Raw genomic sequence first — 57,115 nt, 5'->3', positions numbered from 1 at the left:
TATTGCCCAGATTGGGAAGCATAGGTTGTTCTAAACGATTATTCTTGTGCTTCCATTGACTTGGAACTGGAAAGAGATGCGATCAGATCTGCCCACATCCAGGAGCAGGGGAGATGCCTGTTTCAACAGGATTGCCTACCAGCTTCATCTAGATGTGAGATTATGGGTCGAGGACCCTATTGTGGTAAAGGCAAGCCGCTGGTATTTTGAGATGCCATTTGGTTTTCTCTCCAAATATTCCCAGGGGTGTTCCCTCCACCGTCCACAATTTGCAGGTTCTTGCAGAAGAGCCTTGGATGATGGCAACCTTGGGGCCACACAGGAAGTTCTCAACACCGGCAATCACGCTCCTGTGGACTGGATTTTCAACTCTGATGGCAGAGGCTCTTCTTATATCAGCCCTGGGGAGGCAAATGGAGGAAATCCTGAATAAAATCTAGACACAAAATCTATGGACAAATGGCTGAAATAAGTAAGCTATTTAATTAAGACTTTATAGTTTTTCCCACGAAAACCCAGGCTTGTTTTTTTTTTTTTTCGTTCCTGAGGCCTGCTGTACTAGCTTTGCTGACATTATCAGATGTTAAATCACACGGACTGAATAAAATGGGAAAAATCAGATCATGACAAACCAGCTTGGCTTTATTTCTAATTTCTATCATTATTTCCTCTTTGACCCATGCATACATAATGTATCAAAAGAACCATTTTTAGTTTCCAAATATACAAGAGTATTTTTGGCTTTTTTTTGGGGTGGGTGGAATTGAGTTCTCACTTTATTGTATTGTGGCAGAGAATATAGTACATATGTTTTACTGATTCTTTGTTTTTTTTTAACATCTTTATTGGAGTATAATTGCTTTACAATGGTGTGTTAGTTTCTGCTGTATAACAAAGTGAATCAGCTATATGTATACATATATCCCCATATCCCCTCCTTCTCCCTCCCACCCTCCCTATCCCGCCCCTCTAGGTGGTCACAAAGCACCGAGCTGATCTCCCTGTGCTATGCAGCTGCTTCCCACTAGCTATTTATTTTACATTTGGTAGTGTATATATGTCAACGCCACTCTCTCACTTCTTTGATATTTATTGAAATGTCCTTTATGGTCTAGTGTGTGCTCAATTTTTAGAAATATTCCTTGAAGACTTGAAAAGAATGCAGATTATCTAAGAGCTGAGATAAAGTCCTAAATATGTGAATTTTATACAGTGTCTTAATCATGCTGTTCAGCATCATTATTAATTTTTTGATCACTTAGTAACAGACGAATGTTAAAATCATAATTTAAGAAATTCAGTATTTCACAATTCTATTGACTTTTACTCTCTATGAAATTACCGCTTTTGTGGGTCAGTCGAATATTGAAAATTTTATATGGTTCAACGTAATATTTTGAGGCTATCTTGCTGATGCTGGTTGTCTCTGGAATCAGAATCAGAAATCACGAGAGAGGGAAGAAAACGTCCCATCAAGAACCCAAATATTGGGACTTCCCTGGTGGCGCAGTGGTTAAGAATCCGCCTGCCAATGCAGGGGACACAGGTTCGAGCCCTGGTCCAGGAAGATCCCACGTGCCACAGAACAACTAAGCCCGTGCACCACAACTACTGAGCCCGCGAGCCACAACTACTGAAGCCCGTGCACCTAGAGCCCCTGCTCCGCAACAAGAGAAGCCACCGCAATGAGAAGCCTGCGCATCGCAACGAAGAGTAGCCCCCGCTCGCCGCAACTAGAGAAAGCCCACGCGCAGCAATGAAGACCCAACGCAGCCAAAAATAAAAAAATAAAAAATAAAAAAAAGAACCCAAATATTTCAAAGAGAAGCTAAGTCAGGATGTGTCCGTGTGATGCAGGGCATTGAGGCTCCAAGCAGTGGAGCAATTCTTTTATGGAGTAAGTATCTACTGAGAACCAGGAACTGTGCAAAGCACTGAGATACTTAGAAAGATAAGTAAGACAGCTCCTGCCTTCAGGGAACTTAGAGGAGGGAGAGAACACGATGTAAACAAGTACAACTCTCCACATACAGGGCGTGGGAGAGGCGGAAATGAGAGAGTAGTCAGAGCCGTCAATTCTGGGGTGCAAGATCTGAAAAGGATTCCGAAAGCGTGTATTCACGAGCCAGACGCCGGAACACTGAGAGGCTAGCAGGAGATTTCGAGAAACCTAAGCCTATTGCGCTAAGAAGTGGTGATTCCCTTTGGGTCAGACTGGACGATATTTGAGGTCATTAAAACTGTGAGGTTTGAAGAATTTTTTTTTTTTTTTTTAAATACAGAAGAGGAAGATTTCAGTGAATGATGTAAATGGACCTAGAATTCTGGTTTCTGGATTCCAAATTCACCATTCCAGCTACAGAGGCCACCCTGGTAGTCACCCTAAGCTGTGCACGCTGGTGCCTTGCGGCGATGGTGTCTCCTTTGTCTCCCGAAGATACGCCATCATTGGAGAGATATGGAATCGGAGCTTAGTTAAACTGCAGCCTTCCTTCAGGAGGAGTGGGTAGAAGGGTGCTGGGAAGATGGAGAAATGACCGCTTTTCCACGGGACACTGTCAGCTAAAAGAGACTAAAAGAGGCCCCCCGAGAAGAGGGTTAAGGAACAGTAATTACTCCCCTAGAGAAGCAGCTGAGAGCTGGATCTATACGGGTTCAGGTATTTGTTCTGCATCCTGCCCAGGGGTTGGTCCTACATGGTGAAGCTGGTGATCATTTTGTTCTTTACGCCTCAGTATGAAAATGGATTCCAATTTAAATGTAAAGTATTAAGATTAGACTCAATACAACTTTATTAAATTCATCAGCTCAGAAGCTATAATGATGTAGATGGAGAAAAGCTGATGCTTACCATCACTGTTTTTCAAAAGAGAGAGAAAAGAGAGAGAGAATGAAAGAGACAAACTACAATAGCAAATCTTTTCTTCTACTGAAAAAAATATCTATTTGTATAAGATGATCAATCTGTTCATTCAATGTTATTATTCTTTATTCATTAAAACATGTTTCCAAGGTATTACTACTTGAAAAACCTGTTAGCTCTAATTGAAATTATTTCACATATGTATGGAAAAGAGTCATAAAAAATATCTTGAAAATGTAATAATTCATACACTTCACCAGATGCTTAGATGATCTCATTCATTCATTGATTATTCAACAAAAATATATCCCATGCAAACCCTGCCCTGGGCATTGTGCCACCCAGCCCAAAGTCGGGGCATTTCATTATGTAGTGGGACACGTGAAAAGAACCACTTTTCTTGAATTTCTTCTTTAGAAGTCACTTTATGGTTTCTGCTGAAACCGTAGATGAGTTTAAATGCAGACACATGAGGACAGAAATGTGGTTTAGATGACGTTACCAGTCACAAAAGACAAACTTTCCTTCCCTGTTGAAGTCTAATAGATTGGAACTAAAAATGAATTATCTATGATGCTCTTAATAAACTCTATTGGTAAACAAGGAATGTGTTTATTTTACTGAGAACAGGCTCTGTGGGGGGCCATTTTTGTGGCACATTGTTTTTTTTTAGTGATCATACCCAAATGGTTCTTTTTATAAAAGCGTATCATAAAATCTCCAGCACAGCCCTCAAAAGGAAACAGGGTTCACATAAAATGACGGAGGTTTTGCTTGGATCTTCCAAAGAGGTGAAGTATGTCATTGATAAAACCGGAACGACCTCAGTGTGATGGGGCAGCTGAGAACCAGAGAAGTCAACAATTTTGGGGCAAAATAGAAGCATCCAGGGCCTTTGGTGAATATCTTAATGCTGAAAAGGTTTGGGGAGATTTGGAAGTATTGCAGGCAACCACTGGGTAATCGGGGGGCTTCTTCTTCTGAATGATCCTATCTAGAAGGGGAAAAGGGAAATTATGTTCAGTGGGATAGTCATGGCATTGGATCACACACACACAAACATGCGTATATGTGGACTACATGCATATACATTTGATCACACGCATTATCTACATATATTTATAGTACAATTTTTACATCATATATTGTACTAATTGAATGCTGCTGAATTCCAGAGCCCACTATTTTTTCCACTCTATATTGGTGTCCAGAGAACAAATCATTGAAAACTTTAAAAATCAAATTGTGTGAACCTGGGCAAATTTTTTAAGTTCTTTGGGATTCATTTGACCATTTTTAAAAGGGGAATCACAGAAATCTCACCGCCTGTCTTCAAAGGTTGCTGGAAAATTCAATGAAATAATCAAGTAAAAGTGCTCAGTAAGCTATACAAAGTTATGTACAAAAATAGTATTGTAAATGTACTTTATAAACATAGGGACCAGATGTCTTAATTTTACAATTGTGCAAGGAAACCAAAGGAAATTACCGAACTGTAACCATTGATTTAGGCAAAATCAAACAGAATGACAAACATATTTATTATTGCAACTTAAGGAAAATAAAATTAACAACGTCTTTGTTTAGAACAGTGGACTGTTGATGATTGTTTAGGCTGAGTGCTGAGTGCAAGGGATCCTCATTGCCTTTGTGTGTTTGAAAATTTTCATCTGAACAAAAATATGAAAAACAGTTGTTTGACTGTTAACATTAGGTAGGATGTTGCTTAAGAACAAGGATTCAGTAGCTAGAAGGCCAGGGTTCGAATCTTGCTTCTGTTTGTGCTGTCACACTAGCTGTGTGACTTTCAGCAAGTTATTTGTGCCTTAATAGCCTTACTTATAAGATGAGGATAATCGTAGCACCTACATTGTAGGCTTGTTCAGAGAACTAAATAAGTTCATATTTGATAAGCACTTAGTAAATTATGTGTAAGTGTTTTGGTAAAATAAAAATCTTTCGGATTCTGAATAGGTACTATTATTTACAAGAAACATGAGGCTCAAAAAAGTCAAACAACTTACTCAAGGTCACAGAGTTAGTAAGTGGCTTTGCCTGGGTTTGATTCTGGGTCAGGCTGACTCAAAAAGCTTGGCTCTAAGCGCCAGTGCTGCTTCCCGTGGGAGAGCTTCTATAATTCAGCCAAGTCGTAATTTGGCAAATGATACCATATTCACCATCGTGTTTAAGGGCACTTTGGAGGTCTGGAGGGTTGCTGGGTGGGTCTGTTTGCAGGAGGCCCGAGGAGCAAGTACTAAGTAGGGGTGCAATGGGAGAGCCTCTCTTGTGACCCCAGACCTTTCTGGAAGGGCTTTGAAGCCCAGAATTCCCTGGGGGCAGAGGTGGGGCCTGAGAAATACTTTGCGGACTGTTATTGGGTCTCTTACTCCACAGAGATGGTGTAAAAGCTGCTACGGATGTGACGTTCCAGTAACTGTTCTAAGAGCTTTACACATATGAGCGCATTCGGAGCATAGGTACTAAACCGGATTCTCTTAGACCACCCACCCAAACTCTGGAAGCTTGAATCCTCCTGCAGATTTACTGCCATTATTTTGCACGTTGGTCCCATTTGACCTCTTCCACAATTCTGTGTGGGAAACTATAGTTATAATCTCCTTTCTAGAATTGGGAGAAACTGGAGTCTGGGGAGAGTCTGAGACTTTTGGACCACTGACCAAAAAGTAGTGAACCTCTGGTGGGAAAGACTGATTACCCTGGTCCATTTGGGTTGCTGTAACAGAATACCATAAATGGGTTTCTCACAGTTCTGGAGGCTGGAGGTCCAAAGTCAAGGCACCGGCAGATTTAGTGCCTGGTGAAGGTCTGTCTCCTGGTTCGTAGACTGCTGTCTTTTTGCCGTGTCCTCACATGTTGGAAGGAGCAGGAAAGTTCTCTGGGGTCTCTGTTATAAGGGCACTAATCCCATTCATGGCGGCTCCACCCTCATGACCTAATCGCCTCCCAAAGGCCCCACCTCTGAAAACGGTCACACTGGGCGTTAGGATATAAAATGTGAATTTGGGGTGGGGGTATGCAAAGTCTATAGCACTGATGTTCATAAAAAAGATGTAGCACGATACTGAAAATACGAACTTCCAAATAAATGCCAAAAAAAAAAAAATTTAGCTCACGAAATTATTTGTAAAACAGCAATCCTAGATCCTTAAGGAATAATATACATGCTAGATTTTTCTACTAGCTTGTTAATTGCATTTTTTCCAGGCAGATAGATAGGCAACTCTTTGCAAAGCTGCTCCATGGAATGATTTCATTCTTTAAGGATGGATTTTCAAGGTTTTGGGGCCTCACTGAAACATGGCCAAGTTGTGTCGTCTGAGAATTCTTGGGATTGTCAAATATAGGAGGAGAAGCTCACTGATTTACCCAGTCCATTCAGATGACACTGCAGGGAAAATTTAATCAGAATATGTTTCATATAAAATGACATTTCCGGAGATTTATGTAAAAACAGTGAATATAAAGGATTATGATGAAGACAGCCTATTTGCAGAAAGTTTCCTTTTTCACCTAATCACCAGCTAATGTAACTTGGAGGGAAGCCAGCGTGGCATCCCTAACCTTCTTTGGTCATTTAGTGTCTCTGAGAGGGACATACACGGACTTTCTAAGTGGCAACAGGCCAGCTGGGTCTCCGCTGTCCACACCGTGACTTCACCACCAAAACTGGGGGCAGCAAGGAGATCAAGAGGAGGGTCATCCACAATGAAGACGTATTTTGTGTGGCGCCTTCCCCCTTTCCCAGAATAGTCAGCAACCCCGCGAATGTTCTGGAAAGAACCACAGAGGAAGACACTAATCTGAGTGCCCAGAGGCGGTAGGTTACCCTTGCAGAGTGGACGGGGGGATTCTGACAGCCCCACCCTCCAAAATGAGCTCTGGGAAGCCTGGAGCAGGATTCTAGGATCCCAGCCACGGCTCCCCCAATCCCCCCACCCCACCCTGTGGAGAACGTGCCCTGGGACGCCCGATCCAGACTGCTTTCTGGGGCTTTCCTCTCCAGGCGCTAATGACTGGTTGAGTCAGACACACAACAGCCAGTGTCTGCTCTCACCAGCGACCTTGCGGTTCATTCCTCCCACCTTACCCATTCATTCTCCCCCGTCAGCATACGCTTGGGATTACTGTATTTTTCTCTTCGTGTTTATGCTGATTACATATTTGTTGGTCTAGCCTCCAGTACGCCCTCTTTGAAGGCTGGGGATGGGTCTCTTCTCTAGCATCTGTTATCCTGAGTGTCTCGTGCCCCAAGTGGGTGTGGGAAATGCTTCTTTACCCACTATCCAGTTTCTCTGTATGTCCTGCCTTTTGCTCTGGGAGCTGGCCTGACCAAACCTTTGATCACGTCCGGTCAAGGCAGTCCAGGTCAGTGCCATTCACGGATAATAAGTTCCTCCTATGCTCGGAACACAGAGCTAGGCTCTTGAAGTGACTGAGCTGCAGCCCGGGTCTTCCAGAGCCTTTCAAGTCAGAGGAGGCATGAGAGGAGCATTTCCAACCTTGCTGTTAACACTCTCTGGTGGGTACCATTAGCCGTGAAATGTGTCATCAGTAATTTGTTACTACTAATAAAATACTGAGTGAGGATGACTTATTTTATAAAAATAAGTTTGGGACTACCCTGCTGGCGCAGTGGTTAAGAATCCACCTGCCAGTGCAGGGGACATGGGTTCGAGCCCTGGTCTGGGAAGATCCCACATGCTGCAGAGCAACTAAGCCCGTGCACCACAACTACTGAGCCTGCGCTCTACAGCCCGTGAGCCACAACTACTGAGCCCGCGAGCCACAACTACTGAAGCCCACGCGCCTCGAGCCCGTGCTCCGCAACAACAGAAGCCCCCGCAAGGAGAAGACTGAGCACTGCAACAAAGAGTAGCCCGTGCTCGCCACAACTAGAGAAAGCCCGCATGCAGCAACGAAGACCCAACACAGCCAAACACAAATAAATAAATAAATAAAGTGAAGCGCTGAAGACTTAAAAATAAATAAAAATAAGTTTGAGTGGATTCAGAGTTATTTTTATAATAACCCCTCATCATGTTTTTAACATTATTTATGTGTGAAACTTTGTAGTTTTCAACTTTTTTTCCCCTTCTGATGCACATGCCTCACACACCCCCGGGGGCCCGTACAAGAAAGGTTGCTTCATTTCAGCTGAAACGTAAGGAAGCTGGGTGGCGGTGTATGTGTGTCAACCAGCTTACCGGCTCCGACCCCATGCCTTTCTCGCCAATGCAAGGAAGCTTCTCTGAATGCACGTCATTCATGGTGACATAATCACAGATACCATCTTTTATGAGGAGAGGGAAATGCATTCTGATGAGGAAAGAAAGAATGGGTAAAGTTGTTGGCTAGGACAGATCTAAGCTGGGTCTTGAAAGGTAGGCACAACTTGGACAGAGAACTGTGGGGTGCATGGGTCACCCAGCAGTGAAAAGATCTGGGCAAAGTTGCAAAAGGAGGAAAGCGTTGAAAGTGTACGGGGTCCTATGAGTTGTCCAGTGTGGGAAGAAAGATGCTGGGAAGGCTCCACACTAAGTTGGGAAAAATGCTGACAGCTCTGGATGGAAGATGGAGGTGTTCAGACCTCATTCTGTATATAGTGCAGAACCCAGTTACCCAAATACGCACATTGACTTGTATATTTCTATGTGCCAGGTGCATAGAATAGTTCTGGAAGAGTTCCTGAAGACATTATTTCTAAATATAACATAGCAGTTAAGGGTCCTGACTCTGGAGCTGATTAATCTGGATTCAAAAACTAGCTCTGTCGCTTATTGGCTACAGACCTGGGTTCACTGTGCCTCGGTTTCTCCACCTGCAAAATGGGGATAATAAAAGTGCTTATGTCATGGAGTTGTTTCTAAACATTAAATGCATTAAGTGCTAAGTATGAAATGGGTTAAAATATAACCTTGCACAGAATAAGCACTCAGTCGCTGCCAGCTGCTAATGTGATGATTTTTATTATGATCTTGGCTGAGTGACGAAGTGGGTGGTCTGTGGTTGTCTGCTGATGATGTGGGTGAAATATGACACATCTTAACGAATCAACTCGTATTAGTGGAGTGATTTCAGTCGCTGTGTTGTGTTCTCTGAGCAGTAAGTCGTGTACACAACCCTCAAGGGTGTTGCATCCAATGATAAACACAGACATACAAGTGTGGAAGAGTGAATCCACAGCAAAGCAAAGTTGTACCGATTCACTGGCTCGCACAACCCAGGGCCAGACGAAGGTTATGACAACACGTTTCTCTAAGAGTTTGGAGAAGGAAGTGATGACGTGCAGATTGGAGACCTCTGGGAAATCTTTAAGAGCTGAGGAGGAATTTGACCTGGCAATTTCAGTTTGGGTAGGAATTAGGTATCTGGAGAAGAGGGGAGGTCCTTCTGTCCTCTTTCAGGGTGTCGACCCAATCTGGTCGTGCTTCTCACTCTGCATTCTTTCATTTATGCATCGTTTGGTATTTTAAGGTGTTTTCTAAATGTTCTCAAGCTCCATTGTGTGTGTCTATGCTTCTCAGGCCTTCATTATCTTTAGGACCTTCCCAATGTAGGTCTCTGTATAATCGTGCATTCAAGAAGGGATGCTTCTTCAGTTCTATAAATTATAAATAAGGCCATTATAATTATCTCTTAGAGATCTATTAATCTGCACATACAAATCTTTGCACGTTTTCTAGTTTTGAGAAACATTTTTTCCTTTGACCAAATCTTTTTTTTTTTTTTTTGTTAATTGGTCAGTGGGCCACTTATGGCATAGAGCAAATCTCCATTCACTCCACAGCTGTTTTTAAAAAATGCCTGAAGAGCTTTGCAAAAGAAGCTCCACTGACTTGGCCAAAAGAGGGGGGAGGAGCAGGGGAAAAGAGACCAGGAGGGAGGGTTGTTTGTTCAGTTTTCTCAGTAGTAAGGACCAGGAAGCCAAATAGAAGAGAAATGGAACTCAGAGATATTTGAAAAGGGGGGCTGTCAAGAAGATGTTAAATTCAGTCTTTGCTGTTTCTTGCTCATGATTATTCTTTCTTGCATTCACCCTAATTTCCTTTAAAGGAGATAAACGCCATGGAGGGAGGGGCTGCGGGTGATGTGAGATGGGTGGCCTGAAGTGTGAGTCAATATTTGCTGGGTGCCTAGGCTGGCGGTGAAGGACAGAGGATTATCTGGAGAGTGGCAGATGGTAACGGGAAACACACGCAGAAGATTCCATGACAAGCATTCTGGGAGAGGATCTTCACTCAGCAGTGACCAAAGGGCCCAGGGCAGAGAAAAAGGATAAGAGAGGCGGGAGAAACAGGAGTTAGTGGCTCAGGAATCAGGGAAACGAGGGGGAGGGAACTGTGTTTATTGGACCTCTAGTGTGTGATGGTTAATTTTATGTATCAACTTGGCTGGGCTATGGTGCCAAGATATTCCATCAAACCTTATTCTGGATGTTCCTGCGAGGATGTTTTGGGGGTGAGATTTGCATTTAAACTGGTGGACTTTGAATACAGCAGATTGCTCTGCATGGCGTGGGTGGGCCTCATCTAATCAGTTGAAGACCTTATAAGAACAAAAGGCTGACATCCCTGGAGAAGAGGGATTTCTGCCAGCAGACTGCCTTTGGACTTGAACTGCAACTCTTTCCTGAGTCTCTAGCCTGCTGCCCTCCCCCATCAGATTTTGGACTTGCCAAGCCTCCATAAGTGCATCCAATTGCTTTAAATAAATCAGTCTCTCTCTCTCTCTCTCTCTCTGGAGAACACTGACTAATACAGTGGTGTAATAGGTATTCTGTGCATATCTCATTTCGTTCTTAGGAGCACAATTCCAGGTCTCATAGATGCTCAGTGGCACAGACAGTATTCAAATCTAAGTCTGACTTCCAATCTCCTACTCTGCTCATCATTCGCTTCTTAGGGTCCAGGGAAGGGCTTTTGAAAAACTGAAACTGGAATCCCTGGCTTCCTGTCTGTGAAGAGTCTAATAGGGGACCTACTGGAGACCCAAGTAACTGGGCTGGCTGCCTCACTGTGTGGTGCTGTCTGAGAACAGCTGGCCTTCAAGGCTGAGAAATCACAGCCCTGGGTCCTTCCCTCTGAGCCCTTCCATTTCAGTGGAAGGGAAGGTGCCGTTTCCATCCCACGTGCCTGGAAGTGCAGCTGAGGAGTCCATTATCCCATCAACAGCCTGCCAAAGAGGTGCTCCGCTGTTCTGTTCCTTCTCAACATTTCCTGGCAGCTGCCGCCCCCTTTATTCCTGCCTCTCTCAGTCTAAACGTGGGGTTTGCAAAGCACAGGGAGGAAGGATGTGAATTCAGGGTTCAAGGTATAGGGGAGGAACTCGGACCCAGGTATGACCCACGTCTCCCATATTCATCTTCCCTGTTTAGAACCGAGAAGCAGAAGGCCTGTGATAAGGAGGGAATTTTCTCATGCTTCCTTTCTGATCTTTGGCAGCTCCAGTTGAAGGATTGCAAAACCAGAGCAGGTTTTTCCATTTGCTTTGGACAGCAGACTGAGTCCTCAGTGTCGCAGGCCTGAGCTCTCCACTTCTTATATATATATATATATTTTTTTTAATTTTTATTTATTTTTTACATTTATTTTTGGCTGTGTTGGGTCTTGTTGCTGCACACGGGCTTTCTCTAGTTGCGGCGAGGGGGGACTACTCTTCACTGTGGTGTGCGGGCTTCTCACCGCGGTGGCTTCTCTGCACGGGCTCTAGGCAGGCGGGCTTCAGTAGTTGTGGCGTGCGGGCTTCAGTAGTTGTGGCACGCCGGCTCAGTAGTTGTGGCTCGCGGGCTCTAGAGCGCAGGCTCAGTAGTTGTGGCGCACGGGCTTTGTTGCTCCGTGGCAGGTGGGATCTTCCCAGACCGGGGCTCGAACCCGTGTCCCCTGCATTGGCAGGCAGATTCTCAACCCCTGCGCCACCAGGGAAGCCCCTCCACTTCTTGAAGTTAAGGCCAGCTGTTGGACAGCTGGCAGCTGTGGAAGGAGTGGGTGCCAGCTGGTGTCTGGGAAGTGTAAAACTCCACCAGCCTAACTGGCTTTATGCTGCTTTGAACACTGCAAAGAGAAGGCAGAAAGGGAAGCATACGTTTCTTTTTTTCTTCAAAGGTTTTCTCTCAAGGAAATCTTTGTAACTGGAAATAAAGTGAGGATGATCTTTTAAGTAGTGAGTATATCAAAAGTTACACATCCCAAGGAGGATTAAACATATGAAACGCTATCGGTGTAGTCATCTTGACCACATGCTTTCCTAAGTCTTTGCTGGAGTGTCTCTTCTGTAGTTGCATCTCTGCCCTCAGAAGGCATGTGTAAAAGCCCAGACATTCATCACAGAGGAAGCAAATTAAGATTAGTATGTCAGTAACTGTAAGTGGGTTAAGTATCATCATTTCCAAAATATGATGGGATTACAAAGCAAAGCCCAACTACAAGCTGAGAAAAGAGACACACTTAAAACAAAGTGATGCACAGAGGTTGAACTTAAAGAATGGGAAAAGGCATGGCAGGCAAATATAAGTTAAAACAAAGTATGACTCTTCATCTTGGTGTCAAAGTTAAAGTCATGGCGAAGAGCATTAAATGAAACAAAGAAGGTGCTTTACTATTTTAAAGAGAACCACATTTAAAATAATAAATATGTCCCGAGGTCCATGGGGCTGGGAAGATTGTTTCTCTTTTTGTTTTCTTTCCTTATCCAGCATTGTGGTGAAAACAAATTGGAATTTATTGAGAGACTTGAAAAACCAGGTGATTTCAAATTTAAAAACACTCCATATTTCTAGTTTTTCTTGTAAAACCAGAAAATCTGGCAATACTGGGCCTGAATTTTCATGTAGTATCAATCATCTAGGTGGGAATTGCCAAGCTATGTCCTGTGGCCAAATCCAGCTCACCAACCAAAGAAATCCACACCAAAGAAATCTATGCCAAGACCCATAACAACCGAACTCCAGAAAACTAAGACAAGGAAAAAAAATCTTGAAAACAGCAAGAAAGCTTTAACACCTTAACTATAATTTCTTATTGGAAACCCTGGAAGGAAGCCAGAAGGAAATGGCATAATAGTTTTCATGTGCTGAAAGAAAAGAGCTGTAAACTCACTCCTCTGCATCAAGGGAAAATATCCTTCAGGAAGGAAAGAAAAAGCAAGACATTTTCAGATGAAGGAAAATTCAGAGAATTTGTCACCAGCAGACCTTCCATAAAGAGATCGGCAGAGTGGTTGAAAAAAACATGATCCAAAAATAGGTAAAAATAAATGAAACAAAAATATGATTCTTTGGAAAAATCAATATAATTGACAAATCTCTATCAAGATTTTCAGAGAAAAAAAGAGAGAGAATTAAAAACCACCAATTACCAACACCAGAAATTAAACAGGAGATATCGATACAGACTCTGAAGACATCAAAAAAAAAAAAAAGTAAGAGAATACTATAAACAACTCTACACACATAAATTCAACAACTTAGGTGAAATGGACCAATTCCTCAAAAGGCACCAAGTATCACAAAATATTAAATAGTTTGAATAGCTCTATACCTCTTAAGTAAATTAAATTTGTAATTTAAAAAGTCCATAAAAAGAGGTCTTCAATTAGATGATCTTGCTGGAGATTAGTACCGAAGTTCTAAAGAAGAAATAACACCCATTCGACTTAACCTCTTCCAGAAAAATATCAGAGGAAACACGTTAGATTTAAAAAAGAAACTGAGATGACTCATCAGCTTTCATTTTATGAAACCATGATACTCAAAGTTGACTAAGACAACACAAGAAAGAAAAATTATAGGCCATTTTTTTGCAAATACGTGTAAACAGTTTAAACAAAATAGTAGCAAATCAAATCCAGGGATGCTGAAGGATAACTTATCATGCACATTTACATCCAGGAATACAAATATGTTTTAACATTTGGTCATCAAATAATATAATTCACCATGTTAACAGAATAAAGAATGAAAAACATAGAGTCGTATGAATTGATGCAGAATAAACATTTGATAAAATTCAATACCTAATTCGTGATGAGAACTCTTTACAACCTAGGAAGCAAAGAAACTTCTTTAATCTAATAAAGGTTATCTACAAAGAATTTATAGCAAGCATCGTACTTAATGGTAAATTACTGAAAGTTTTCCCCTGAGATTAGGAATGAACCAAGGATGCTTCTTATTACTGCTTCTATTCCATACTCTGTTGGAAGTCAGTGCAATAAAACAATGAAAAAAACCCATGAAAATTGGCAAAAAATGAATAAAACCATCATTATTTTTAGAAGATATATATACATATACACACAAACACACAATTTACAGGTATGTAGAAAATTCAAAAGAATCTGCCAGTAAACAGTTCTAATTAATAAGTAAATTTAGCAGCGTTGTTGGATACATAGTTTGTAAAATCAACTGTATTTCCACCTAGTGTCAACAGACAAAAAGAAAATAAAATCTAAAAAATGATATCTTTTTGCACCCAAAACAGAAAAAAATAATCTAGGGCTAGATCTAACCAAGATTTTAATAGCTTTACATAGAAAATGACAAAACCGCAATTGTGTTAGTTTTCTGGGTCTGCCATGGCAAATTTCCAAAATGTGGGTTGCTTAAAACAAGCTTTGTTGTTGTTTTTTTTTATAGATCTTTATTGGAGTATAATTGCTTCACAATACTGTGTTAGTTTCTGTTGCACAACAAAGTGAATCAGCCATATGCATACACATGTCCCCATATCCCCTCCCTCTTGCGTCTCCCTCCCACCCTCCCTATCCCACCCCTCTAGGTGGTCACAAAGCACCGAGCTGATCTCCCTGTGTTACGCGGCTGCTTCCCACTAGCTATCCATTTTACATTTGGTAGTGTATATATGTCCATGCCACTCTCTCACTTCGTCCCAGCTTACCCTTCCCCCTCCCCATGTCCTCAAGTCCATTCTCTACGTCTGTGTCTTTATTCCTGTCCTGCCCCTAGGATCTTCAGAACCATTTTCTTTCTTTTTTTTTTTTTAGAATCCATATATATGTGTTAGCATACGGTATTTGTTTTTCTCTTTCTGACTTACTTCACTCTGTAGGACAGACTCTAGGTCCATCCACCTCACTACAAATAACTCAATTTCGTTTCTTTTTATGGCTGAGTAATATTCCATTGCCACATCTTCTTTATCCATTCATCTGTTGATGGACACTTAGATTGCTTCCATGTCCTGGCTACTGTTAATAGTGCTGCAATGAACATTGGGGTGCATGTGTCTCTTTGAATTATGGTTTTCTCAGGGTATATGCCCAGTAGTGAGATTGCTGGGTCATATGGTAATTCTATTTTTAGTTTTTTAAGGAACCTCCATACTGTCCTCCATAGTGGCTGTATCAATTTACATTCCCACCAACAGTGCAGGAGGGTTCCCTTTTCTCCACACCCTCTCCAGCATTTATTGTTTCTAGATTTTTTGATAATGGCCATTCTGACTGGTGTGAGGTGGTCAAAACTACCTTATCATAGTTTTGATTTGCATTTCTCTAATAATTAGTGATGTTGAGCATCTTTTCATGAGCCTCTTGGCCATATGTATGTCTTCTTTGGTGAAATGTCTATTTAGGTCTTCCCCCCATCTTTTTTTTTTTTTTTTTTTTTTATTTTTCAAACATCTTTATTGAAGTATAATTGCCTTACAATAGTGTGTTAGCCTCTGCTTTATAACAAAGTGAATCTGTTATACATATACAATATGTTCCCATTTCTCTTCCCTCTTGCATCTCCCTCCCTCCCACCCTCCCCATCCCACCCCTCTAGGTGGTCACAAAGCACCGAGCTGATCTCCCTGTGCTATGCGGCTGCTTCCCACTAGCTATCTATTTTACATTTGGTAGTGTATATATGTCCATGACACTCTCTTACCCTGTCACATCTCACCCCACCCCCTCCCCATATCCTCAAGTCCATTCTCTAGTAGGTCTGTGTCTTTATTCCCGTCTTGCCACTAGGTTCTTCATGGCCTTTTTTTTTTTTTTTTTTTTTCCCTTAGATTCCATATATATGTGTTAGCATACTGTATTTGTTTTTCTCTTTCTGACTTACTTCACTCTGTATGACAGACTCTAACTCCATCCACCTCATTACAAATACCTCCATTTCATTTCTTTTTATGGCTGAGTAATATTCCATTGTATATATGTGCCACATCTTCTTTATCCATTCATCTGTCGATGGACATTTAGGTTGCTTCCATGTCCTGGCTATTGTAAATAGAGCTGCAATGAACATTTTGGTACATGACTCTTTTTGACCTATGGTTTTCTCAGGGTATATGCCCAGTAGTGGGATTGCTGGGTCGTATGGTAGTTCTATTTGTAGTTTTTTAAGGAACCTCCATACTGTTCTCCATAGTGGCTGTATCAATTTACATTCCCACCAACAGTGCAAGAGTGTTCCCTTTCCTCCACACCCTCTCCAGCATTTATTGTTTCTAGATTTTTTGATGATGGCCATTCTGACCGGTGTGAGATGATATCTCATTGTAGTTTTGATTTGCATTTCTCTAATGATTAATGATGTTGAGCATTCTTTCATGTGTCTGTAGGCCATCTGTATATCTTCTTTGGAGAAATGTCTATTTAGATCTTCTGCCCATTTTTGGATTGGGTTGTTCGTTTTTTTGTTATTGAGCTGCATGAGCTGCTTGTAAATCTTGGAGATTAATCCTTTGTCAGTTGCTTCATTTGCAAATATTTTCTCCCATTCTGAGGGTTGTCTTTTGGTCTTGTTTATGGTTTCCTTTGCTGTGCAAAAGCTTTTCAGTTTCATTAGGTCCCATTTGTTTATTTGTGTACTTATTTCCATTTCTCTGGGAGCTGGGTCAAAAAGAATCTTGCTGTGATGTATGTCATAGAGTGTTCTGCCTATGTTTTCCTCTAAGAGTTTGATAGTGTCTGCCCTTACACTTAGGTCTTTAATCCATTTTGAGTTTATTTTTGTGCATGGTGTCAGGGAGTGTTCTAATTTCATACTTTTACATGTTCCTGTCCAATTTTCCCAGCACCACTTATTGAAGAGGCTGTCTTTTCTCCACTGTATATGCTTGCCTCCTTTATCAAAGATAAGTTGACCATATGTGTGTGGGTTTATCTCTGGGCTTTCTATCCTGTTCCATTGATCTATATTTCTGTTTTTGTGCCAATACCAAACTGTCTTGATTACTGAAGCTTTGTAATATAGTCTGAAGTCAGGGAGCCTGATTCCCCCAGCTCCATTTTTCGTTCTCAAGATTGCTTTGGCTATTCGGGGTCTTTTGTGTTTCCATACAAATTGTGAAATTTTTTGTTCTAGTTCTGTGAAAAATGCCAGTGGTAGTTTGATAGGGATTGCATTGAATCTGTAGATTGCTTTGGGTAGTAGAGACATTTTCACAATGTTGATTCTTCCAATCCAGGAACATGGTATATCTCTCCATCTATTTGTATCATCTTTAATTTCTTTCATCAGTGTCTTATAATTTTCTGCATACAGGTCTTTTGTCTCCTTAGGTAGGTTTATTCCCCCCCATCTTTTAATTGAATTGTTTGTTTTTTCTATATTGAGCTCCATGAGCTGTTTGTATATTTTGGAGATTAATCGTATGTCTGTTGTTTCATTTGCAAATATTTTCTCCTATTATGACAGTTGTCTTTTCGTCCTGTTTATGGTTTCCTTTGCTGTGCAAAAGCTTTAAAGTTTAATTAGGTCCCATTTGTTTATTTTCGTTTTCATTTCCATTACTCTAGGAGGTGGTCAGAAAGGATCTTGCTGTGGTTTATGTCAAAGGGTGTTTTTCTTATGTTTTCCTCTAAATGTTTTAAAGTGTCTGGCCTTACATTTAGGTCTCTAATCCATTTGGAGTTTATTTTTGTGTATGGTGTTAGGTAGTGTTCTAATTTCATTCTTTTACATGTAGCTGTCCAGTTCTCCCAGCACCACTTATTGAAGAGGCTGTCTTTTCTCCGTTGTATGTTCTTGCCTCCTTTGTCATAAATCAGGTGACCATATGTGTGTGGGTTTATCTCTGGGCTTTCTATCCTGTACCACTGACCTCACACTACTATACACTACTATATGTAAACTAGATAATTAATAAGGACCTGCTGTATAGCACAGGGAACGCTACTCAATACTCAATATATGGGAAAAGAATCTAAAAAAGAGTGGATATATGTATATGTATATGTATAACTGACTTACTGTGCTGTACGGTAGAATCTAACACAACGTTGTAAATCAACTATATGCCAATAAAAATTAATTTAAAAAAAAAGTAGCCACCCAAACAGAGATTTGGGAAAAGAGCAAGCATGTATGGCTGGTAAGCTGGTATGTCCAAGGAATAGCCAAAGGTCAGCAGAATTGGAACATGGTGAACAAGAGAGAGACAGCTGGAGAAGAAGGGGTCAGAGCTGGGGGAGATCCCGGGGACCCTTGTAGGTCAAGAGAAGGAGCCTGGCTTTTACACTAAGAGTGAAGGGGGTCCTCTGTTGGATTCAAGCGGGAGAGAATGTGATCTGACTTAGGACTTGGAAGACCCATTCTAGTTATTGATCGGAGAATGGGCCTGAGGTGACAAGGATAGTGTTAGGGGGACCTGGTGGGGGACAACTGGAAAGGTGAACTAATGCTAGTTTGCGTGTTTCTATTTAGAGAAATACAAAGTGAGACCATCAGTTGAGAGAGAGCGATGTGTACACCTGATAACAAGGGAAGTCATGACAGTTCAAACCAATAATTACAACAATGAAAGCGAAATGCCACATTCACCCAACATGTTCCACGGGACTTTATTCTTCTCTACAGCCCTGCGATATAAAAGGTTAGGATTGCTGAGTAACTTCTAATGATACCCTCTCAGTGGGTGACACATCTGGAACTAGAACCCAGGCCTCTTTGCTCTCAAAGCTGAGCCCCTACAGGCTGCATCTCACTAGTCAGTGAGTTTAAAGGCTGCATTTCTAAGTAGCCTCTAGGATTTTTTTTTCTTAATTGCCAATTTCATTAACTGAGCAATCTCTTTCAACAGTGTGTTTCTATTTTCTGAGGGAGGACACGGCAGATTCTTTCCCGTGACGCTAGTATGTTCTCCATCATCATTTTCGTTTGCCCACGCAGTACGTAACCTCGGGGATACTTACCTCTTAAGCCCAGTAAGTGATCTTCAGCAGAGGAATGCAAGTGTAGAGGGTTTAGCTTGAGGAGAAGCCTATGTGAATGTAACCTGTGATGATAGCATGACTCTATTTTGGAATCAGCAAGACTTTGAGGGCTCTGGTTGCCGGGAAGGAACTGTGTCTACACCTCAAATAAGAAAACAAGGTCACGTCGTGAGGATGGCTTAAGTCCATTTAGGAGGAAGGGAAGGTGGCTGAGTTTTTCTGTTCTGTGGCTGTTCAGACCCCCTGTTCCTCCTCTGTTCTGGCAGAAGATTGTACCAGCCTGGGAGGTGGGAAGAAGAACCACTGTAAAACCATGTAGACGATGTGTTGACTTTCAGAATTGGTTGATGACATCAATCCAGGCTTCAGAAATAGTTGGTTGCAAAGGAAAATGGTTCCGCCTGAAACACCTAAAGGCTTTGAGATCATACTCTTTCAACCAGCCCGTAACACCCTTCTACTGCAAAGGCAATCCAAGAAATGTAGAGATTATGGGTTTTTTTTTTTCTTCTCTTCAAGGTTGCTAAAACTTGACTTTACCCAGATATAGTTTTTTTTGTTTTGTGTGTGTGTGTGTGTGTGTTTTAAGAAATGAAAAGAGTCCAAAAACTTACTATATGCCCTTGTGTAAGCTGCTAAACCCCACTAAAGCCTTGGCATTGTCATAGTTTTAATTGGGGATGATCATTGCACGCTCTCAAAGAGTTTTTGAGAGGACGTGATGAGAAAATCCATGTAAGGTGCTTAGCAGAGTGCCTAGAACACAGCAAAAACCTGATCAATGATAAACGATCATGGAGGTTTCTTTAAAAAAAATCTTTATCAGTTAGTTGTGATTCTTTGATCCTGTACCCTTCGCTGTCTTCAAAACGTCCTATTGGCTTGATTTCATTTTCAGACCTTTTTACTTCTCTTTAAGGGCATTTGGGTATAGAACACGGTTAAGAAATGGAACCGGGATCTCTTCTGCCCTGGAGCCAAGTTCCAATCAACTGTCCGACTGTACTGGTGTTAGGAGGGTGAATCAGGATGATGAGCAATGAGCCTGGGAATCCTGGCACGAGCTCTGTCCAGGGTTTGCTGCTGTTTGTATAAATAGCTATGTGTCTCCAGGTGATGCGCTAAAGGCACCACACCCTAAAAGAGGGAGTTGCAGGGTTTTCTCTGTTAAGGGAAAACAGCCAAAAGAAAACATCTTACTCTCTCTTCACTGCGGGAAGAACACCAGGCATATTCCATGGACAGCCAGAGCCGGTGAAAGCAAAGCCCTCTCACTGCATCCCTGGAATAGCTGAAAATCTGCCCTTGAATTTCATAGATGGTGATTTCCAGAATGTCTGTGCAATGTCCTTGGAGAAGGGCTGCTGGGTGACTGACCAAGCTGTCCAGGGCCATCTGTCCCTCCCACAGAAGCTCAGCTCTCCCCTTGGAGAGTAAAGCACAGTAGCACAAGGATATGTGGATGGACAACTGGCCTTTTAAAGGTATCTGGGATGGATCAGACCTTGATCTTACCCTTCCAATAGTCCTTTTGTAGTTTTTGTCTTTTGGTCAATGTCATGTTTACCATGGAGGCTGGCAGAGAATTAAGGGATCTAGTTCTCTTGCATGTTCTGGATGGGGAAGGGGCTTCACAGGAAGAGACTGGAGATGTAGTAGACAAAGCTCAGAAAGCAGCTGTGCTTTTTCATGTCCTGGGGTGGGAGGAGGAGGAGATGAGAATAGTTGCTACTTTCTATTGAGAGCTTACTCTCTGTTAGGTATTGCACAGAGTATTTTGGGTGCATTGTCTCATTTAATCCTGCGACAAGTTAGAGACAGGGGCTAAGATCACTTCCATTTTGTGGGTCAGGAAACCAAAACCGAAAGAGGTTAAATAATTTGCTCGTGTTTACACAGCTAGTAGAACTGGGTCTTTTTTTCTCTAATACATCTTTATTGGAGTATAATTGCTTCACAATGTTGTGTAGGTTTCTGCTGTACAACAAAGTGAATCAGCTATATGCATACACATGTACCCATATCCCCTCCCTCTTGCGTCTCCCTCCCACCCTCCCTATCCCACCCCTCTAGGTGGTCACAAAGCACCGAGCTGATCTCCCTGTGCTGTGCAGCTGCTTCCCACTAACTATCTATTTTACATTTGGTAGTGTATGTATGTCCATGCCACTCTCTCACTTCGTCCCAGCTTACCCTTCCCCCTCCCCGTGTCCTCAAGTCCGTTCTCTACGTCTCCCTCATTATTCCTGCCCTGCCACGAGGTTCATCAGCACCATTTTTTTTACATTCCATATGTAGGCGTTAGCATACAGTATTTTTCTTTTTCTGACTTACTTCACTTTGTATGACAGACTCTAGGTCCATCCACCTCACTACAAATAACTCAATTTCGTTTCTTTTTATGGCTGAGTAATATTCCATTGTATATATGTGCCACATCTCCTTTATCCATTCATCTGTCGATGGACACTTAGGTTGCTTCCATGTCCTGGCTGTTGTAAATAGAGCTGCAATGAACATTGTGGTACATGACTCTTTCTGAATTATGGTTTTCTCTGGATATATGCCCAGGAGTGGGAATGCTGGGTCATATGGTGGTTCTATTTTTAGTTTTTTAAGGAACCTCCATACTGTTCTTCATAGTGGCTGGTAGAACCGGGTCTTGAATAAGACCCTCTGATCTTAGAAGCTGTACGCTTTAACCATGAAGCTAAGAACTTGTGACTTTTAACAGGACTCAGAGAAACATTAGACGAAGATATTTCTTCAAGAGCAGCAGCTACATCTTTGTTGAGTGTCCTTGATTCTAAGTTCCCGAAGGAGAGGGGCCACGTCTTATTAGAATTTAGTATCCCTGCGCCTGGCTGCTGGCCCGCCGTTGATACCCAATAAATGTTTGTCAGCTGAACCGACTGAACTGGTAAGTTCAATGTGACAGTTTTTCTTTAATTTTTTTTTTTTTTATGTGGACCATTTTTAAAGTCTTCACTGAATTTGTTACAATATTGCTTCTGTTTTATGTTTTGGTTTTTTGGCCACGAGGCATGTGGGATCTCAGCTCCCCAACCAGGATTGAACCCACACCCCCTGCATTGGAAGGCGAATTCTCAACCACTGGACCACCAGGGAAGTCCCTATGAGACAGTTTCTGATAGCTAGACTTACAAGTTAGGAGATGTGGTCGTCTTACATTCTTCCAAACAAACAAAAATCACTAACCTCTTTCAAGAGTGGAATCTAATTTAATTCAGTTAAAAACCCTCCTTCCAGTTCCTTAAAAACTAAAAATAGAACCACCATATGACCCAGCAATCCCACTACTGGGCATATACCCTGAGAAAACCATAATTCAAAGAGTCAAGTACCCCAATGTTCATTGCAGCTCTATTTACAATAGCCAGGACAAGGAAGCAACCTAAGTGTCCATACACAGATGAATGGATAAAGAAGATGTGGCACATATATACAATGGAATATTACTCAGCCATAAAAAGAAACGAAATTGAGTTGTTTGTAGTGAGGTGGATGGACCTAGAGTCTGTCCTACAGAGTGAAGTAAGTCAGAAAGAGAAAAACAAATACCATATGCTAACACATATATATGGAATCTAAAAAAAAAAAAAAAAAAAAAAAAAGAAAGATTCTGAAGAACCTAGGGGCAGGACAGGAATAAAGACGCAGATGTAGAGAATGGACTTGAGGACCTGGGGAGGGGGAAGGGGAAGCTGGGACGAAGTGAGAGAGTGGCATGGACATATATACACTACCACATGTAAAATAGATAGCTAGTGGGAAGCAGCCAAATAGCACAGGGAGATCAGCTCGGTGCTTTGTGACTACCTAGAGGGGTGAGATAGGGAGGGTGGGAGGGAGATGCAAGAGGGAGGGGATATGGGGATATATGTATACGTATAACTGATTCACTTTGTTATACAGCAGAAACTAACACACCATTGCAAAGCAATTATACTCCAATAAAGATGTTTTAAAAAACAAACAAAAAAACCCTCCTTCCTTCCTTCCTTCCTTCCTTCCTTCCATCCTTCCTTCGTTCCATCCTTCTTACCCTCCTTCCTGGCAAGATGTTGAAGTTAGAAACATTGTCCCTGTGTCCATCCATTTGCCATAAATTATCAACTTTCTTTGGTCACAAACACCTGACACGGTGCCTGGTATGAGTTTGGGTGATGATATATAACCGCAGCTTAAAAATACTTGTTAAAACAGGAATGTACCCTTTGCAAGGCTTGACTTAAATATGTAAAGGAACAGCATTGCCAGCCATCAATGCAATACTGAGGGAATTAATCTGATTAATGAGGTGTCACACTCAGGCAGTTATCCTGAATGTCTCTAGACATAGAAGTTACTAGTCCTGTAAGTGATATGGCTTTTTTTTTTTTTTCCGTGGGGGGGTGTGTGAGTTTGGGGGATTGGTTGGTTCTTAAAAGAATATATCTGATCCACAGAAAAGGGCTGATTCTATCAGGTTCCCTTGCCCTTCTAAGCTTAGCACTCGTAATTGTTTAAAGAAGAACTACGATGATTATCCTGATACCGATGTCTGCAAGAGCCACAAAGTGAAGACGAATCTTGTCGTTGGTCCCAAAGCTCAGGAAGAAGCTAGAGTGAACGGCACGGCATGGGGTGATCACCCTAACCCAGCATTTTAATTCCTTCTAAGTCAGTATATTTTTCTGAGATGATCCAGGACACTTCTACAGAGTTGGAAAACTAACATTGCATTCAACAACAAATGGCGGCACATAGGGTCATTGCTGTAAGGTCTTTGTGTCCCCAAAGACTTCAGACTAAGTATGTGCTTTTTCTTAGCTCCTAAGACTATGAAAGGCTACCAGGGGTGGTGTAGGGACTTCAGCTATGGGGCAAAGTTTCCCGCTCTTCTGGACAAATAAAAGGGATGAGAGGTACGCTCCTAGAAGAAAGTGGGAGCTCTTATCATTGTAGAGAAAAGAATGACTGCCTCGGGGTTATGCCTTTGTTTTGGAGAGAGATGAAGAACTGAGTGGTGTTTTAGGACTATCCTGGTAATCCAGCTTTCAAGGGACTGAAGGACACACTTCCAAAGGGCTGGAAATGGGAGGTCCCCACTGATGCCAACAGTGGGGCAGCAGGAGGGAGCTCAGGGTGGCCTTGAGTGGAGATGTCTGGTGCTTTGGAAGGGATGGGATGGGGCCCATCAGAAGGAGGAGAGAGTGGCATTTGATCTACTTTCTGCTCCATAATCTCAAGCTTGGAAAACTGCCATGGTACTTGGCTTTTGTCAACCATCAGGATGCCGGGGGACGCCACAAAAATCTCACTGTCTCTAAGAAGACTAATTCTGTGAACTCTGGAATTCCCCGGCATAGCAAAGTAGACTATGAGTGGAGGTCGTTGCCTACACACCCAACCCTAGGCTACGAAGAGATTATAATTTTATACAGCTTTTCCAAAAGGGTATTTCAAGGAATATGATCGCAATGATGTCAACAGAGGGGTACTGTGGGGAAAAGTCATCTATGTTTAAGGAAGTTTGGAAAATATGTGGTTAAATGAGTTTAACCATTTCTTTTCTACATGATTTCTCAGGGCTTTTCATCTGCTGTCCTGAATTGTGTATCTCTAAGAGGGAGACTGTGTATATATTTCAAAAGTCAGGTTTCAACGTAAAATGTAGGTGATACTTCTCCTTACTTTTGGGTTATACCAGTAACAGAATATCATTGGCACATGGCTTAAAGCTGCAGAAACAGGCATGGATTTGTGTACTTGTGTGAATGTGTATACTCTAGAAAAGAACCAAACCAATGCCTTATATACAAGGATAGGATTATTGGCGGGGGATGTGGGTGAGGATGGAGTCGGGGGGGGGCGGGGGGAGAAAGAGGTTCTTTGTGGCAGAGATTTAGAAAAGTCAGCACCCCTGATTGAAGGTAAAGGGTCCATGATTCTAATTCTGAATCCCTGGATGACCTTTGCAGGGTCACTCGGCCTATCTGGTTGTTTCCCCATACACAAAGCAGAAATTTGAAAAATAAGGGCATTACAGACTTACGAAAGATTACAAGGATTAAACAAGCCCATGCTGTTAAAATGTTTTGAGCCCTGTGGTCAAGTACATGGGCTAATGACAGGATATGGTCCTGGCCACCAGCAGGATTAACTGAGGGGTTTGCCCGGCAGGCACAGAGCCTGTTCCGCCAGAACTGCGGGCAGCTGACGTCCTGGGGTCAGGGTGAGTCACACCCTGTGTGCCCCGACATGCAGGCAGGCATGCCTGCTGCGCCCTGGGGCTGTGGTGGCTTACCTCCCCCAAAGACAGCCCTGAAAACTGGAAAAGAAAGAAAACCTAGCACAATGAGCCGGTGGCCTGACTCCTGGTGCAGCCAGAAACAAGACAAAATGGCCCAGCCAACCTTCAGCCAATACGGCACGGTCCTTTTCTACTAGCCTCGGGGTTTTATGGGAGTGCCCAAGTGGTTATCTGCTTGGAACCCCTAAATCCTACCAAAGACATGGGGCTCCCAAGACAGGACACATCCAAAAGTAATTCTTTGTGTTGGTGGTGATAGCAAGCTCGTGTACATTGGGCGTGTAGCAGTATCCGGTGTCCAAACGGTATGCTTCCTCTCCCGGTGCTGAGTCATTGGGCTGTCGGGCAGTCTGACTTGAAAAGCCCGTGAGGCCTGGCCTGCCACAGGGAAGCGTGGCTCTTTCGAGTAGAACAAGAGCGCCACCCCGAGTGGTACGTGAGTACTGCAGCCCCTGCTTGAAAGCAGTTCCGAGGCTGATTACCCGAGGCCCTTGGAAGTCTCAGCACTCATTGGAAATCTTAAATTCGAAATTGCCATTTTGATTTCCATCATCAGTTTGGGGCTCCCGGTTAATGATGGCCGCTCTTGCGACTTGGATTATCCTAATACAAAAACTGATCAGATCCCTGAGCCGGTTCTCGGCAGCAAAGGACAGGCTGAATCAAGCCAAACCCACATTTGAAGTGCTCTTTCGAGGGGCTTCTAGCAGGCTGGCCTGTCCCGGTGATTTGTCCCTGTCTGGCCTCTTGCCTTCTCTCCAGCCTCTGACTCTGCTCATGTTACCATGAAGCAAACAAATGTTTGCCTGTTTACATTCTCTACCGAATACTACCCCAATATGAACCAGGTCATCCTGGGCAAGACATCAGTAAGCTGTGCTGTTCTCAGCAAAGACAGTCAACGGATGGGTGATGGTGGTCCCCAGGAATATTAGCTACTGGACATTCATTTTTAGCCTAAGCTGGCATCAGAGGGGCTGTGTAGCTCTCCTCTGGTTGAAGGGACCATAGTGCCTTCGTAAGAACTCAGAAGGCCCGGATTGAATCTCAGCTCTACTAATTTATTCATTCAGTATTAAGTGAGCACCTGCCTCATGTCAGGTTCTGTTCTTTGTGTTGAGGACTTACCAGCTAATAGAAAATAAAAAAATCCCTGCCCTCATGGAACTTGTGTTATAGCAGGCGGAGGCCAACAGTGAGCGTTATAAGTAAGAAAATTATTGTGTGACAAGGTGATGAGGTCTATGGGGAAAAGAGCACAGGTCACGGGGAGGGATGAGTTTGCAATGCTCAGTAGGGTGGACAGGGCAGGACTCTTTAAGAAGCCGGCATTTGGGCAGAGACCTGAGGAGGTGAGATGACAAACCATGCGACCTTCAGGGGAAGAGTTTTCCAGGTGCAGAGAACAGTGTGTGCAAAGGCCCTGAGGTAAGACAGTGTCTGATGTGACATCAGGGAGGCTGGAATGGAGGAACTGAGTGATTAGGGGTGGGGAGAAATTTGTAGGGTTTAAGGCCAAGGGGGTATTAGGGGCTGACTGTATAGGGTTTATAGACCATTGTAAGGGGAACTTTGGCTTTTATCCCGAGGGAGATGGGGAGCCGTCGAAGGGGAGTAGCAGGATCTGAGCTGGAACTTGTGATGAGATGAGAACTGATTGGGGTGGGGGAGAGGATGGACTCAGGGAGACCAGTCAGGATCACAACAGTTCCAGTAAGAGACGATGGTGTCTCAGACCAGGGCGATGATGCAGAAGTGGTGGGAAGTGCTCAGATTCTAGATGCATCTCAAAGGCAAAGCCACCTGTGTCTCTGAAACACTGAATATGGGGGATGAGAGAAAAAGCAGAGCTGAGAGCGACTCCAAAGATTTTGAGACAAAGACCCTGAAGGATGGAGCTTCCTTTAGTGGAAATGGGCAAGAGTGTGTCTGGAGCAAATTTGAGGGAGCAAACTCAGAAGTTTAGCTCTTTACATGTGATTCTGAGATCTTGAGAAGGCAGTTTGCTATTTACGTCTGGAGTTTGGGAGAAAAGGCCTGATTTGGAGATAAAAGTTGGGGAGATGTCAGTATATCAATGACATTTCAAACTATGAGCTTAGATAAAATTACCAAGGGAATGACTATAAGGAGAGGCAACGTAAGGAAAAGAAGATTCTAGAACAGAGGTTCTCGGGGAAGGGGGTCTCACTAGTCGCTAATGAGGAGGCTCAGGAGTTCACGGGAGAACTCCAGGATGGCCTGTCAGCGTCAATGGTATTATTTGTGCCTATAACTGCAAGGGAACTTACATAGGTGCCTTAATTGTCAGTGATGCTTTTTTGTCTAACTGCAGCCTACTTCCCTAAGACTCAGTTTTCCTATCTATAAAATGGGTATAAGTATAATAACTCATAAGGTTATTGTAGTCATTGAATAAGAAGGTATAAGTAGGGTCTTTAGCACAGTTCCCAGCACGAAATATGTGCTGAGAGATGTCAGCTCAATAAAAGAGTTTATAGTATCATTTGAGTCAAGATTCTGCTACTCATAGTGGGAGAAACCAAGAAAATGGTTCTCTTAGTAGATTGTGTCTCAGCCTGGCTTATTCTGTTTGAACTTCTGTAGGTTATAGAAAAACAGATACAACATTTGCTATGAGAGATAGGACAAAAACATAAAATATTTAAAGAAAACCCCACACAATATAATAGATATATTTTCAGCAAATATACTGAGGTACTAAAAGATCTAAAGAAATTTTGAGCAAGAAGTGATGATGATGATGATGATACAGATGGTGAAACTTTTTTTTGATGATGATGAAACTTTTGATAACAGTTAAATTTAGAGAGCATTTACTACGTGTCAGATACTGTTTTAAGTATCATATTAACTTAATTCTCACATCAACTCTTTGAGGAAGGTATTTATATTATGCTTATGTTATAGTTGAGGACAATGAAACACAGAGAGGTTAAGTGACTTGTCCAAGGTCACCCAGCTAGGAAGTGGCAGAGCTGGGGTGAATGGAGTCTGACTCCAAGATCCTGGGAATCACAAGGGTGGACCCTGAGCATTTGAAGTCATTCTTTTTTAAAAGAAGTTTTATTGAAGTATAGTTGATTTACAATGCTGTGTTACTTTCTGCTGGACAACAAAGTGATTCAGTTATACATATATATATATATACATTCTTTTTTATATTCTTTTCCATTATGGTTTATCACAGGATGTTGAATATAGTTCCCTGTGCTACACAGTAGGACCTTGTTGTTTATCCATTCTATATATAATAGTTTGCATCTACTAACCCCCAAACTCCCAATCCATCCCTCCCCACTCCCTCCCACTTGGCAACCACAAGTCTGTCCTCTGTGTCTGTGAGTCTGTTTCTGTTTTGTAGATAAGTTCATTTGTGTCATATTTTAGGTTCCATGTATAAGTGATATCATTTGGTATTTGTCTTTCTCTTTCTGACTTACTTTGCTTTGTATGATCATCTCTAGTTGCATCCATGTTGCTGCAAATGGCATTATTTCGTTCTTTTTTATGGCTGAGTAATATTCCATTGTATATATGTACCACCTCTTCTTTATCCATTCATCTGTCAATGGGCATTTAGGTTGTTTCCATGTCTTGGCTACTGTAAATAGTGCTGCTGTGAACATTGGGAAGAGGGAAAAGAAGAGGCTACTTTTGTCAGTATAGGGCACTTGCTCAAAGCTGGAAAGGGCATAACCACATGCTTAGGGAATGAGAATATTCCCATTTGCCTTAGTGGGGGGTTTGCAAACCAATGCGAGGAATGATAAGGTTATGCCAGGATGTAGAGGGCTTCATGCTTTGAGGTCAAGTGGTTTGGCCTTAATCTGATGGCTTGTGGGAAGCACAGACTTATGTTGTAGTAAGATTAATTTGAAAGGGGTTATATCAATGGCTTGAAGGAGAGTAGAGGTAAAACGACTTGTTGTAGGGCTATTTTTATCAACTGCAAATTATATGACCTAACTTAGGAGCAGGACTGCTAAAACACAGCTGCCGCCGTTCGCATGATGCCTCACACGTGGCCCTGTGTAGTGACCTGTTTGGGAGGTGGAGTGAAACTGAGGAAAGCATGGACTTGGAGTCACACGGACCTATGTTGGTTCATTGTCCTTTGCAACTGCCGGGCCAGGAGGCCCTGGGCAAGTTCCTTAAACGCATACGTTGGTTTCCTTACAAGACTGTTTGAGGATTGAATGAAATGGTAGAAACAAGATTGCCCACTGGCTGTATTAACCTCAATGTCAAAGAAGAAAAGAATGAGTACTTCCTTTAAAAAAGATGTTCTCTGCTTGGAAATGATCACCTATTGAACTCAGATTCATTTGCCCCCAGTATTTCTCCTTGCCTAAAATGTTTTCAACATTTCACACGTGTTAATTAGGCAAAGTAGCTACATCTAAGGAGGGCAGAAACTAGGAAAACCTTAGGGTTCTGTATTGACCACAAATGTCCGCTGGAAAGGAGAAACCATCGGTGATACACTTGAGTATTGCTAGAATTCGTTTCTTTATCTTCCCTGGGCTAGAGTTGAGGGTGGCACATTAAGAAAAGATGGAGACGGTGTGAGAGCAGGGGTGTGGTGAGAAAAGAGAGTAACCTGTAGGAAGCAGCAGCGGGATTTTCATAGTGAGAGTTGGGAATTCAAATTCTCATAAGGCCAAGCAACTACCACAATCTCCATTTCCGGTAAAGAAGTGTGCTGGCCCATTCCTGGATGAGAATTCTCTCACCCTCTGTGGGATGCCTGCCTCATACCTGAAGCCAGAAAAGGGTTAGATTTCAAGTCTGAAGGAGAAGACCTTCTTGAGAAGGAACTCTGGTGGTCCCAGTACTTAGAGCCTGGTAGCTGAGACAGAGCCTTTTGGAGCTCTTGGAGAGTAGACATTTTAGGGGGAATAAAGTGGAAAATTTACTTGGGGGAACATTGTTCCAGAGCACCCCTTCAACTTTCAGATCCTGGGTGTTTTTTTTGCAGAATCCTAAAGAGAAAAGCAAACAGTACTTCTAAGCACTCCAAACACCCTGGGTCTAAGTCCTCTCAGACTTTTCTCTTCACTGTAGTCATAGCTAGATGAAGAAAAAGGCCAGCAAAGTTATCATAGGTTAAATGAGCGTATCTGCCCTTTAAAATATTTGGAGTTGCCCAAGTTCCTGGACACAGGTGGGGACGCGATCAGACTGGCAGAAACTTCTTTGGGAAAGTCTAAAAGTACCTTAAATACACAACATGACAAGACTTACTGAGTTGCAGGTGGCAATGGGTCTTCTTTGTAGGGAGTCCAAGATAAGGTCATTGAATTTCAACCTGGCCTTTTCACTTCCACCCCTCAAATTTCTGACTTTGTCACACTGCGGGCTAGTAGCAATTTATGACCAGAAATCACCTGCCCTTTTGGTCAGCATGGGCAGAAGCAACCATGGACATCTCCTTGATTGCAGATAGGTTTTCCCATAGCAGAGTGGAAACGGATTGGCAAGACCAGGTCCAGCATCCTTGCGTGAAACCTGAAGTGAAATTTCTCTCTGACTTGTATGGAAATGGGCACTTGCATCTGGTAGACGACACTTTAATATTTATTTATTTATTTATTTATTTGGTTGCCCCGGGTCTTAGTTACCACACGCAAACTCTTAGTTGCGGCATGTGGGATCTAGTTCCCTGACCAGGGATCGAACCCGGGCCCCCTGCATTGGGAGCATGGAGTCTTACCCACTGGACCACCAGGGAAGTCCCTAGACGACACTTTAGGCTGAGCTGCTCAGGAGAGAGGAGATGGTATCTTCGCTCCCAACAGCATATGACAAGGGTCTGTGATGACTTTTAGTGGAATTGTAAGTGCTTAAAAAACCCAGAAGGGGGAGAGTAGGTTTCTGGGGCATGGTGCTTAATTCCCCCCCTTTTTTTTTGTTGCTTAAAGTAGCAAAATAAAGGGAACCAAATCCTTGCAGAAGAATTCTCTGTGGAAGATGAAGGCCAAGTGGAAAGGGAAATGTAGCTAGTTTATAATTCACTACTCTTGAGGGCAAAGCAAATTGCATTTCTCCAAGATCTGCTTAACCCTCCACAGAATTCAGCCAGAGAAACCCATCTGCAAATCCCCAGACGATGATTACAGCACATAATTCTCCCTTTTGCTCTCTTCCAAACCGGGAAGCGCAATATCCCACAACAGTGACCGAGAAATATTTAAAGTAGTTATGTTTAGTATGGAAAACATACAAAGAAGTTCTTTTCAAATTTAAAGTTCTAGGAAGGCATCAAACAGGAGAACATGATGAATTTCTTTTTTACTGTTTGTGCTACGAATTTTTAAGGCTGAAAGAGCCTTTAAAACCCACCCCAGCCCATGCATTCTCATTATACAGAGAAGAAATAAATATCCAATTCTGGGGGGAAGAGTGATCGATACAGCAAGAATTCTACCAGGTCTAGTGGAGACAGAATATTACAATACTCAGGTTAGAATCCAGCTCTTCCGATACCAGTGGGTTGATTCACTTCCTAAATGGTTTATGGGGAAGCTGATTTTGTTGTTGTCATAACTCCAGTTGTGCTCTCATTTCCTGGAACTCAGATACTGATTATGGGCAAAGCTTAGTAGGATGGTAAAGATGGGTCCTCAGCAACTCAAGGACCTACTGATTCAGTCTCCCCTCTCTGCTCTCAAGTCATGGGGTTGTTTACGTTGTCACATAGCAACCATGCACTGGGTCCGTGTTAAGGCCCATCTCTCCTGGTTCTGGGAAATCATCATCGACAGCAACAAAACCCTCACATACCTGCTTCTTTATGAGCAATGTTTTCTGTGTTGTGTTCTTTAGGACGCTAGTTCCTGAGGGTTCCTTGTTAGATGGTCCTCTCCGTAAATATTCTTTGGCCCGTGAAGTTTGAAAATTTTGATGTGAAGCAAATTGAATCTGCTGAAATTTTTATTTACTTCCAAGTGTCTCAGATCCTTCATAAGCTCGTATGCATTTAACCTCTCCTAGAAGGCAAATAAGAAACAGAGTATTTCCCCAACTTGTTGGAGTACAGACACCTTTTTTGCCAGGCGTCTTGAAGGACTCGTGTCCCAAGGAACATACTTTGGGAAAGGCTGTATTACTTCAGTCTGTACCTTAGGACCAAGTTCTCCCGGTAGCTGTCTATTCCTGCAAAAAACAGCTCAAAATGAGGTTTTCATATAAAATTTTGTTAAACAGCAAATAGTTCAAGGATTTACCTTGTGACAAATCAGGTACATATTTAAGCTTATGTATGAATGTGTCTTGATGTCATGCTCCTTTTAAAAACATCTATTTTTTTGTTTCCTTTAAATCTTGTAGTTATTTTATTTTTTAAACAAATTTAAGAATATATTTATTTTATTGAAGTCTAGTTGATTTACAATGTTGTGCTCATTTCTACTGTACAGCAAAGTGATTCATTTATACATATACACATTCCTTTTCATTTTCTTTTCCACTATGGTTTATCACAGGATACTGAATATAGTTCCCTGTGCTCTACAGTAGGACCTTGTTGTTTATCCATCCTCTATATAATAGTTTGCATCTGCTAACCCCAAACTCCCACTCCTTCCCTCCCCCATCCTCCCTCCCCCTTGGCACCCACAAGTCTGTTCTCTACGTCTGTGAGTCTGTTTCTGTTTTGTAAATAAGTTCATTTGCATCATATTTTAGATTCTACATATAAGTGATATCATATAGTATTTGTCTTTCTCTTTATGACTTACTTCACTTAGTATGATAACCTCTAGGTCCATCCATGTTGCTGTAAGTGGTATTATTTAATTCTTTTTTATGGCTGAGTAATATTCCATTGTATATATGTACCACACATTCTTTATCCATTCATTGGTCAATGGACATTTAGGTTGCTTCCATGTCTTGGCTATTGTAAATAGTGCTGCAATAAATATTGGGATGCATGTATCTTTTCCAATTATAGTTTTCTCCAGATATATGCCCAGGAGTGGGATTGCAGGATCATATGGCAACTCTATTTTTAGTTTAAAAACTAAACTGATGTGTTTCATCTAGACTAATTCATACTGCTATTTTCCTGTCGTTATTTGAAATATTGATGTTTTTCTCAAAAAATCCTAGTCATGTTTGGAAGCGTGTCTTTCTTTTTTTTTTATAATTCTTTTTTTTTTGGCTGCGCTGGGTCTTCATTGCTGCATGCAGGCTTTCTCTAGTTGCGGCGAGCAGGGGCTACTGTTCGTTGCAGTGCGTGGGCTTCTCATTGTGGTGATTTCTCATTGCGGTGGCTTCTCTTGTTGTGGAGCATGGGCTCTAGGTGCGCGGGCTTCAGTAGTTGTGGCACGTGGGCTTAGTTGCTCCGTGGCATGTGGGAACTTCCCGGACCAGGGATCGAACCCATGTCCCCTGCATTGGCAGGTGGATTCTTAACCCCTGCGCCACCAGGGAAGTCCCTGGAAGCATGTCTTTCATATCAGCTTTCTGTGTCTAGAATGGAAACCGCCAGATGGGATGTTTCAGTTTTCTGAAAGACATCACGTTTCAGCAGCAGCTGTAAGTGTGCGTGACACGTCCAACCTATTTCAGATTCCAAAAGTGCTGGTGAATATTGTTCTGGTGAAGGCTGCTGGTCCCTTAAGAATGAAGAATATTCAGGGGTCCTGTTCTCCTTTACTCTTTGATCCAGAGGGACGCAGAACAGAAGGAGTTTTCAGGGCATCCCAGCAACCAGAGCTACGTTGAGGCTGTTGCCCAAGGACTGGAGCCCTTCATACAGCGTCTTAGGACTCAAGAGTCTCAGGCTCAGCTCCTGAAGAGTCTGGTCTTCCGCGAAGCGTACCTGGCGGACGTGGGCCTGTCTCCCTCCTGTGGAGACCTGCCTTCTTCCTGCTCCGTTCCACCCTGGGAAGGCTGGAATGGGTGGTTTCATCTAGATTTTTTTGAGCTCCAGGAAGAAAGTTTGTTATTTTGGTGACTCTTGAACCTAGGTTCATTTTTTCTTGCCTCTTTTCACCCCCTTTTTGGCTTAGATTAAGATGTGAGGGCTTCCCTGGTGGCTCAGTGGCTAAGAATCCACCTGCCAATGCAGGGGACACGGGTTCGAGCCCTGGTCTGGGAAGATCTCACATGCCGTGGAGCAACTAAGCCCATGCGCCACAACTACTGAAGCCTGCGCACCTAGAGCCTGTGCTCCGCAACAAGAGAAGCCACTGCAATGAGAAGCCCACGCACCGCAACAAAGAGTAGCCCCCACTCGCCGCAACTAGAGAAAGCCCGCGCGCAGCAACGAAGACCCAGCGCAACCAAAACTAAATAAATAAAATAAATAAATTTATTAAAACAAAAGATGTGAGTCAGGGAGGTCGTACCACGTTGTGTCTTTTGGGCTCAGGGCAGAGGTATAAATGGAGTCCTGGGGGCTTATATGTAGAAAGTGGTCCACGCAGGGGCTTGGACCCAAAGCCTGTGTTGATAAGCAATGAGGTTTCTCTCCAGTGACTCCTTCACATGTAGCCTCGGTGAACCTTCGGGCATAATAAACAGATGGGGGATTTGAGATCCTGGGTCTCTCTCTCCCTCCTTCTCTCAATCTCTGTTCATCAGAGTCACAGAAGTAGTTTTAAGTGTGTTCAGACAACTAAAAACCAAGTGGCTTATACATCTGTTGATGCTGGCAGCTGGGAGCATTCTAGAAAGGCCCTGATTCGAGCCCCCTTTCCCGAGGGTAAACCTACATGACAGCGTAATGATTAATTGCTCTTCAGTGGAAAGAGGGGCTTCCAAATAAATAAACATTGAACTTCTGAAACTGTCCCATGGTTTAATGTGAATGTAGTTCGAGCTGCCGCCTCCCAAGAGGCCCCGTGTAAATTCCGGGGAGATGGGCCTTTCCTGTCCTGCTACCCTGACGGCCCGGACTCGGTGCCACGCTAAACGCAAGTAAGGCATCTGCCATGTTGGTGCCCACATTTGACCGGAAGATGGTACAATCCGAAAGCCTATTTCCTCACTCCAGCAGAAGCAAGGCGTTTCTGTTGTTCACATTGAGGTCAAGGATCCAAAGCAGGACTGGAAGAAGACCAGATATTGTAAAAGGCCATAATTCATATCCTGAAGATTCTTGCTCTCCTTGGATGTTTCTTTGGGAGGGCTTGGGGGGGAAAAAGCAGACAAAAGAAACCTCATATGTACGTTCTAGAAATTTTAAAGACAATTTCCCATGCTCTTTTAGAGAAAGGTACAGAAACAAAGCATTTGTATGTTGTAAAGAACAAGTTGGGGTACAGATGGGGAGAAGAAACTTTTCATTCCTCTTCTAGAAAGAGCTTCATGATTCCAGTTCCATGACCTTTCTTGCTGCCCTGAAGGAATAGAAACTTCCTGGCTTCTACAATCAGACCATTTGACAATTCTTATTCCCATGGAATTTAAGAATTGGAAAGGAGTTTTGAGAACATTTTGTCCAAGCTTTACCCAGCACAGCAATCGATCTCTTTAGTCGACGGTAGAAACTCCGTCTATTTGCAGACCTCACGAAGGTGGGTAGTACATTCACTCATGTTTCTGGTTCACCCTTGGACCCACTGGTGAGGTTGTTGTCTTAGTTGGGCTGTTGCCATGACTACTACTCCTAGGACTGCCTGTTGAGTACTTCTCTCATTCTCAGTCCACTTATTAAATGAATATTCAGTTATTTAATTGGTATTTACCCATGGCTTCATGTGCCAGGCACTGAATGAAACAGGTGGTATATACGGCTTACCTTACTGAACCCCACAGCTAGCACCTGAGACAGATGCCGTTAGCATCTCCCATTGCAGGGAAGGGAGCTGACACCCAGAAAGATTAAGTAACTTGTCCAAGGAAACAAAGCTAGTAAGTGGAGGTGGTCATGGCAGGGGACTTACTCACAACTGAGTCTGCCTGAACGACTTCATACCCTGAACTACCACGCTCTTGCGTCTCTCAAAGCGCACGTAGTGACCCCTCAGGGGTCCTGTCTTCTCGCTCTGCCATCTGAGCGTCTGCCTTTGAACGTGGACAGACACACGTGCCTCACAGGACGCCTGGGTCCATCTTGTGGTCTTCGGCTCCCCGTTCTTCCCCGTGATAACTCTTCAAATATTTGAGTGCTAAGAGCGCGTCCTGGCCTTTCTTAAGGCTAAACAGACCCAGCGTTCTAATTGTTCCCTAAGAGACATGGCTTGCGACCTCTATCCTGTTGACTCTCTCTTAAGGTCAACTTTTGTCAAAGTTCCTCTTTAAAAAAGGTGCCCACAATGGTGCGACCAGGCTAGAGAACAGTGGGTGTGATTGCTTTCCTTGATCAGCCTAGGGTTCTGTCCAGGGTAAGAGGATATGGGTTCTGGGTTACATTCCCACAACCAAACCAGCTATCATTTGACCCATTAAACCAGTTAATCCCTTTGGGGTTTGGTTTCCTGATGTGTAGGCCTCTTTTGTACCCGTTGTGACCGTTCTGAGGCGTGCTATTCCTCATTTGCTGGGCGTCTGCCGTCCGCATTAGACAGTGCTCTGTGAGGACAGAAGCCAGGGCTGCTCTGTTCACCACTGAACCCCTGGCGCTCGCTCAGGTCCCGGCACCGAGTAGCTGTTTAATTAAACAGTAAAATAATGAATCAACCACATGGGAATAATTATACCTTCTTTTCCTCCTTTACTGGATGGTTGAGCAAACAAATGAAAAAATGCATGTAAAATTTCTCTGTCCTCCTAAAAATGCTGCTGCTACCATTACCAAGAAACTCCATCATATATGCTTTTTAAAGAAGTCCTACTGCTGACTTGTGTGGAATGCAAGTCTCCCCGGCAGTTTATTCCTTAATGTATACAGTTGGTCATTCCTTCTTTATTTATTTTATTTATTAAGAGTCTACGATGTACTCAGATAATGTACTTTAGTTTAAAGTCCTATTTATAAGCTCAGCAAATTCTTCTCTCTTCAAGTTACACTACTTTCCTTGATCCTAATCTTGGCACTTTTTCTATTGTTCCATCTACTTATATCACTGACATGTGTGCAGTCTCAACATATTACTTGTATTACACATGCAATGAATTAATTGGGTTTCTCCTTGCCTTAGTTAGATGCATGAAAGCCATGTGTTTGTTTTTGTTTGTTTGCTGGAAAAAATCATGTGGGTGGAAAAGGCTATAGAGCCTGTTTCAAATACAGGAAAGTGTTGACGTGTTTTACTCTGTTTCTACCGATGAAGAAGAAGAAAGCGTGGCTTAAAGTGATTTAATTACGCCAGGGAAAATTTTTTATCATGATTGAAGGTAATCAGTCCCTAGAGGAGTTTTTCCATTTTAGGCTGAAAGGAGCCTAAAAAGTAAAGACTTTAAGAGGAATTGATACTGATGATGATGGTATTCTTTTCGATAGAAGTCTTTTAAAGCAGGTGAAATTCTTTTCAACTTAACTAATGTTTCCTACAAATGTGTTACATGGAACTTTATCAAATTAGATTCTCCACAAAAGACTTGTCTGTTATGTGCCCTTATGGGAGATTTATAATGTACTGTCAAGAAGCCAATATAACATTGTTTAACCCATTGTTTTCCAATCTTTTTTTGCTTTTAATTTTATTTTTTTTAATTGAAGTATAGTTGATTTACAAAGTTATGTTAGTTGCAGGTGTACAGCAAAGTGATTCAGTTATATATACATATTCTTTTTCAGATTCTTTTCCATTATAGGTTATTACAAGATATTGACTATAGTTCCCTCTGCTATACAGTAGGTCCTTGTTGATGATCTATTTTATATATTGTAGTGTGTGTAGGTTAAGCCCAAACTCCTAATTTACCCCTCCCCCCTCTTTCCCCTATGGTAACCATAAGTTTGTTTTCTAAGTCTGTGAGTCTGTTTCTGTTTTGTAAATAAGTTCATTTGTATCATTTTTTTAAAGATTCTACATGCAAGTGATAGCATATGGTATTTATCTTTCTCTTTCTGACTTAATTCACGCAGTATGACAATCTCTAGGTCCATCCATGTTGCTGCAAATGGCATTATTTCATTCTTTTTTATGGCTGAGTAATATTCCATTGTGTGTATGTACCACATCTTCTTCATCCACTCATCCGTTGATGGACACTTAGGTTGCTTCCATATCTTGGCTATTGTAAATAGTGCTGCTGTGAACATTGGGGTGTATGTATCTTTTCGAATTAGAGTTTTCACCTTTTCTGGATATATGCCTAGGAGTGGGATTGCTGGATCATATGGCAACTCTGTTTTTAGTTTTTTGAGGAACCTCCATACTGTTTTCTGTAGTGGCTGCACCAATTTACATCCCTACCAACAGTGTAGGAGGGTTCCCTTTTCTCCACACCCTCTCCAGCATTTGTTATTTATAGACTTTTCAATGATGGCTGTTCCACCTGGTTTGAGGTGGTACCTCGTAGTTTTGATTTGCATTTCTCTAATAATTAACGATGTTGAGCAGTTTTTCATGTGCCTATTGGTGATCTGTACGTCTTCTTTGGAGAAATGTCTATTTAGCTCTTCTGCCCATTTTTTGATTGGGTTGTTTGCTTTTTGATATTGAGCTGTATGAGCTGTTTGTATATTTTGGAAATTATTCCCTTGTCGGTGGCATCATTTGCAAATATTTTCTCCCATTATATAGGGTGTCTGTTCATTTTGTTTATGGTTTCTTTGCTGTGCATACATTGGTTTCCAATCTTGACTTCTTCATTCTTAGACATATGCTATTTGCAAAATTCTTCAGCAAAAATGAAAGAGGCTAAAAATATCTCTTTCCTTCCTGTAATCTGTGTCTGAGATGCAGATATTAAATGAGGCCTCAGGATTCTCTATTACAACAATAATCATAAAGGTCAATATAAGCCTTGCCCACACTCTGAAGATTTTTAGTGCCTTAGATACCTAAAGCACATTCATGGAGTTCTCGCCCAGCCATGGAGGCTCTATCCTTTAAGTTTGGCCAACATAGTCAAGGAAGCTACCTCTTTGGGGAAAGCCAGCTGAGCTGAGGGAAGTGTTCCTTCCACCCCAGAAACTCTGCTTTGGTCCCTCTGCAGAAGGTGGGTCTGTGACCACCCAAGCTCCAAGCCCCGGGGATCCCACACTCCCCAACACTCATGACATTTTTAACTCACACACCTGGCCCAGAGTCATGCCAAGGGAAACGTGGAGTTTCCGTTCCAGTCTGCATCACCTTTGCTATGGCGAACTCTATTGTTTTACTCTGCTTCTCCCTTGAGGGATCCCACCAGGCAGGATCTCGTAGTCCTGTGATCTGTCTTACAGGAAGAAGAGACAGCTGGAGCAGTGCACTTTGGGAGACTTAGTCTATTTAGGGGCGGATCTCTCAGTTTCCCTGGTCTTCACCCCTGCCTACCGTGTCCTAGTCCCGAGACCACAGACTCAGTCCCTGACCCCTCCAGGACCAGAGCCCAGTTCTGCCCATCTGCTGATACGAAAGGTTTTTTTCTTGAGCATTCACACAGTGCTGGACCCAGGTCTCCCTGCTCCTAAGCCATGGTCGGGGGCTCTATGCCAGGAACCCTACTGGGCTGAGTCTAATCTCGAACTTGACACTCCACTTAACAGAGAGGAGCTTCCAGGTGCCCCCCCCAAAATTGGGCAGCCTGGTCCCTGAGTCTTTCCTAATCAGCATCAGTTACTTGACCAGGATCTTGCCTGATCTTTTACCCTAGAAGACAGTGACATGCAGTTGGACCCACAGAGCACACTCAGGACTTTATGATCTGGTAAAGCATGGAGGTTATTACATGGACCCTAGGACCAGACTGCTTTACTTCTGGTCCCACCTCTGACGCTCAATAGTCAGTGGCCTCTGGTAAGTCACCCAGGCTTCCCAAGCTTGGATGTCCTCATGATGAATACAAAACAGCAAACTCATACAATAGGGTGGTCTATAGGATAGGGTAATTGTGAAGATTAAATTAAATATTACACTTTAGCACAGTACCTAACACAAAACAGGTTTATTTATTAGCTTTATTGTTTTTTTTTTCCGGATGGCTAAACTTTGCCAGAACACTAATTATTGAATAATCTGTATTTTCCTTACTGACCTGAAATGGCATCATGTCCTGTAAAAAATTCCCCTCTTTCCCTGGTCTGGTTCTGAACTTTCTGGTGCATTCTGCTGCTGTCTATTTATGGGCCATTTCAGTTGGTGACCCCTGATTTGGAGATTTATTGATCACTACTGTTCTATGTGTTTTTAAAAATTTTTTGCAATTAAAAGAATTAAGATATAATTCATGTAACACCACAGTCACCATTTTTAAGTGCACATTTCAGTGGGTTTTAGTAAATTCAAAATGTACCATTATCACTGTGTAATTCCAGAACATTTCCATCACCCCCGAAGGAAACCCTGTACCTGTTAGCTGTCACTTTAAAGTCTACCTTCGTCTCTTCCCCCACCTTTCCCCGGCAACCACTAGTCTACTTTCTGCCTCTAGGGGCTTGCCTATTCTGAACATGTCTTACAAATGGAATTATACAATTTGTAGCCTTTGTATTTGGATTCTTTCACTTAGCATAATGTGTTCAAGAATCATCCATGTTATAGCATGTATCAATACCTCATTCCTTTTTATGGCTAAAAAATATTCCATTTTATAGGTATGCCACATTTTGTTTATCCAGTTGATGGACATTTGCTTTTTTGCACTTTTTGGCTATTATAAATAATGCTGTTATGCACATTTGTGTTCGAGGTTTTGTTTGAACATACATTTTCAAATCTCTACTCCTGGGAGTGGAATTACTGGGTCCTACGGTAGCTCTATGTGTAACATTTTTGAGGAAATAACAAACTCCCACAACGCTAAATCATTTTGCTTTCTGACCAGGAATGTATGAGGGTTCCAGTATCTCCACCTCATCACCAACACTTGTTATTTTGTGTTTTTCTTTCCTCTTTTTTTTCCTTTTTAATTGCAGACGTCCTAGTGGGTATAAAGTGGTATCTCATTGTGGTTTTGATTTGCATTTCCCTAATACCTAATAACGTTGAGCATCTTTTTATGTGCGTATAGGCCATCTGTTTATCTTGTTTAGAGAAATGTCTATTCAAATCTTTTCCTATTTTTAAATTGAGTTATTTATCTTTTTAAGTTGAGTGCAAGATTTTTAAAATATATGTTTTGTGTACTGATCCTGGCCATGTTTGATTTGCAAAAATTTTCTCCTACTCTGGGGGTTATCTTTTTCCTTTCTTGATAGTGTCTTTTGACACACAAATATTTTTAATTTTGAAGTCCAATTTATCCATTTTTCCTTGTTTGCTTGTGTTTTGGTGTCATATCTAAGAAACTGTTGCCTAATTCAAGGTCACTAAGAAGTGCGTCTATGTTCCTTTTAAAGAGTTTTATAGTTTTCACTCTTACATTTACTTTTTGGATCCATTTTGAGTTAATTTTTGTATATGGTATGAGGTAGGGGTTCAGTTTCATTCTTTTGCATGTGAATATCATAGAATGTACTCTTGTCTTATACTTTCATGTTGGAAAAGGCCCAGTAAAGTCTTGGCAATTATACAATTTCCAAATCAGGAACCTGACTACTTAATTCCAGTTGCGATTATGTGTAGCTGGAGCCGTGATTTGAATGCCAACTGTTAGGGAGAGAATCACATTCTAACAAATCCCAAGAGACTCTTAAATGACCATATAGCTTTTCTATATAAAATTCTGAGGCTTCAGATTATGTCCCTTTGCGGGGGGCATTGACTAAGGTGGAGACATCTTTTAGGCAGAAGGAGATTTTGGCTGTAACAGCACTTGGTTAATAGAATTTTGCTTCCAGGCATCTTGCAACATTGAGTTCTGGGTCTGAAAATGGATAATGTGATGACAGGGTCAGTTCAGGGCCAGTTTCAGGGAGGTCCAATTTCCTCTAGAGAGTGTCTCTCTTTTTTTCCTGTATGCCATAGGCTCAAAAATATGAGACATACCAGACCCCCTGAAATGCTAAAAATTCCATGCTTTCCACAACGGTGATTCAAAGATTAAAATGAGAAGCATGGAGAGTTTTTATTCCTACTTGGCAATGGACACACTTTTTTTTTTTTAACCCCCTAATGAAAAGCCAGGTTTTGTAGCGCTTTCACGAGGTGCCTCCTTTTTGGAACCATCTCTCCGCTTTTAGATTTGTTTAATATTAAGTGTCCAAAGGTTGAATTAGGATCAATATTTGTGACACGCTCCCTTCATCTCTCTTGGCAAAAGAATTGCCATTGGAGAACATTTAAAATGTGAAGCCCCCTTGACCCTGAGGTTTGGGCCAACAAGTCCCACACAGACAGATCCTTTGAATTATGTTAAGGGGTTATTTGTTGCTGGGAGTCACTGTGTTTCGTAGGAAACAAGTGTGGATTGTCCTGGCCCGTGTCGACAGTCTGGAATGGAATGTTGTGTCACCCCTCCAGGTGACAGGAGTTGGGTTTCCATGTAATGAAGACTGCCCGTCTGTCACCAAATGCCAGTCCTAAGGATGTAACCTCCTCCGAGAAGGGACTGCTTGTTCCCTCGGTGTGGAGAAAGCCGAGGCTGTGTTTGTGTGGCCTCGTGTGCCAGTGTCCAGTGGCACTCGAGCAAACGTGTCCCTGTAGGACAGTGTCCAGGACACCTGCGGCCAGCCTCTTGTGAGCAGCCCGTGAGCACGCTGGCTTGAAACACTGGATGGAAAGGATGCAACAGAATGAGGGGCCAGAGATGTTTTTCAGATAAAGCAAAGGAAGCTCCTGTCACTCTAAGAACTTGTCTCTTTGGCGTGGAGACTTTTTTTCCACCCTATTTATCCCACTCACTTGTTTGTTCACTGCAAGGGGTTGAAAGACAACAAACATTGGAGTGGGATTTATTCTGATTACAGTTCTGGGCTCCTGGTAGAAAACTCAGAATTGCAGCTTCAGGAAACCACTGCTGTGGAATAAGTGTTCATTATCCTTTTTAATAAATTTTAAATTTTATATTGGACTATAGTTGATATACAGTGTCGTGTAAGTTTCAGGTGTACAGCAAAGTGATTCAGTTATACATATACACGTATCTATTCTTTTTCAAGTTATTCATTATCTTTATTCGAGGTACTGTAAGACAGCCTCTGGTCCTGGATGCCAACATGGAGGCCAGAGGTCGCCCCTGCCATTTGGGGCGTAAAGCAGCAGGAATAACAGTTCCGTTCTTCTCCAGTGGAGGAGAAACACAATAGCACTTTGGGCTAAAATTCACATTCACCCCCTAACCCTCTTCCAACAAGTGAGGCTACTGAAGAAAAAGCATGCTCTGAGCAGGGAGCACATTATTTAGAAATAGGATACTCACAGATAAAAATGTGAACAGAGACCCATACTATCGCCGAGAGGAAGCGAATCTGAATTTCCGTTTTACCAACCAGCATTTCGTTCCCCCTGGAGCACTCGTAGTACCAAAATCCCCTTTCCAGCCTGTCTGAAAAACAAAGCCCAAGATCTATTCTATGCAGATCAGATTAGATCGTTGACCCCAACTCTCATTTTTTTTTCAAACATTAGTCACAGGTAGTCAGGTTATCTTCATATAAGTTTATTTTATGCTTTGGAATTTTAGATCCTGTGCTACAATTCACTGCTCTCAAGCCACATGCAGCCAAGTTTAATGTTTATAATTTGTCCACCTGATTACAAACAGCTTGAAATGCTTTCCTCCCTTTTTCGGGCTCTATTTTCCTCCATTTAACTCTAACAGATTTATTAAATGAAATCAAAACGAATTAAAAGCACCTGACAACGAAAAAATATATCCGAGGCAGTTGGTGAGCAGTAACATCTTTGCGGTATGTCCGTGGTAATGATGTTTCCAGGGTAAAAGCTTGAAGTGTCTGAATTGCCATGCATTGTTCTTCCAGTGGGTAGTGAAGGTGGCTTCTGGAGATGCTTACTGAATGCTCACCGGGGGCCAAGTACATGCTCAACAACAGGCTTTCTGGCCCTCATCTCACTGAATCACTGTGACTGACTTAGAAGGCAGGGACTCTTATTCGTCATCTGTGACTCACGAGAAAACTGAGGCTGGGCCGCCACAGGAACTTGACCCAATTGCCCAGGGAGGAAATGAGCGGGCCAGGGAGTCTGAAGTCAGGGCCTGACCTCTTAAGCACCAATTCCTTGGGTATTCAACTTACTCTCTAGTTTATAAAGTGCTCTCTTCTTTTATTCTGCCCTTGACAAAGGATGATGTTTGGCCTTGTGTAAGCAAATACTGGTGACCAGAAACCCCATTAAGTATCTACCAATCAAACAATTACAGAAAAGGAATTGTTCCAATAAGCCACGAACCGTCTGCCAGCTGAGCTTCTTCTGGGCAGGACTCAGGTGATGACCCAGCCCCGCGTCTGCTCCCCTGTAGCACCCTGGAAGAGCGCAGAGGTCCCTGCCAACGTTCAGCAGCTGCCTGTGCCCGGACGGCAGGAAACCAAGCCGGATGGAAGCTGGAGAAGGTGAAGGCCACCTCGGCTTGTGAACACTGTCCTATGAAACTTAAAAGTCGTCTGAAGGACGGAGCGGGCAGGCTAGGCTGGGTTAAGCTTCGTCTCCGTGTTTGGAAGTGTGTCCAGGTGTCTAGAGGGGACACTGGTGCCCATCTCATGGTTCTCATGCATCCCGGGCCATGAACGTCAGTGCGTGAGGAGGACACCTCCACAGCCCTGCCTGGGGATGGAGATCTACCAGCATCTCCTGTGTAGTGCGTGTGGCCAGCGGGTGACGGTCCTTGCCCAGCCCACATTCTTTTTGGGATTCTTTTATCAGCCAAGCCAGGGCAAAATACACAGGCATATAGACTTCGCTTTTTCTCTTTTCTTTCTTTTCCTTTCCTTCCTTTCTTCCCCTGCCTCCCTCCCCACTCCCTTCCCTCCCTCCCTTCCCCTTCCTTCCTTCCTTCCTTCCCTCCCTCCTTCCTTCCTTTCCCCTTCCTTCTTTCCTTTCTTCCTTCCTTCCCTCCTTTCTACCCTCCTTCCTCCCTCCTTTCCTTCCTTCTTTCCTTCCTTCCTTCTTCCCTCCCCTTTATTTTTTCAAAACACATAGTCGAAGGATCCCAGACTTTGGAGCCAGCCAGCCCTCTATTCGTCTCAAGCTCACACACTCATGAGCTAACTTTCCTTCTTTGAGCTTTAGTTTCCTTATTTGCAAAATGTGGAATGACTCACCCGCCTCACTAAGGCTTCAAAGAACAGAACAGGACCGTCCCCGGTGCATCAGTCGTGTTTCTTCCTTATGCTTTTCCTAAAACGGACTTTCTCAATGACAAATCTAACGTACACAGCAAACCCCCTTCTTTCAAATGAGGACCATTTAGTTCCACGTTCTCTCCACGTCCATGGAGTGAGAGACTCTGGTGTTTGCAGGAATCGGATAGTCAACCGAGAGGGACAGGGAGAAACAGAGTAGCTCAGACCGTCCTCCCGGTGTGTGAAGTGCAGCGGGAGCCCAGAGGACGGGGCCGAACCCCACCCAAGGAATCAGGGACGCCTCCTTCAGCGTGAATCGCGGAGAATGAGCTGGAGTAGGGGGGAGAATGAGGAGAGGATGAGAAGAAGGGAGAAGGGGCGGCCAGGTGAGGGGGGGCGGCCGGAGGTGTGAAGCAGCAGGTCCTGTGCTGGAGAGAGTCATTGCTGTAACACGCCTACGTCACCGTGAAAATGCTACCCCACAGCAAAATACGGCCAAAAGATGGTCATACAGTCCAGACGAGTGTGTAGGCGGCTCCCAAAGGGGAAGATCTTCAGCCGGAAGGGAGCGTGTAGGGGATGAAGACAGACGTCATCAGAAAGCAATAAGCAGAGGATATTGGGTTGGGGAGACACAGATTTGCAGGTAACGTGAGGAGGACCCCATTCCAGTAGCCATGATGGTGCCCAGGAAGTCAGGTTTCATCCTCTCAAGTTGTCTAGTCGTTCATGGAATGTTCCAACGTGGGGATCAGCAATTCTTGGAGCTAAAGTGTCAGCTGTGGAGGCCTGGCTGGAACTCGGCACAAGCAAACAGATCCAAAGTGGACCCATAAATACCCTAAACTGCCCCCAAGAGTCCAAACAGACAGCAGAACCAGCCCTACCACTGAACCCCATCTCTCAAGGAGAGGAGGAAGGATGCTGTCATTGGCCAGGTGAGAAATGTAGGGTTTGTGGAGAGGAGCTTCTCCTGTCCCCTCCCCTCATTAAAGCCGAGAATGAAAGAGGGTCCTCAAGAGAGAATCTTTAGTAAAGATGAGCGATGGGGGGCAGCTGCACTCCCACCCCTTTTGTGTCAAATATGCAGTTTCTGTGGGTCATGTGCTGGGGCACCAAGGCAGGAAGCTGGGCTGACGCCATCTTGGCTCCCAAAAGCTTGCCTCCAGGATGAGGGCTTCCCGGCAGCTCAAGGCTGCAGGCTGCACTGCTCATGGCAGACTTGGGATTGGAAGTTATGCCTCTCATGTTAGGGGACTGAACAATGGGGTCGGCCCTCTGAACGCAGGTCCACAGCCAGCTTTTCAAAACTGCCTCTCGGACAGCAACGAGAGCCAACAATGTTGGCAAGAGATGCTTCGTCCACAGTTGACGGAATGAGGTCTACACAGCAGCTGCTTAAGTAGAGACACTCATCCCCACCCATCTCACTCAGAATCCTAGTTCAGTCCTGTGTTCGGACTTTTTAACGCTTGTGGAAGGAAAGGATAAATAGCAGAATTCATATTCAAAGATGGAAATATGTTTGACAAGGATGACAGAATGACCGGAAATGGAACTGTTGTGTCAGACCCAGGGTACAGACTGGGACACTCCCCGTTGACTGAGTCAGGACAGATTTGTCCTGGTGTGCCTGGGACTTTTCCACTTTCAAAACTTAAAGTCCTAAGTCCTGGGAACATCCGGCTTGGGGCAGTCCTGGCTGGTGGATCACCCACCCTGTCAGCTTTCCTGGAGTGACCCCCGCCAGAGGTAGGTCTCCCACTCCCCGTGTGACATTTTCTAGGACTCGAAACGCGCCAGAGACGTCAGCTTATGCAACAATAGCACATGGGCCCCTGGACTCTGCACTGCAAAGTGGGTAATTCAGACGTGAGAGGAAGTCCTTCCTTTTGGCGATTTATCTCTAAAGTCTAAAAATGTGTCAACAGCCGCAGGAAATCAGCAAATAATACCAAACATCTACCTAAAATGTCCAGGCTGGAAGAAATGTGCAAAATACTAAATTCTAAGCTCAACACAGAGATCCCAGAGACCAGGTACAAAGAAAATGGACTCATGTGCCATTGCCGGGCAGGATCTTGAACTAGTCCTCATACGACAAGTAAGGAATTTCGTTTGTTATCCGTGATTGATATTTTTGAGACTCAGATGAGACATCGAAGAAAATACTAAATGTTTTATGGAAACATTTATAGGAAAGTCAACAGCTTCTGCCATTTTTTTTCCCTATCCTTTCTCCCTCATTTCAAAACAAATATGTTAATATCACTCCAAGAGTCAGAGCAGCTGCTTGAGTCATGTGAGGGGGGCGGGCATCGAATAATATTAGGAAAAAATGGATCAGGAATGGCCATACAATGAGGGGCAGAGGGAGTGAGAGAACAGATAAGGAAGCCTAGCCATCTGGGGTGTTTTATAATTTACAAACATTGCTTATCTTTTTCTCACACAGAGTTAGAAGAAGAAAGGGTAGAAAAGTGGGTGAAGAAAAGGTAAAAGCAGAGAGAAAGAGAATAAAATGTCTAGTGCTTTATCTATATAGAACTTAAATATATGGGAGTTGAAACACTCAGAATGCAAAGACGCAAGCAAAAATGCTTTTCCCATTTGCCACGGTGTTATAAATAATAGTAAGTGGCTAATTTTGTGTTATTTCCATAAGTGTTGTCAACAAAAGGCTTTCATTTGTAATTAGAAACACAACAGAGGATTGTGTATTCCTCTTTTGTTTTGTGGCTCACAGACCACTGGACAAATTTATCTCTGTGATAAATCTTGAAGGTAAACCCAAAATTTTTAACCATACTCTTTGCCATCGTCTTTCCTCTCATAAAATAGACTTGACAAAAAAAAATTGACGATACACATCTTGTTAACTTTTCTGCATTCTTGGGCTTGGGGCACATTGTATGATGAAACCCTGGACTGTTCATTTTTGTTCTAAATTTAAAATTTTATTTATTTATTGTTTCCATTACGGTTTATTACAGGATATTGAATATAGTTCCCTGTGGTACACAGTAGGACCTTGTTGTTTATCTATTCTATATATAATAGTTTGCACCTGCTGACCCCAAACTCCCACTCCATCCCTTGCCCACCCACCTCCCCCTTGGAAACCACAAGCTGTTCTCTACGTCTGTGAGTCTGCTTCTGCTTCGTAGGTAGGTTCATTTGTGACCTGGGCTGTTCATTCTATTTCATATTTCCTCCTCCATCAGATTTTACTTAAACCAGCCACGCCAAGAAAAGCATAATAAATGAAAGTTACAAAGGGCAGCTATTCCATGGACCTAGTCCCATTGCTGGGCAGATCATGCGTGCTGGGGAAGCCACGTTCAGCATCTTTACCACTCTTCGCCAAAACCATAAACATCAGGTCACACCCTCAGATTCCCCAAGCTTTTCGTCAGTCATCTTGACTTATCTCAGGGTTTCTCACAGTGACGATTGGAGTAAAAAGGACATCCAACTAGTATTACTAAATTTAAGAATAAATGATAGATTAAAAGTTTATTTTTTTCTAAAATTTAAAAAAAAGGAAGGCGAATGGGTAACTTCCACAATTGCCTTTTCACAGCAAGACATTAAAATACTGAGTGCTTGGGCTTCCCTGGTGGCGCAGTGGTTGAGAGTCTGCCTGCTAATGCAGGGCACACGGGTTCGAGCCCTGGTCTGGGAAGATCCCACATGCCACGGAGCAACTGGGCCCGTGAGCCACAACTACTGAGCCTGCGCGTCTGGAGCCTGTGCTCCACAACAGGAGAGGCCACGATAGTGAGAGGCCCGCGCACCGCGATGAAGAGTGGTCCCTGCTTGCCACAACTAGAGAAAGCCCTCGCACAGAAACGAAGACCCAACACAGCCATAAATAAATAAATAAACAAATACTTAAGGAAAAAAAAGTAAAAAGTCTATAAAAAAAAATACTGAGTGCTTTTTTAAAAAGCAAAACAAATTTTCCCTCCTTTGAGCATAACACTTAAGCACATGCAATGTGGGTTTATTTTTTAGAAGACAACAAATGTCCATGCACCAGAGCTGCTTTCTCCCTCACGTGGGAATTCTTTCCCCTGAGTGTTTCTCCAGTGCAGTATGGGTCATTATGGATTCTGGCTGCAAAAGGGTACAGAGCGGGCTTCCCTGGTGGCGCAGTGGTTGAGAATCCGCCTGCCAATGCAGGGGACACGGGTTCGAGCCCTGGTCTGGGAAGATCCCACATGCCACGGAGCAATTAGGCCCGTGAGCCACAACTACTGAGCCTGCGCGTCTGGAGCCTGTGCTCCGCAACAAGAGAGGCCGCGATAGTGAGAGGCCCGCGCACCGCGATGAAGAGTGGCCCCCACTCGCCGCAACTGGAGAAAGCCCTAGCGCAGAAACGAAGACCCAACACAGCCAAAAATAAAAGTAATAAATAAATAATAAATTAAAAAAAAAAAAAAAGGGTACAGAGCATCCCAGTAAGAATATGTTTAAAACATGTGCCAACCACCCTAATAGTTCCCTGTTCCTTGTTCCCAAGTCTCTCAGATGTACCAGAAGGCGGGAGCCTGGACCTTCACCTGACAGGTTATCTGATTCCCGTGTGAGAGCCTAACGTTGTAAGTCTGCAGTGTGGAGCTCCAAAGCGAAGACGCCAGCTATGTGCTTCGAGATGTCTTGCAAGTAAAAATGCTCCTTGGCCTTTAAAAAAAAAAAAAGAAGGGGGAAATGCAACAAAAAAGCGGAAACGTGAATCATCCCATTCTAAGCCACTCGTGTTTGGGTGAATTTGGATCAGGGTCATGGAGCCTGTGGGCCCATCCTGCTGTGTTTCAGGGCTTTGCAAACAAGTCGTCACAGAGCTAGGACTCCGTGCACAGTGAATTATTTGAAGCCTTTACAATTGGAGACTCACTCCAGGAAACTGGCCACGTTTGCGACAGACTGGCCTGGCCATCCAAACAGCACAGGACTACAGCAGTCACCAGCACTGTGAGACATTGCATTTTAATACAGGGTCACTACCCCTGGGCTGTCCTGGATTCTCTCCTAGGGCTCACATCACGCAAACTTCTGCGAGTGACGAACTTCATTCTGCAGCGTTGTTTCATTTAAATCAAGGGCCTTTTCCTTGGACGTACAGAGCGGCCAGGAGAGCACTTGCTACAGGCTGACAGGAGAGGGAGCGCTTGTAACTCTGTAATGACAAGAACCATGGTTTTCCCTTTATATAATAGGGCTTTGTCTATTTTTAAAAAACAGCTCTTTCTACAGCAGCGCGTAGCACTAGATGTTCTCGTTGTGAGGTTTGGGCACGGAAAGCTTTCTGAGGCCCAAGCACATGTTGTTTCCAGAATCCCCACCTACGCTCTGTTTTTCCATATTATTTACCCAGAACAATCCAGTATTCTTACCACCATGCAACCTGGAAGCCTGTGCAATCCCTTAAATGTAGAAAAAATAAACACACGCCAACTAGAAAGAAGAGGATGGAAATAAGGTAAAGAGCTGGTAAATCCAAAAGTAGGGAAGGAAGCGACGTCAGAAAAAGCTGGAAACAGGGCGGAGGAAATGTTTACGCCTGGTGAAGATAATTGGCTGAAAAGTAAAAAACAAACAAACTAAAAGCAAACAATGCCTGCAAACCCTAACTATTCATGTATTTCGTTTCCATTATGCAAAACATTCGGCTTGATGGGCTTTAATTTTCCATCCAAACAACTTATTTACATCTTACAGATGCAAGCACAAAGGGGAAAGAAGACGATGGGAAATCCATGTCACAGCTTGTGTGTCTTTACTATTAGATAGAACCACATGAAATTGCCAATATTTGACCATTTTTGACCTACAGAAATGGCAACTTCATACAGTTCAAACTCATATTCCTGCCAACAAGACAAGGTTGGGTATAGAATGTGTACACACGTCACAAACTGATTTTAACCAGTTTGGTTATTACAATGATTAACTTCTTCCTAGGAAATATCATAATGAAGGTGGTGACTTGGCCTGTAAGTCAAATCTGGCCTGTTTTGTATGCCAGTTAAGAGTGGTTTTTATATTTTTAAAAGGTTGTAGAAAAAAAAAAAAAAAGAATATGCGACTGAGATCATGTGTAGCCTGCAAAGCCTAGAATATTTATGATCTGACCCTTTACAGAAAAAGGTTGTGAACAATAAACTCCCCAGAAGGACCAGAACCCACACTGCTTTATCTCATTTTGTCTTATAATATCTATTTTATTTTTCTTTTATCATGGTAACCACAACCTAGTAACTATTGCGGACTAACCAACCATGTGTCAGGCACTGTCCTAAAAATGTATATGTTAGTCTCTTTAATCCTAACACAGTTCTGCAAATAGGTACTATTATTATCCTCATTTTACACAACTGGGAAGATTTGAAGCAGGGATTTGAACCCAAGGACCTGACACTGCCAGTGGAAAATGTAATACGATTTCCTTCTCCTGGTGTGATTTCAGACATGATGACATGTAGTTTCAGACAAACGACAAGCTAGTGGTTTGTAAAGTAGGGGCACAGGAAGGGAGAGAAATTAATTTTCTAAGCAAATGAAGTCTTCTTATTCATTTGAATTTCGGTTGCCGTGCCAGCGTATCTTGCTTAATTGTTTAATTCAGCAATTGACCAAATTATTTATTAGTGATTATTTTGTCCCAGGAGTTTGGGAGCTTTAGGTGGTTCTGATAAGGACTGCATAAAAGAAAAAGCAAAAAATGAAAACTCAAGAGCCCGGCAAAGCAGTTACTGTAGGCAAGCCCTTCCCCCCCAGAGTACTGTTGGTTGTCTGCTCGTTAGGTACTCTGGTAATTAATGGTCCATTTAATGCATTTAGGTAGCATTGACCTACATTCAATCTACTTCTGTGCATGATTTCTGAAAAGGATGAAAGAAAGAGCACATGACCCATCCAAAGAACTACTGGATGAAATCAGGTTGGATCAAACACTGAGAGTCAGGAGGCTTCTCATGTGTCCTTTGCTGGATCAATAGTCAGCCTGGGACGTGGGCAGTGTGACTTTAAGGTGGAAGGCAGTGGTGGAGCTGTGTCTGGAACATGATCAAAATGTTAGGTTTTCTCCTAAATATTTTTATAATTCGTGGGGTTTTTGTGGATAGGTTTGTAATCAATTTAGGGCTTTTATTTCTGAAAAATGTGAGGTATAGATCTATATTTCCTTTCCCCAAAATTTTTGAAATGGAACTCTTTCCATTTTTCCAGTACCATTTATTAATCATTCTCTCCTCCACAAACAAAATACTCCTGTTTGTGCAGAAATATGTGTAAGAGAATGTTCGTAACAGTTATTTTTGTCATAATAAAAAGTAGAACTTAATTTAAATGTCTATCACTACGTAGATGTGTTTACATCGTATTTATGCTGCTTTTGCTTCCGGAGGGTCTTGAAAATGTAGTTTGATACTTTCATCAGTTTGGGAAAATTCTCTGCTTGTCTTTCTTCTGATACAGCTTCTGCCCCATTCAGTCTGTCCTTGCCTTCTGGGAATTCCAATTGCATGTATGTTAAACCTTTTGACTACATCACACATATTTCTTGTGCTCTGTCCCAGCTTTCCTTTCTTTTTTTCTTTTTGTGCTTTAGTTTGGATATTTTCTGATGACTCGTCTGTGAGTTTACTAATCCTGTTTTCTGCTGTGTCTCATCTGTTGTTAAGCCTGCTGAATAATAATCAGTATCAAGGTTGCAAAGAACAAAGAACTTTATTTAGGGTCTTAGGAATTGCAATTCGAGAGACACAGACTCAGGTAAAACTGAAAGAGGATTTCAGGGAAGAGAAAGTGGCTTATAAAGGTAAAAGTCACAAGGTATTTAAAACTGTCTGGTGAGAATTGTGATCGACTCTGACACAAGAAAGGAAACATTTATCCTTAAGGGACAGGCGACCATGAGTGTTTAGGGTAAGGGTCCAATAAGTATCTTGAGTTTCTGGAACATTATGCAGATGTTCTGGATCCTACGTTAAGACAATAAATGGTCATAATTCAGATTCCATCTGGGCTGAGACATGCATGAGTCTCACTACCTCCAGAGCCTCCGGGCTCCGTTCAGAGAGCTCTTTTTGCGATACAGACTCTGTGTTGTTTTTTTTTTTTAATCTTTTATTTATTTATTTATTTTTTATATTTTACTTTTGACTGTGTTGGGTCTTCGTTTCTGTGCGAGGGCTCTCTCCAGTTGTGATGAGCGGGGTCCACTCTTCATCGCGGTGCGCAGGCCTCTCACTATCGTGGCCTCTCTTGTTGCGGAGCACAGGCTCCAGACGCGCAGGCTCAGTAATTGTGGCTCACGGGCCCAGCTGCTCCGCGGCATATGGGATCTTCCCAGACCAGGGCTCGAACCCGTGTCCCCTGCATTAGCAGGCAGATTCTCAACTACTGCACCACCAGGGAAGCCCCCAGACTCTGTTTTGATTTTCCTTTCACAAGCCTATGCAATGAGTTACTAATTTCAGATATTATATTTTTATTTGTCAAATATTCATTTGATCAAAAAATTCTAGTTCTCTATATAAATTGCAATTTGTTTATCTGTTCTTTTTTTTAATTTTTATTGGAGTATAGTTGATTTACAATGTTGTGTTAGTTTCTGCTGTACAGCACAGTGAATCAGTTATACATATACATACATCTCCTCTTTTTTAGATTCTTTTCCCAATAGGTCATTACAGAGTACTGAGTAGAATTCTCTGTGCTATACAGTAGGTCCTTATTAGTTATCTATTTTATATATAGTAGTGTGTATATGTCAATCCCAATCTCCCAATTTACCCCTCCCCCTTTCCCCCCCGGTAACCATAAGATTGTTTTCCTTTTTTTCTTTTAATATTTATTTATTTATTTAGTTGCAGCATGCGGGATCTAGTTCCCTGACCAGGGATACAACCCAGGACGCCTGCATTGGCAGTGCGGAGTCTTAACCACTGGACCACCAGGGAAATCCCCATAAGTTTGTTTTCTACATTTGTGACTCTATTTCTGTTTTGTAAATAAGTTCATTTGTACAATTTTTTTTTTTGGTTTCCTCATATAAGTGATATCATATGATATTTGTCTTTCTCTGACTTACTTCACTCAGTATGACAATCTCTAGGTCCATCCATGTTGCTGCAAATGGCATTATTGCATTCTTTTTTATGGCTGAGTAATATTCCATTATATATACACCACACCTTCTTTATCCATTCCTCTTGTTTGTCTATTCTTTCTTTTCTTTTTCAGTTCAGGGTGGACATTAAGGTCCTCATATGCTAACTTCAGTATCTGAAACTCCTGAGGTTCTAGTTCTCTTGTTGGCTGTCTCACTTAGCTGATAGTCAACTGACTCCCTTTTTATCATTGACTGAATGATAAGTTATAGGGGCTCTGGTTTTCCTTCCAGATGGGTTAAGTTTTCTTTTGGCAGCAGACAGAGACCCAGCAGTCCCCCCTTGACCATGAGCTGTGTAAGGGCTTGTCTACTTAAGTTTTGCCTTTCTGTTTTTCAACAGAAAACCCCTCCAACTTGGCAGACTTTGCAAGTATAAGGCAGCTTCTGAAATCTCTGTGAGCAATTTCACCCCCCCTGCTCCTTTCCACTACATTTCTTGGAGTTCCAGTCTACACAGAAGCTGTTCAGGTATACACCAACTATTAATATTCCAGGGAAATTTGTGTGTAGAACTCGGGGCTCACATTTTGTGGTTCCCTCCTTTCTAGGATTAATTTCCAGCCACTACGAAAGCCATGAACTCTGGGCTCTGTCTCCTGAATCCAGTATGACTGCTACCTTCCACTTAGGCTGTATTCTCAGAATTGGTAAGTATTGGAAATGTCCCTTAGGAGAAAAGCTGGATACATATGGAGCTTGCCTAGCATGGGTCCCTTTTTTTAAGGATTATATTCTATCCAGTTTTTGTATGCTTCGGTTGTTCTCCACTGCTTTTGAATAATTTCCCTCAAGTTTGGTAAAGGTTATCATCAGGAGGGTTACTCTGACATAAAACTATTTTGTATGGTGGATCTGGCACACTCTTGAATGGATTTAAGTGTACGTTGCCCTCAGAAGAGTAAGACAGGACTTTAAAACTTGATGTGATATGGAGGAGGGGTTGGGGGAGAGATGGAGTGGGAGGCTGGTGTTAGCAGATGTAAGCTATTATACACGGAATGGATAAACAACAAGGTCCTACTGTAGAGCACAGAGAACTATATTCAGTATCCTATGATATACCGTAATGGAAAAAAATATTAAAAAAAGAATGTATAAATATATGTATAACTGAATCACTTTGCTGTACAGCAGAAATTAACACAACATTGTAAATCAACTATACTTCAATAAAAAAAAAGCTGCAAGAGAAAATTTGACATGATAAATTATTTAGTGACTCAAATAAATAAGAGAAATTACAGTATATTGTGTTGGAATAAGCTTCAGATTCCAGGGTTGATGCCATTTTGAATATGTATGAGAGCTGGAAAATACATGGTGTGTGGACTTTTCGTTCCTTTTGGCAGGGAACAGCACTACGGGGCAGCAAACTGTCCCTGGTGTGGAGACTAAATGTATTTGTAGGACGTAATGTTGACACTTAAAAGCGCCTTCAAATCTGCAAGCATTACACTTTTGCGATGCTCATCCTGTAGGAATGCATTTCCAGCCCGTGCTTGTCAAGAAGCTTGGGTCGGATTCTCAGAAGATTTGAGACGTTTGATGCCACCCAGGCGGCGGGAAGTAGGAAGCAAATATTTCTCTGTTAGCGCAGGGACAATGCATAGTAAGCTTCTAGAAGCCTTCCAGAGTGGAAGTCCACGGATATTTAAAAGATCAAACCAGAAGACGGCACCCTTTGCAAACTTAGCCTGGCAAATAAAAGGAAAAAATACAGAAAGGTGTTCCATCAATTCCAAAATGTAATGCAAGCTGGGAAAAGAACAGCATTTTATTAATGAGATTAAATGACATCTTAATGATGGTTTGAGGGATTTTTCTTGTTAAATTGTTTTCGGTTTTGAAAAAAATTGGCAACAGAATCTCATGTGCTTTCTGGGAATGTTGCAGACATTTCACCGCGCTCTAAAGAAAGTTTCAGAGGAAAGTTTTTTGTTGATGTAAATAACAGGATGGAGTCAGAGGCACCTTTTTTTCATGCTCTCTTTACTAGGGAAGAATAGCTCCTAGCTAAAGAGGCAGGAAGTGAAATAAAGCTGTCAGCCCTGAGACTTCTTGTACTAATGTTACATGTAGGGGTAACTGACTTTCTCGCATCAATACCTAGCATTAAGGTTAATTACTTCTTACCATCAGGAACCAAGACTGGCCAGGATAAGAACTCAGTTAAAATCCTGCCATGTTTAGAAGCTGTCACACAGAGAAATTTCTTTTGCTCTGACTCAGATGGGATTCATATTTTGCACCCATATCTTGAAAATACAGTAAGTCCCAAACACAGGAACACAGAATTTCACATTTACTTGGGTTGCT

The 57,115-nt window shown here is 42.6% G+C and overlaps 1 long non-coding RNA gene across 1 annotated transcript; it reads left to right on the top strand.

Annotated features, from left to right (window-relative positions):
- The first annotated feature begins 21,842 nt into the window (after positions 1-21,842).
- Positions 21,843-55,484, top strand: LOC130705901 (uncharacterized). The gene is made up of 3 exons (XR_009006321.1): positions 21,843-21,974; positions 55,140-55,267; positions 55,348-55,484. It is a non-coding gene; the product is annotated as an uncharacterized LOC130705901 (long non-coding RNA).
- The last annotated feature ends 1,631 nt before the right edge of the window (positions 55,485-57,115 follow it).

The sequence above is a fragment of the Balaenoptera acutorostrata genome, chromosome 20, assembly GCF_949987535.1.
Source record: "Balaenoptera acutorostrata chromosome 20, mBalAcu1.1, whole genome shotgun sequence".
Classification (NCBI taxonomy): domain Eukaryota; kingdom Metazoa; phylum Chordata; class Mammalia; order Artiodactyla; family Balaenopteridae; genus Balaenoptera; species Balaenoptera acutorostrata.
This window is presented reverse-complemented; position numbering and strand designations above follow the sequence as displayed.